Source organism: Cinclus cinclus, chromosome 14 (assembly GCF_963662255.1).
Source record: "Cinclus cinclus chromosome 14, bCinCin1.1, whole genome shotgun sequence".
Classification (NCBI taxonomy): domain Eukaryota; kingdom Metazoa; phylum Chordata; class Aves; order Passeriformes; family Cinclidae; genus Cinclus; species Cinclus cinclus.
In genome coordinates this window covers 19531127-19601776 of record NC_085059.1, presented here as the reverse complement: position 1 = coordinate 19601776, position 70650 = coordinate 19531127, and the positions used below count along the sequence as shown (strand labels likewise).

General features: G+C 46.3%; 2 protein-coding genes across 5 annotated transcripts in view; both read left to right on the top strand.

Annotated features, from left to right (window-relative positions):
• Positions 1 to 16960: 16960 nt before the first annotated feature.
• Positions 16961 to 57870, top strand: UBTD2 (ubiquitin domain containing 2). Its single transcript, XM_062502080.1, has 3 exons — positions 16961 to 17030; positions 40536 to 40772; positions 57213 to 57870. Exons 1-3 carry the CDS (start codon positions 16961 to 16963, stop codon positions 57608 to 57610), a joined length of 705 nt encoding a protein of 234 aa, XP_062358064.1. The 3' UTR covers positions 57611 to 57870.
• An 11144-nt stretch (positions 57871 to 69014) lies between these two features.
• STK10 (serine/threonine kinase 10) overlaps positions 69015 to 70650 on the top strand; it is a 39898-nt gene continuing 38262 nt past the window's right edge. For 2 of the 4 annotated variants that reach the window (XM_062502543.1, XM_062502542.1), the window contains exon 1: positions 69018 to 69281. In XM_062502543.1, the coding sequence (XP_062358527.1) occupies positions 69126 to 69281 (156 nt within the window). In that variant the 5' untranslated portion in view covers positions 69018 to 69125. Of the gene's footprint in view, positions 69282 to 70650 lie in introns of all 4 variants that reach the window. The other 2 variants (XM_062502547.1, XR_009933632.1) reach the window with 2 other exon arrangements.

Genomic DNA, 70650 nt, shown 5'->3' with positions numbered 1-70650 from the left:
AAGGTGTTAAATTGCACAAAATTGAAGCAAAATGAAAAGTTTTGAGTTGAACTAGAATAATCATTCCTGGACATGCTTTGGACCATTCCTGGCCAGAACTTCTCCATGCAGAATTCTCCAGAACCTCAGAATGGTTTGGGTTGGGAGAGCTTTTTAAACTCATCCCATTCCACCTTCCCCTGGCCCAGGTGGCTCAAGGTCCATCCAAGCCCTGATGCTTTGCAAGGTCCCAGAACTTGGCCACTCCTCGGTGGCACTGGCACACGAACCGAGCAGCTCACAAAGGATTTGTCTGGCCTCAAACTGCTCAAACCCCGTGGTGTCTGAGCCTGCTGACCTGGCTAAAGCAACCCAAACTTTCATTTTGGGTTCATCTACGGACATACCTGCACTGTAAAAGCAAGCAAGCCAAACTAACAAGCACCAAAATATCATTTGATAAATTCCATGTTCTTGTTCAGCTGCTTTTTGGCAATTTGGTTTTTTTTTTTTTCCCCATGTATTTCAATTCTCAAGGAAATATTGTAGCGTTTGTTCAGGGACTGGCCAACTGTAAAGCACTAAGTTGTCCCTCTAGCATTCAATTTTTATGAATTTGGATATCTTGGAATTCGTGGGAGATGGAGCCTGGAGAGCCCCAGGGTGCTGGGCAGGGCTGGACACACACAGAGAATCCTCCTTGGAAGGAGCTGCTGAGCCTGAAATCATCCCTGAGCTCTCAAAACTTGGATTAACTGAGCTGAGTTATTCCCTTCCCATTTGCAGCATCCAAACCTGGAAAAGTTCGTGGATGTGTGACATTCTATGTAAATATATATATGTACATAAGAGAAAAAAATGACAGATCCAACCCAGAGAAAGGCACTCCCTGCCCTGGGATGCTTCATCCTGAGCAAAGCTGAGCTTTTCCCACTCTGGGAAGCTGGAGGATGCAGCTCTGCTCCCTGGAAAACCACCTGGACTTCTTGGGTGGAAAGAAATGGGGTCACTGGGATGGGAACCAGTCTGGAATTTTCTCTTTGATCCGGAAGGGGAAGGGGAAGGGGAAGGGGAAGGGGAAGGGGAAGGGGAAGGGGAAGGGGAAGAGAAGAGAAGAGAAGAGAAGAGAAGAGAAGAGAAGAGAAGAGAAGAGAAGAGAAGAGAAGAGAAGAGAAGAGAAGAGAAGAGAAGAGAAGAGAAGAGAAGAGAAGAGAAGAGAAGAGAAGAGAAGAGAAGAGAAGAGAAGAGAAGAGAAGAGAAGGGAAGGGAAGGGAAGGGAAGGGAAGAGAAGAGAAGAGAAGAGAAGAGAAGAGAAGAGAAGAGAAGAGAAGAGAAGAGAAGAGAAGAGAAGAGAAGAGAAGAGAAGAGAAGAGAAGAGAAGAGAAGAGAAGAGAAGAGAAGAGAAACCTCTAGGGCAGAAATTTGCTTTTTTGTTGGTTTTTTTTTTTTTGAGAGGTTGGGTTTTGGGGTTTTTTGTGGGTTATTTTTGGGTATTTGGGGTTTTTTTTGTTTGTTTTGTTTTTTGGGTTTTTAGTGTTTTGTTTTGGTTTGTTTTTTTTTTTTTTCAATTGTTTTCCTTGGCCAGGCAAGGGAAATGCTCTGCAGCCTGACAAAAAGTCACTCCCTCCTGCTTTCAAACACAATGTCAGCAGTGAATAAACAGGAAAAAAACCTCTCCTGCTCAGCAGAGCCCTTCCCAGGGAATGTCTCCTCTGGACCTGCTCTTGGGAGCTTGGAAACACTTAAGGTGTAAAAATAACACCTGCAGAGTCAGCAGCCAGCTCTGCTCCTGGACAAGTTGTATGGGTTTTTTTTTTCTGGGCTTTATTTATTTTCCAAAACCTGTTCCAAACTCTCTGGGAGGAAGTGGTGACTCTCCCTGGCCACCTCCTGAGCGAGATTCCACCTGAGGCATCCCTGCTGCTGCAGGGAGCAAACCACAAGAATGGAATTCCTGGGGAATTGAGGTCCTGGAATATTTCCAGGGAGAGATGCTGAGAAAAACCCAGTTCTCAGCAGATGCTGAGAAAAACCCAGTTCTCAGCAGATCCAAAGCTCAGGATGTCCCCAAAATACCCTTCCATCCCTGCTCTGCCTGGGATGCTCCAAAGTCAACCATTCTCTCTTTTTGGTTTTTTTTTTTCTTCTTTTTTTGGGGGTTTAAAGCCAGGTGAAAATTCTCAGAAATGGAGATGGAAAGGAGTATTTTTTTTTCTTTTCCCTCATGGAAAACAGATCCAGGTTTCCCAGTGATCATTTTGCTCTCTGCAGGGCACTGGGGAAAAGGAGGAGAGTGCTGGGCACCGGGGAAGGTAAAAATCTAACCTGGAATGGATTTAATCAGCAAATCCCTCTGAGAATCCTATCACTGAGCATTCCCAGCTCCAAACCCCAGGTTTCACAATGCTCCTGGGAATCTCTTGGGAACTTTTCCCACAAAAAGTTCTGTCTGAATAAATGGACCTGTTCTGTCAAAAAAATAAAATAAAATATAAAGTAGTGCTGTTGCTGAGGAATTCCCAAAAATTCTGTTATCTCAGGCTCTGATATCCTGAGAGCCCTCAGGACATTGTCCTGTTTTATATCCCTGGATTCTTTTGGGAATTTCTTGCCCAGCTCTGCCTCGAACACATCAGGGGGTGATTTTGGCTACTGCAGCAGAGGGAAACAAGAGTGGAATCCCTTCCTGCTCTCCAGGCCTTCAACCAGAACATCATGGGGACAAAATTGTGTTTTTGGCTGTGCCCTGGGAGTCAGTGGTGGATAACCAAGCCCAAAGGATGAAGTATTTATTGATGTTTGCAGTGGTTATTCCCCAGTTAATTTGAAACCCAGAGAGGGAAAGGAATCACTGGAAATATGTGTTCCATATTGTGTGGGTGGTGAAAAGGGTTTGAGGAGCATTCACTGGGTTTGTTTTAACCTCTGGTTATAAATTCAACCAAATCTTAGGAGCTGCGAGGCAGAACAGGTAAATTCCATCGTGTGAAGAGCAGAGGTGCCTTTGCAAAGCTAAAGCTGAGCAGATGAGAAGAGAACAAAAGAGTTATCCCAGCCCAGCTGAGAGCCCCTGGTAGCCCTGGGTGGGTTTTCTGTCTGTACAGCGAGCTCACAATGCCATCTCTGCCCCAAATTTTCCAAAGGGATGGCAGCTAATACATGGGATTGCTGTGCTCATTAACCACTGATCCCAGCTTTGGGGCTTTTTAGGATCTCAGAGGTGTCACCTTATGGTTAATGGAGCTTCAGCACGGAGAGCTGGTTGGGAGATGAAGTGTGGAGATGAAATGTGGGAAATGATCGTTCCTGCAGTGGCACAGCTGGGCTTGGGAGGCACCTGTGGGTTTTATTCCATTATTCCAGGTGTGCTCCATTGGGGTTTATTCCATTATTCCAGCTGTGTTCCATTGGGTGTTATTCCATTATTCCAGGTGTGCTCCATTGGGGTTATTCCATTATTCCAGGTGTGTTCCATTGGGTGTTATTCCATTATTCCAGCTGTGTTCCATTGGGGGTTATTCCATTATTCCAGGTGTGCTCCATTGGGGTTATTCCATTTTTCCAGGATATGTTTCTTTGGGGTTTATTCTATTATTCCAGGGTGTCCTTCCATTGGGGTTTATTCCATTATTCCAGGATATGTTCCAGTGGGGTTCATTCCATTATTCCAGGTGTGCTCCATTGGGGTTTATTCCATTATTCCAGCTGTGTTCCAGGGAGCTTCCCAGGATCTGCAGGACCCTGATTCCTTCAGTTACAATTTTCAGACCCAATAGCTCCTCACAGTTTCCATCCCCTCCAAGCTTCCCTGAGTGCAGGCAGGGCAGAGAGGAGCAGGGAGCAGCACCAGGCTGCATTTCCTGAGTCTCACACAGAGGCTGAGCAGAAAATCCCAACAAACACCACCCAGCCCAGGCTGGATGTGCCAGCTCCCATTTTCCTGTGGCACAGAGCAGGAATACAAATGGGGAACAGAGAGCTCATCACCAAGGGGAACAGCCTGGCCTCTCACAGGGCATTCTGAGCACTTCCTCCAGCCTGTTTTTTGGGGCTGAATACGGCAAGTTCCCTGCGGGTGTGAAAGGAAGGACATGCCAAGTGATGAGCTCTCGTTCCCATGCCAACAGCCCTCCAGCACCACAAAGGACATTCCCTCTCCCGGCCAGGTTTTAGCACTGCCTTGCTAAGCCCTGCAGTTGTTTTTGGGGACACAGGGCCGTGTCTGAGCAGAAATCAGCCAGCACTCCTGAAGACTCCGAGTGAGAGGCTGGAATCTGTGGCAGACAGACACAAGGACAGGTTTAAACAAGCCCAGCTGAAGTGGCACAGCCTGGCAGTCCTTTACCTAAGGCAGCCCTCCTATTTTTGGCTCTTTGCTGGACCATGCTTTCTTTGCGTCTATTGCACTTTTTGGCAGCAGTTTTCCAGCACCAACTCCAGCTCTTTTCCTAAAGATGCTGGAGCAGATGAAATCCCCCATCTCTGCCACCTGGGTGGATTGGGTGCTCCTAAATCCAGGAATAACTGAGAGGATGGAACTCAAAGTCTTTAGTTCAGTGGTGAGTTTTGAAGCCTCGATTCTCTGACACAAATTCTGGCACGGGCAGTACCAGAGAACCAGACAAAATCTGTCCTTGCATCCCCTTCTTCCCAGAGCCATCCCTTTCCTGGTGACACAGGGATCTGCAAGAGCTCCCACAGACCCAGACATGAGGAGAGAATCATTATTCCTGTTTAAACCAACGTGGTTTTACCATAGCAACTCCCCAAGAAGGAATCAACAGCTTCTGAGCAAACAAACACTTATTAAAGCACCCTTCTGAAATATTTATGCTTTGTTCCCCAAAGCCCACTAAGTGCACGGCACTGCCTGGCTCCAGGAGTGGCAGGAGAGCCTTTTTTCCGCTGCCTGGCAAAGTGGAAAATCCATTCTTCAGCAGAGTGTTTGTCAGCCTGGGAGCTGAGGCAGCTCCTGGAAGGAGCTGGGAGATGGAATCAGCTCCAGCAGGGAACAGTTTTCTACTCCAAACACTCAGAGATTTTCTCCACTGAGAGTTACTGCAAAGCATCCTTGGCCAGGATGGAAAAATGAGGAGGAAGTGGCATTTTTTTTACTTCATTTTATTTTAAAGACTTTAGAAATCATTTCATTCTGTCCCCTGCTATAGGCAGGGACACTTTTCACCATTCCAGGCTGCTCCCAGCCCTGTCCAGCCTGGCCTTGGACAATTCCAGGGATCCAGGGGCAGCCCCAGCTTCTCTGGGCACCCTGTGCCAGAGCCTGCCCACCATCCCAGAGAGGAATTTATTCCTAATATCCCACCTAAACCCACTCTCTTTCAGTCTGAATCCATTCCCCCTCATCCTGGCATTCCATCCATTGGAAATTATCTCTCTCCATCTTCCCTGCAGCTCCTTCAGGCACTGGAAGGCCACAATGGGGTCACCCCAAAGCTTTTCCTCCCCAGCTGAACAATCCCAGCTCTCCCAGCCTTTCCTCCCAGCAGAGCTGCTCCAGCCCCCTGATCACCTTGGTTGGTTTTGGGTATTTTTTTTCTCCCTGGCATAGCTGATATGTTATTAGAGAGCTCCCTAGACACACACACACAAAAAAACCACCTTGAAATTGAAAAGAAGTAAATAAAATAACAATAAATTAAGGGATATAGCTCCTTGAGAGCCCTGGGTGATGCTGGAACCTCGTAAGGGCAAAATTTCCAAAGTATTTGCAGGTTTTGGCATGGATGGATCCAGATTTCCAAGGCACAGAAGCTGCCCTTGGCCTTTGGGTAAAGCACCTCAGCTCTGGGTCCCCAGGCAGGAGCTCTGATCAATAATTTTGATACAAAATTGGATTGATTTGCTCTGAATCTCCTGATCTGAGCTGTGGTTCCCATTTCAGGCTGCACAAGTGGGCATTGACTTTAGTCTGGCTCTCTCTAGTGGTCTGAAACTTAATGAGATGGAAATCCTGCTCTGTAATTACTTTGGGTGATTTAAGTACGAACAAAAAAGGCATCCAGTCACTTTTTGAGGAGTTAAATTAAAAGCAAACTGGATGGAGTTACCTGGGGTGTGTTTCCAGGTGATAAATGCTTTCTCACAAATTTCATAAACCCTCCTCTTTCTGCTGCACTGAACTGGCATTTTTATAGATCTTTTTAATTGTCCCTCAAATAATTTCATCAGCATAACGTCTCCTCCTGGAGAGAAATTTAATAAAAAATGGAATTGTTCAGAAAGGTATGAGCCCTAATCTTGCCCTTGTAAATGTATTCCTGACAGGGTGGCAGTTAATAATTAATAAATGAAATAAACTACCTGGAAATTGCAAGCTGACACCAGGATCTCCCCTCCTGCTTGCTCATTGATAATTCACACTGTGTTTTTTTCAGTCAGATGCCTCTGTGATCCAACCTAAGCACCCAAATTAAGCTGTGGAGTAGCTCAGGCTCTGGCTTCAGAGACAGGATCTCTCATTTCTGTAAAGTGCAGCAATGTGAGTTTGATGGGTTCTGACCAGCAGAAGTGAACCCAAATAAAGATGCAGAGAATTCCTGATGTTTTTGGAAGGTTGTGACATGGGCAGGAATGTGGACAGACATTCCTTGGACAGGAATTATCTCCTGAACCAGTGGGTGCCCAGCCCAGCTCTGTGCTTGGATTCTCCAACTCCTTCTCAAAGTCCCATCTGCAAGTTCCAAGCTGTCAGAAATCCTCGGGTGCCCCTCCACATCCCCCCGTGGTTCCCAGACACCCTCTCAGACCACTTTGGATCCATAACCAACATCTCAGGGAGCTTCCCAAGCCCCCTGCCCACCTGACAAGGGTGGTTTGAGCTCAGAGGAGCATCAGGAAATCAACAATTCTCAGAATTAAACCCTGCAAAATCTCATTTTTTTTTCCTGGAGATCTGTGGGAGAGGCACCATTCCTGTGATGTGGAGGTCAAGATTTCCCAGCTCCCTGCCTAGGCATTTTCTTGTCTTTGTTTGAGCTTTGCTTTGGAGAAAATCTGTTTTGCTCCATCATTTTTTGTCACTTGGTGCTAGAGAGGAGCTGGACCCGGACTGGATACACCTCTGGAAATGTGTGGGTGTCCTGAAATCAGCAGAGCTGATGGAATTCATCCCAGAACACCCAAGGGAATTTCTGAGGCATTGTGAGGATCTCTGAGAAGGTGCTGACAGGAGGAATAAACAGAACCCTGGCTTTGAAAAAGGAGAAAAAGAAGCTCCAGGAGTGATCCCTCAGCCTACCCAACCCCATTTCTCGGAAAGATCCTGGAACAAATGATGAAATAATCAATATAAACACCTAGAAATAATAATGTTACAGGGGGAAAAGACAGCATGGATTTCTCAGGAGCAAATCACATCAAATCAATCTAATTTCATCCTGTGACAGCGGAACAGCCTGATGGACAGGGGATAAGCAGATGTGAGATATGTGGGCTGTAAAAATCTCTGTATTCAGGATTGCATGGCAGCCTCATGAGCAAACCAGGGCCATGGGAGCAAAAGAGAAACATTAAAAAAAGCTCTGTGATGCCTCAGCAGGAGAAAATGCAGCCCCAAATTCCAGGGGGGGCAGGACTGCTTGTTGTGTTCATGCCCATTAATAACTGAATTGTCTGATAGCAGAGATAATGCAGCTTTATGAGCTGGGAGGTGTTGTAACAACACAGAGAGCAGCTCCTGAATTCAGATTGGTCTGGGCAATGGGATGAGACCTGTGGGCTGAAACTCGCCGAGGACAAACGCAGAATCCCAGGCTTAGGCAGGAAAAAAATCAAATGGATGGATGCAAAATGAGAGATAATGAACAAAGACTCACTGGAAAGATGGGGACACAAATTATTTCATCTCTTGTGCCTGAGCTCAGGGTGTTTCTTTTCTGATTACAATGTGTGTGGATAATTTTGACAATGACAGATGGTGGAATTTCTGAGATTCTTATTTGATTTTTAATTTTGACAAAGAACACGTATTTTTTCCAAGGTTTTTGCATTAAAAAGTAATGTTTTAGGGGAGAGCTGGAGTGCTGAGGTCACACTGGGAGTGCTGTGTCCAGTTCTGGGACCCTCAATTCAGGAAGGACATGGAGGGGCTGGAGTGTGTCCAGAGAAGGGAACGGAGCTGGGAAGGGAACGGAGCCCCAGGAGGGGCTGAGGGAGCTGGGAAGGGGCTCAGCCTGGAGAAAAGGGGGATCAGGGGGGACCTTGTGGCTCTGCACAACTCCCTGACAGGAGGGGACAGCCGGGGGGGATTTGGGATCTGCTCCAGGGAACAGGGACAGGAGCAGAGGGAACGGCCTCAGGCTGGGCCAGGGGAGCTCAGGGTGGACAGCAGCAGGAATTTCTGCATGGAAAGGGTGCTCAGGGATTGGAACTGCCCAGGGAGCTTTGGATCCCCATCCCTGGAGCGCCCAAGGAATTCCTGGGGGTGACACTGAGAGCTCTGGGCTTGGGACAAGGTGGGGATCAGGTTTGACTCCATGCCCTGGGAGAGCTTTTCCAAACTCAGTGATTCTGGGATTCTGTGGCAGCCAGCCAGGCCCTGGACCTGGCACTGAACACTGGTGACACCAAACGACAAAGGACACCTCAGAAATGGTCACTCCCAGCTGCCATTCCCAAAAAAAATGGGGTATTTCAGGGCCAGCAGCAAGGGGCCTGAAACACTGATTGAAGAAGCCTTTAGCTTTTTCACAGGCAGGAATAGGATGCTCTCATGTTATAAATGCTAATATTTAAACCATTTTCCATCTCTTCAGGTGTTTCCTATCATGGGTTTCTCTGACCAGCACATTCCAGGTTGGATGGGAGCTGTCCCAAATCCAGGCTTCCTTGTTAATCACAACCCCAAGGGGAATTTTTCTGCAGCAGCACTGGAAGTCCCTCCTGAGCACCACTTCTGAACTATCTCCCTTGGAGGTTCCCAACCCTGCAGAGTCACTCAAGTCCCCGCATCCCTTCAGTTTAAACTGCAGAGTGTTGAAATTGGAATTGAAGTGATATTTATCCCTCTGAATTCATGGATTCTCAAACTTGGCTCTTTGCCCCCCTCACACATCCTGGAGGTCACATCCCCAGCAGGGCTGGCCCAGGAGGATCCTTCACACAGACTTTATTTTCCTCCACTCATACAAAGAGCATCTAATCAGGCACGAGGAGAATCTGCCTCTTTGTCTATTGGGAATAAAACAATAGGATCCTATTCCACATCCCGGGGCTGTGTCCAGCACGAGGGACAAACAACAGCACTCACAGCCAGGATCTCTCCTTGCCATTATTGGTTTTGATGTTTAATATCATCACCCAGAGTTCCAAACGGAATTTATTCCACCCTCCAGTACAGGCACGGCACATGTGGAATAAGCTCCTCAGAAACAAAAATGATAAGAGATAAGACTTTGATGCACAGCCAGGTGAAATCATCCAACAGTTTGGTGTGAACGTGTCCTGCCATGCTGGGGGTTGTTCAGGTTGGGATTTTGGGGTGTTTTCCCCATTTCCATGCAAAGCCCGGTCCTATAAAAATGAATCATTCACAGAATAATTCAACTCTGAACACTGCCTGTCAGGATTAGGAACGAAGAGCTGGGAAGAATTCCTGGTTTTCTCGAGGTGGAAAGAACTGCTGCAGGGACAGAGTGCCAGGTCCTGGCAGTGTCTCTGCTGTGGGTGTCCCACAGAACCATGGAACAGGGACACCTGGCAGTGACAGTGACCCTGTCCTGCCTGTGTTCCTTTCCCATCTCCATTTCTGTTCCTGCTCCTTTTCCCATCTCCATTTCCCTCGTGACTGAGCCCCTGCTCTCAGCACCAAACAGGGAGCAAATCAAGAGCTCAGCCAGCTGAGGATGGAGAGAAGGAATGAATATCCCACCCAAGTACAACTGCAGTCCAGGTAAACCCTTCCTGAGCACGAGAATCTCCTTCCAGCTCCACAGCCTGGGAGAATGCTCAAGATCCAAAGCTAAAATATTTGGAATATTAACATCTATCAGTTTCACACATCTCTTAAAGCAGCATATTCCTTGCCTGATTGATCCTGCCATATGGGAACATTAGCCTGTACCATCACCATCTGCTGCAGCTTTAATTTTATCAAAAGCATTATGACAGGAGGGAGAATGTTTCTTTTTTCCACCCTTCCTTCTCCTCCCGCCAAAACCTGGCTGATTTCTCCTCAAATGAACCCAATTTCCAGTCCTGAGTGAGAAGGCTGTCTGTATATTCTGTCTAGGAATAACTCTTTGATTTCAAATGCTTTGCTTTTGGGATGCTGAGCTAAAAATCCAGGAACGAGGCAACTCACAAACTTCTCTCCCCAAGAAATTTTGGTATTCATGAGCTCAAAGCTGAAATAAAAGTGTGCCTTGAGTGTTGCCATTTCTTCCACTTTCTGCTCAGAATCCCAGAATTATTCAGGTTGGAAAAGTCCTCCCAAGTCATGGAGTCCAACCTGATCCCCACCCTGTCCCCAGCCCAGAGCTCTCAGTGTCACCCCCAGGAATTCCTTGGGCGCTCCAGGGATGGGGATCCAAAGCTCCCTGGGCAGTTCCAATCCCTGAGCACCCTTTCCATGCAGAAATTCCTGCTGCTGTCCACCCTGAGCTCCCCTGGCCCAGCCTGAGGCCGTTCCCTCTCCTTCTGTTGTCGGTTGTCTCAGAAAATGAAAAATATTCTACTTTAATCATCCCTGGCTTATCCTGTCACCATTGATTGTGCATCCTTTCATAAAGGGGGAAAAAAAAAAAAAGGAATTCCAAATCTCTTGCCCTATTTCTTCTCACTTACTCATGACCACTGATATTTTTATGATGTCCCTGTTATGTTCCAGCAAACCACAACAACCCAAATCCAAACTTCAGTGTCAAGGCATCAGAGAATGGAAGGGACCTTAAAGATCATCCAATTCCAACCCTCTGCCATGGCAGGGACACCTTCCACTGTCCCAGCTTGCTTAGAACTCCATCCTTGGACACTTCAGGTGGAGGTGTGAGCTCCCGAAAGAGCCTCCAAATACGAATAAAATATTTATACAACACAAAATGTATGCATTAATACCAGGAAATGCAGAAATGGCATCACCACAGCCCAAGTGTGGCTGCTCCCTGCGCTGACCCAGCTTGAAAGCAGCTCCTGCTGCACTGGGAATGTGCAAAGGGTTGGGAGCCCCATCCTTGTGCGTCCCTTTGTCCTGCTGCCACTCAGCCCCTTCATTATTTAGTGACACAGAACACCGCTGCAGCCAGCCAGGCAGGGAATCCACTCCAAGGCAGCCGAAAGGGGAGAGCTTGGCCACAAAGAGCAGCTTGGGAGGAGAGGAGGTTCTCAGGGCTTCCAGCCTGGCTGGGCAGTGAGAGCTGGGCTTGGGAATGTCAGTCCAGGGCTGTGACAGTGACAGTGGGGTGTGAGCGACTGCCTGGCTGCAAGTGCATCGGAATAAGGGTGATAATTTTTTAAAAAATCACGCTCAAAGTTGTGATTACTGCAGTGTCTCGCTGTGCAATCAGGGAGGTCACCACAGGAGGGAAGCAGCGTTTCACTTTTGTTGCTTTAGCAGTCAAGGTTAATTTTTTTTTTTAATGTATATTTTGATTAGCCAAACCTTCCTGATGTGACAAAGCAATAAATGATAGAATCATGGAATGTTTTAGGTTGGAAGGGGCCTTAAAAATTATCTCATTTCTTCCCCTGCCATGGGCAAGGATACCTTCCACTAGCCCAGGTTGCTCCAAGCCCCATCCAGCTCGGTTCTTGCAGTGGAATCCAGAGATTCCTGCCATCACTGCTGACACTGCACATTAAAAAGCGATTTTCAGCCTCTTCAGTGACCCTCTTTCTCCAGCAATTGAAATAAAAAACTTCAGAGCTTTGCAGAAACATTTAAAGCAAATGTAATCATGACTTTTCCTTCTGTTATTAACAGAGAGATAAAGAACCCCAAGCAGTCCAAGGATGGAAATTCCTTCAGGAGCTCCAACTTCCCATCCTGGCATTTCCTGCAGCAGAGGTGTGTGCAAAGGCTTTAGGAGTGGGGTTTGTGCTCCTGGAGAAGTGCTGGAGGACACACACAACCCTCCCTCTGTTCATTCCTGGCCAGCTCGGGATGTCCTGGTGCCTGCTGGGGTTCCTCAGCCACAGGAATTCCTCTGCGCATCTTTCCTTCCCTTTGGTCATTCCAGGAAAACAAACCCTGCCTGGTTTCACATCACTTTGACACAGCTTTGCTGCCTCTGGGTGGTGGAGATTGCTACCAGTCGCTTTGGGAAGGGATGGATTAAATGGGATTGGAATCAGCCTAAAAGTTGCCGGTGGAAAACTTGCAATGGGAGCCAGCATTCCTAAAAACCACATCTGAACAGAAGTGCTGTGCAGGGAAACCTCCAGCCTGTGAAAATGAGGCTACAGCCTCAGCAGCTTTCAGGAAGAGCCGTGGGGAAGTAAATCTGAAAATAGCAACTTGCTGAATCTCTTGAGACTCTCGGAGGAGGAAAATGAGCAGTGGGACTCCACTGTTCTTTCCTGCTCCTGATTCCTGTGGAATCTTTGGCTGATAAGCTCATCAGCCATGTCTCCTTTCCCATCTGTCAAGAGCAGGATGGCAGAAATCTGGGAAGACTTTCACTTGCAATGTGAATACTTTGGTAGTGCTGTGCTGGGCAGCACTGCTAAAAATCAAAATGTCGATGACTGAGAGAGAAGTTTCAGTGCTGATGCAATTTGTCAGCATCTCATCCTTGTTCCCACACAGAGCTGAATCATCAGAGAACAGGGATTGATCACTCTGGATCATCATGTGATAGAAAACCCACCACCACTGACTGCGAGCAAACAGCCAGAGCCCAGCTGGAGAGAAAAACTGGCCAAGTGCAGAAAATATTTTACTGTATAGGATTACATAGGAAATAACCTGACAATCACAGAGCCATGGAATGGCCTGGGTTGAAGGGATTTTAAAGATCATCCAGTTCCAATCCCTTTGCTGTGGGCAGGGACATATTCCACTAGCCCAGGGGGCTCAGAGCCTTGTCCAGCCTGGCCTTAGACACTGCCAGGGATCCAGGGGCAGCCACAGCTTCTCACCACTCTCACAGTGAAAAAATCCTTTCCAATATCCCATTTAACCCTACTCTCTGTCAGTTTGAATCCATTGCCTGCTCCATCCCTTAGAAATTTTCTCTCTCCATCTTTCCTGCAGCTCCTTCAGGCACTGAGGCCACAACTGTGTCACCCCAAAGCTTCTCCTCTCCAGGCTGAGCAATCCCAGCTCTCCCAGCAGAGCTGCTCCATCCTCTGCTCATCCTGGTGCCTCCTCTGGAGTCACTCCAACACCGTGCACATGGAGATCTCCCCAGGGATTTGTACACACCACAAACCCCATCCCTCTGGTGCTCCCAGTCCAGGAGGATTTGTGGCACGAGGAAATCCTGCAGCTGTTGGCACTGCAGGGTTTGTGACCCCCAAATAATCACAGCCACGTAGGGCAGTGGTACCTCCGTGGAACGGTCCATCCATGACACCCTCGAATTGTGGAAAGTCACTTTGGATGTTCAATGTTTTGCAGGCAGTTAGAAAGTCATAAGGAGCAGGAATTAATTAGTCCTGGCCATACCCCCAAGAGATGTGCACACAAACACTGATTTTCTGATAGAAACACAGCAGCCAAGGTTACTGACTCGTCCAAGGCCACAACTGAGACTGAAGTGCAGAAACTCTGATTGCAAAGCTCAGGGAAACTTATTTTGAGGAGGAATAACCTTCAAAAATAATAATCCATTCAGAAAAAAAAGAAAAAAAAAAAGTTGTTTTTTGCTTCGGTACTTTATTAGTACATTGCAAGCACATCCTGATCCGTGGGGTCAGGCTGTAAATATTCACTTTGTCCCATCCTGAGCGTTTCTATGCACACAAACACGTTTGTATGTGCTCCATACCCTGCGTGAGAGAACATCAAGGTACCCAGCGCAAGAGTCCAGTCCCAAACAGGCAGAATAACGAGCTCTGGTGTGTTTTTCCAAGGCTCCACGAGCAGACTGCTGCCTGGTGGGGACAGACTTTCCCACACCAGCCCACAGTCCTGCAGCCACCCCGTTATGGAACAGAGTCACGTTGGATTTCCACCAGTTTTGGGATCTCAGTGGGCAGCAGACACCCAGAGGGAGAAGTTCTCCCAGTGTGCATCCCCACAATCATGATTTCCCTGCAGAGTTACGTGCTCTGGTGATAAAATACTCACATCAACGCCTACTTCCAGGAAAATTTGCAACTGCCTTCCAAATTTCTTGCAGTTTTGAATTAATAATATTCAGTCCCTCCCCCAGCCTGGCATATCTCAGGCATTGGAATGGAATGCCCAGGGAGGTTTGCAGTGCCCATCCCTGGGAGATGTCACCTGGATGTGGCACTCAGTGCTCTGGGCTGGGGACAAGGTGGGGATGGGGCACAGGTGGCACTCCGTGGTCCTGGAGCTCTTTTCCATCCTGATTTTGTGATTCTACAATATCTTTGATTATACAGTGCATATATGGGCAAACTCCCATGTGGCCCTCAGATAAAATCTGAAAACAACTGAGCTCTGTGTGGTTCCTTGATCTGGTTTAAATGTCTGCACAGACAAGGAATTTTTGCTTTTGTTGTAATTAGTGGGCATGTGCTCGAACTCTTAATAATTGTTCTTTAGGCTTTCTTACCAGGCCTGACCTTCTCATTTGGACCCAATAAAGCAGCTGAGCTCTGTGTCTTTTTGTCCTCAGATGACAAAGTGCTCGGCATTTGGCACTCAGCTTATCTCATACGTTTGGGATTTTAATTATCAACACAAGAGCCTTCCCAAAGGCTGGCTGGGCTTTTGGTATGAAGATTACGTAGGGAAATTAATGGCAGAAAAACGCCTTTGTCCGTCAGCTCTTTTCACTGTGCTGACTAGAAACTCTACAAACAGCTACGCTATTTTAATTCCAAAAAACACATTTGCAATGTCATCTTTATGGAGGAAAAATATGCTCAGCTTGAGTTATGTTTTGTGCTGCTCTGTGTACAAGAACCTGAAGCTGCCATGTATAGCAGAGCGTGTGGGGAACCCAGAGCACAGTCTGTTACCAGACTTTATTTTTTGCACTGTCTGCTCCCATTTTTCAGTGTTCTGACTTATTGCTGATTATTCCAAGGCGCTCCAGTGCATCTGATAGTGTAGGAACTGTAATTCCCTGATCCCAGGGCGGGATTGCTGCTGAAATGAGATAACCCAGCTGGGCATTAAGAGCACAAAAGTTGAACTTTTCTTAGAGAACTGAAGCCTGCTCAGTCAGATTGACCAAAAAAAGCACCGAGTTTGCTTAGTTTTTACTTCACACTGGCAGTCTGATAGCACAGAGCTGGGTGAGTGGAGAGTGGGGCAGGGATTTATCTGAGCGTGGATTTTCTTTTTGCGTGCAGAGACAAATTATGGAATCACAGAACGGTTTGGGTTGGGAGGGACCTTATGGATCCTCTTGTTCCACAGGCAGGGACACCTTTCACTAGACCCGGATGCTCAGAACTCCATCCCTGAACACTTCGGGGATGGGGCAGAGCACAGCAGAGCAGGGGAGCCGCAGGTTTTACCGAGAGCAGGGAATAAACACAGCCCCGCATCCCGGAGTCGGTGTCGGTGTCGATGTCGGGGCAGTCCCAATGTCGGGACAGACCCGGTGTCGGTGTCGATGTCGGGGCAGTCCCAATGTCGGGACAGACCCGGTGTCGGTGTCGATGTCGGGGCAGTCCCAATGTCGGGACAGACCCGGTGTCGGTGTCGATGTCGGGGCAGTCCCAATGTCGGGACAGACCCGGTGTCGGTATTGATGTCGGTGCCAGGCCGGTCCCGCGGGCCGGAGGCTGTATTGGTATGGTATCGGTGTCGGTGCCAGTGCGGGGTGGTCCAGCGGGCCGGGTGGTGCCGGTATCGGTCCCAGTGCTGGTCCTGGTGCCGCTGTCGGTCCCAGTCCTGGTTTTGGGGTAGTGCTGGTGCTGGTGAAGGTGCCGCTTTCGGTGCCGGTCTCAGTCCCAGTCCCAGTCCCAGTGCCGGTCCCAATCCCAATCCCGGTGCCGGTCCCAGTCCCAATCCCAATCCTAATACCAATCCCAATCCCAATCCCGCTCCCGGTCTCGGTCCCAATCCCGGTGCCGGTCCCAATCCAGGTCCCGATCCCAATCCCGGTCCCAGTCTCGGTCCCGATCCCAATCCCGGTCCCGATCCCAATCCCAATCCCAGTCTCGGTCCCGATCCCAATCCCGGTCCCGATCCCGATCCCGATCCCAATCCCGGTCCCGATCCCGCTCCCAATCCCAATCCCGGTCCCAATCCCAATCCCGGTCCCGATCCCGATCCCGGTCCCAATCCCGATCCCGGTCCCAATCCCGATCCCGGTCCCAATCCCAATCCCGATCCCGATCCCGGTCCCGATCCCGATCCCGGTCCCAATCCCGGTCCCGATCCCAATCCCGGTCCCAATCCCAGTCTCGGTCCCGATCCCAATCCCGGTCCCAATCCCGATCCCGATCCCGATCCCGGTCCCAATCCCGGTCCCGATCCCAATCCCGATCCCGATCCCGATCCCAATCCCGGTCCCAATCCCGGTCCCAATCCCGATCCCGATCCCGATCCCAATCCCGGTCCCGATCCCGATCCCGGTCCCGGTCCCGGTCCCGGTCCCGGTCCCGGTCCCGGTCCCAATCCCGGTCCCAATCCCAATCCCGGTCCCAATCCCAATCCCGATCCCGGTCCCGGTCCCGATCCCGGTCCCAATCCCAATCCCGGTCCCAATCCCAATCCCGATCCCGGTCCCGGTCCCGGGCGGGCGCAGGCCGCGCCCCGGGGGCGGTGTCGCGGAGCGGGAGGCGGCTCCGGAGCCATCGCGCCTGCCCGGCCGGCGGCGGAGCTCGGTGCAGGGGAGGGGGCGGGGGGCGGCTCGGCGGCGGGTCTGCGGGCCCCATGGGCGGGTGTGTGGGCTCCCACCACGACTCCTCGGGCAGCCTCAACGAGAACTCGGACGGCACCGGAGGTGAGAGCGCCGGCTCCGGGCCGGGGGGAACGGCGGGGGGGACCCCGGGGCGGGCGCTGCGGGCCGGGGCCTGCGGCGGGCGGGGGAGCCGCGTCCGGCTGCTGCCCCGAACCGTCCCCCGAACCGTTCCCCGAACCGTCCTCCGGGTCGCGCCCCGGATTCGCCCGAACTTTGCCGGGGCGGCGCTCGGCGGGCGCTGCCCCACGGGCACAGCCCCCGGCCCGGCACCGCGGCCCCGGCGGTACCGGGGCGGTACCGGGGCGGTACCGGCGCTTCTCTCTCCGTTCTGGCCGTTCTGGCACTGGGCGGTACCGGGGAGCGGTACCGGCTCTGTCTGGCCGGGCGGTGCTGGGAGGCTCAAGAACGCGGCCCCTGCTAAATAAAGCCAGGCTTAGGGGGAAAGGGCCTGCCCGGGGCTCCCGAAGTTTGTTTTTCCTCGGGCTCCGCTCCTTGTGCCGTGCGGGAAACGCTTCCTCAGCTCGCTCGGATCCTGGCGCTGCTGCGGGGCCGGGGTTTGTTTTTTTCAGCCGGGTGAAGTGCTTTGCTCCAGCCTCAGCCGCCCGTGCGAAGGGAGAGATTCCCGGCGGCTGGAGGTGCTGGAGCAGCGTGGTCTGTGTTGCACTCCCGAACTGGGGAGCAAAGCCAGCGTGCGAGCACTGCCGCAGTGTCAGCAGCCTTTCCCCGTCGTGTCTTTCTCCGGTTAAACGCCTGAATGGTTGGTTTTTCAATGCTCTCAGGTTTGTGGGTCCCTGATGTTCTCCATCTGAGCTGCGCATGTTTTATAGTCATTTATAGTCGTATAAAGTCAGTCTACCAACAGGACACTTGACTTGTAAGTACTCCTCACACATGAGGGGTCCGCAGATTTCAGGAGGAGAATTGCTGGTCTAGGTCTGCGTTTTCCCCCTTGTCTTACATTTATCAGTCTGGTTTTGTTTCGGATGTCCCAGCTGGTGGGTGTTCTTTCTGTCGGTGACTTTGCTGTCATTCCTTGATGGAAAAATATGCAGCACTTGGAGTTGTGTCTGAGGCAGCCATCTGCTGATTAATGCCAGATACAGAGTTCATGGAAATTCCAGAATTCCAGCTGCTAAGAGCTGTGCAGGATTTCACAGAATCCCAGAATAGTTGGGGTTGGGAGTGACCTCTGGACATCATCCAGTGCAACCCCCCCCTACTGAGGCAGGGTCATCCAGAGCAGGTGACACAGGGACACATCCAGGTGGGTTTGGACTGTCTCCAGAGAGGGAGGCTCCACAGCCTCCTGTGGATTTAATCACATGAGTGTCATTAAAAGGAATTTTATAGCTTTGAGTAGTATGGGTCTTCCTTATTCTATTAGTAAAAAGGGAAGAAGTGGATTACCTAAAATACATCTGTACTAAGCAGATGTACCAACCTGTGAAAACCTGCAAGAGTGCTGAGCAGAATGGACCAGTGGAAGAAAAAGAACAACAGGAATCATCACATACCTCAGAACCTTGACCAAAAAACAGCATTAAAAGCTTCACTGGTGCTTGTCCTGAGATGTGCTTTGGTGTTACGAGGTGAGATCATGTCACAGAAATAGGCTCGGTTTAATTTCCTCGCTCTTACCTCACCTGTGATATCGAGAGAACGAGACAGGAGAAGAACACGATCAGCCTTTGGGTGATATTGTAAAACAGATTCCACGCCCCAGAGCAGCGTGTGAGGTGGGCAGGCTCCATCATCCCGGGTCTGTGTGTCCCTGCCTGCTGCTCGCAGGGCATGGCACTCTGCTGCTCTGGGGTTAAATAACCCATTGTGCCTGGTGCATTACAACAGCAGCTGGGCTTTCAAGATGTAAGAGATGTGAAATTCCTGTCAGCTGGCTGGTGTTGATTCATGCTCTCAGGGTAATGTTCTTTAAGGTTGTCTCGCTGAAGTGAGAAGCGCTGAAATTTCACTTGAATTATGAGCTTCTTAGGACTGTCTTAAACAATCAGCTCCAGTGTGCAATAGCCTGTTTTGTAATGCTACAGATCTGTTCCTGCCTCTCCACAAGGAAGAAAGGGGGGGTGGGTTAAGCTGGGAGAAGCTCTGAGTATCTTCTCTAGACGTGACTCCCCAGATGTCAAAGTCCAGCCCGCGCTGGTTCGGAGCTTTACAGATTCTGCCAACGTTGCCTCACCAAGTCTGAAACCTGACTTGCTCTCTCAAGGGAGCTTTGTGTGGAGGTATGAGCCAGTGGACCAGCTGAAGCACCAGTGAGGACGATTTGGAGTTTAGACCTGTGCAGAGAGATGAGTTTTTCCTGCTCCCCAAGTGAAGCTCATTTCCTCCGGCTCTGGCATTGTGACCTAACCCGCTACGTTCGCTCTCAGATTGCTGTCGGTGAGCAGGGCCAGAACATTTCGAAATCCTAAGAAGGTTTTTTGGAACATGATGATTCCAACTTACCAGTGGTGGGCTTATTTTGGAGAGGCTTTGTCTTTTCCCTAGAATGGAAAAGTTTCCTGGAGAATTGTGAGCGCTCGAGAGCTTGATTAGACAGCAGTGGCCGTGTGCGACACTGGGTGAAAGTGGGAGCCAGCTCTCAAGTCTGATTCATCCCAGTTTCAATTCAATCCAGGGCACTGGGGAGTGGCAAAATCGTGCTCAATTGTGTCAGTGGAGAAGAGGAGGATTTGTCACATCCCTGTATTCTCCTCGGTGTTTTTGTCCATGGCCGGCACTTCCCGTTACTCGTGTGCAGCTTGGCAGAGCTGACGGCACGTCCTGGCCACGTGTGCTTCCTTTGTCTCTTACTCTGGGCATTTTTCAAGGTCAGGATGCCTCTGTGTGCATGTGGATCCTCAGGTGTGTGTGCCTGTGTGAGATGGAGCTAATCAAAAGCCCAGCTTATTGCACGGTTCTGTTTGCACTGACCTGAGCAGGAGGAGGCTGTTCCTCACCAAGAATTTAACAGATGCTGCTCTGCCCATTGGGCTGGAAATGAAATGGGCTTTGCAGATTGATACCAGCTGTTTCATTAGCACTGCTCTTTTTAGCAAGTTTTCATTTCAGCAGCACGTTGTTTGGCATAGACAGGAGAAGTTCCTGTCTCCATGCTCGGTGTATTGTAGCCCAGCAGAACCAAATTGTGCTGGGTGGATTTATTGGGGAGTCATTAAAGGACATCATTAACTGCTTTACAAACGCAGGTTTTCCCCTCTTCATCTCTTTAGCTCAGCTGTCTCCCACTAATAGTGCAAGGTTTCAGGAGCTGAGCACTACATCTCTTCCAGCTGTGCCCTGCCAGAGGTGACCGAGTTCCTGCAGGATGGTGAGAGCAGGGGACAAATAATTCTTCTCCAGCCACTTCCCAGGCTGCCTGACCTCTCCAGTTGTGTTTTTTGAACAGCTTTGCCTTGGAATTAACTGCTGGAAAGCTCTGCCCTTGTTTGTGTCTGTGCATCAGGTATGTTCAGTTGTGCCAGCTCCCATCCCCACAGGCGAGTCCTTCCTGGAGGGCTCCTCAATTTTTGTTCTCTTTTCCGAGGGGAGCAGCGAGGAGGAAGAGGAAGAACCTGTTCATTTTCTCGTGGCAAACTCTCACCCCTCTCAGAAGCTGCAGATCACTTTGTCTGACCTGCTGAAGTTTAGTGAGACAGTTACTTGTGTGGAGAGAGGGAAAAGCAGGGAATGCAGTGCCTGGGAGCACAAGTCATTCCAGATTAAGGCTTTTGGCTGCAGTTTGTCTGATTGCTGCTGAGCTCTCCTTGACACGATGCTCGCCTGCCTGCTGCAGCTCTTACCGCCCTTCCTTGGGAGCAAAGATGCTGATTCTGTTTGAAATTCCTCTTCTTTCCTTCTGCCCCCATCACCCAGCAGTGAGAACAGGGCCAAGTGGGAACAGGGCTGCCAGGATGGGAGATTATTCCAACTATCAATTCCTCCTGTGGAGTTTGATGCAGTGCTGGAGCTTCATTAACTCAGAGAAAAGCAAATATTGTGCTCCACCTCTGCTCTCAGCAACTGGACAACAGTTTCTTAAATATTTTCCTTGAGTGCTGAGCAGGGCTGCGTGTCACATGGCTAATTGGAAGTCACAATAACTGCTTTCATGGTGCTTCTCTGCAAGACTGACCCGGGGAATTTGCATATTAAGCAGTGAGATTTGTTGCTCACAGTTGCACTAATACAGCAGGGCTCTGCTTGGCTGGCACAGGGGGGGTAAAGCAGCTCATGACTGAGCACTTAAGAGCATTTGGTGCCTCCCTTTTGTACTGGAGCACACAAAGAGTCTCCCAGAGGGATTTTCCAGTGGCTTGGAGCTGTTGGGTGCAGGCTGTGATGGTTTCTCCTGCGTACAGCACCTGGCTGGGCTTCCAGTGCTATCTTAGAGACTCACATCTGGATTTCAGGTAGTTCCTGCTGGTCTGCAATACAGGGCTGGTAAAAATATTAATAAATCAGAGCTAGCTTTTGCTGTTAGGTCCTAGTGTGGGGTGTTTCAGTTTTGGTTTGGTTTGTTTTTTTTAATGGAATAATCAAAAAAGCTTAGCATGGCTCTGAAACTTGCTCCAGATCCTTCCTGCTCCATGCCTGGGTGTATTTAAAGGATATTAGATGGAGTTTAGAGGTGGCAGTACTGGGTGAACAATAATCATGAAGATCTTTTCCAATCTACACCAGTCTGTGATTTCCACAGGAGTTATATGTGGGTTTTATCAGGGCTTTGCAATAAAAGTAGCCTTTAATAATTCTTATTTCCTGAGGGCTGGACACCCACAGCCTCCTGGAGATTATTAGGATCTGGGAATTGGTGCTGACAACCCCTGATAATTCAGTCCCAAGTATTCATCCCCTGGCGTGTCACTCTGCTGCTGTGACACTTTTCATTTGTAAACTACAGGACTTGGTTTTGTTTTCCAGGTGATAACAAGGAGCTCTCAGAAACTGAAATCAAGTGTTATTCTTGCTGTTAATAAGGGCTGGCAAACGAAGCTGTTTGGTTTCCTTTTTGGCTGGTTCCTCCATGTAATTGTTTGTTTGGCTTCTAGATGAAGTGATTTATTTTAATTTCTCTGTTTGGGATTGCAGTGTTGAAAATGACAACATCCTCCTTCACTGAATGTTAAATACAATAAATTGAACAATCATTGTGCTTTGGAGATTTTTGATAAATGGAAAATATTATCAGTTGCCAGTTTGAATAAACTCTACAAAGCATCCATCCACTCTCATTGCAGCACGTAAGAGGATAGCTATTATTTTTCATGTGGATGTTGGATAATATAATTTATGAGTCACAAATTATAATACAGTTGTAGCCTGAAGTACAGATTTGCCTTGCAGTTAAGTTGCAAATTCCTGTGAGTCTTCTCTCAGGTACAAAGAAGGGTCAAGTTGGCCTTAATTGCTTTGGTTACCTGTAAAAAAGAAAGAATATAAAGATATGAAAAGTTCATGACCACGATTGAGAAGGGATATGACTCCTCTTTATAATTTAGAAGGTGCTGTAACAATCACCTTCCTCCTCTTTTCTGAGCAGACACTGTGTATAAACGTCTGATACATTTTTAAACTAATTATTTTCAACTTGCCACCTTGGCTTTCACTGCCTTTAAATTCAGCCTCTTTTACTGCAGATATTTTAAGTTGGGTTTTGTCTCTTAATCCTTTTTTTTTTTTTTTAATTTTGGGTTTGTTTGTTGTTGTTGTTTTCCCCAAATAATTTATGACTCCTACAAGAAAGATTAGGATTTTTTTTTTTCATCTCCTGGGTATGGAATGTCCAACCAGGGAGGATCCTTTGGTTCACCTTCACCTTTCCTACCTGCAGGTGCTTTGGGTGGAGCTTGGGGAGTTTTGTGGGGTTTACTGAGAGTTCTGGAGGTTCCTTCTTCTGCAAGGTTCTTTATGAGAGTGCTGAGGTTCAATCACCCAAAATCAGGAGGGAAAGGCTGTTCTGTGGGGGAAATAACAAAACCTGGAAAAGTACCCTGGTTCCTGACTGCAGAATAAAACCACTTTTCTTGCACTCTGAGGTTTTCATCTGCTGCTTCTGTGTTATCTGGCAATTTCTGAATTGACAAAACAGAAATGTTCCACTGCTTAGGAATAAATGAACTATCAATTTTGTTAGGGATTTTTCTTTTTTTTCTTGGTTTTGCTTTCTTGTTTTTCAAGAAAACAAAAAGGTTTCCCCTCGGGTGGGGATTGTGTTTGCTGTGTAATTCCATGTTCCAGGCTGAGTTATCAGTAGCAGAAGAGGCGATGGATCCCAAGCATCCTGCAGGGCTGCATCCCAAAGCAGCAGGAATGCTCTTGGCACTGGGTGTGGAAAACACCTCCAGCACAGGATGTCAGCTGACACTGCTCTGCTTGACCTGTGTGCAGGGAAAATTCGGTTTATTTAAGGTTCAGCTGGAACCTGAATTCTGCATTCGCTGCCTCTTGCTGGCCCTGGCACACTCAGTTGAGTGCAAGTGAGAGCTGGACAAAAGCTGGGGCACAGCAAACTGCAGGAGGTGGTTTTGTTCTGTTCCCCATTTTAGGAGTAAATTAAAAACTCTCTTAAATGCTGAATGAGGCTGAAGTTTCTTAGACTACCTTAAATATTAAAAATGCCATCAGTGTCATCCTGAGGCTTCCCAGCCCTGGGAAGTGCAAGGGCACTGCAGGTAATAAATGCAGGAACAATTATTGGATGCTATCAATTTACAGGAGCTGCTCCACATCCAGCTGACCTCTCAGGCCCGATGGAAAAGATTTGGAAATTGTCCTTCCCAAAGCAGAAATGCTGCCGGGATTGTGGATTAGAGCAGTTTTAGCAGCTCCTCCCTTCAGCCTTTTCTCAGTGTCCTTTTCCCTGCCCATCTCCCCCTCTCCTCAGTGAACAGGATTTAAAAAGGAAAATTCAAAGCCCTGTTTGAAAGCCATTGGTGGGAGGAGATGGGCAAAGCTCTGAAGCCTTGATTTTTTTTTTTTTTTTTTTTTCATTTCTGGAGAATCTCAGATGTGTTGGAGGATTTTGTGTGTGCCTATCTTTCTATATATATATATATTTGTATAAAGACATCCTTGTGCTGCAGATTAGGTGGAAGGGAGGGGATTTGGGGAGTTTCTGCGTGATCTGTCATGTGGTGGGGTTTTTTTATTTTTTGGGGTTTTTTTTTGTTTGTTTTTTGTTTTTTTTTCTTTTTTTGTTTGTTTTGGGTTTTTTTTTGTTTGTTTTTTTGTGGATTTTATTTCCCCCCCCCCCCCCCACATTCTCAACCATGAAAGCAGAGGCACTTCACAAATGGGAGTGAAAAACGCTTCAGTAGTTTGAAGCAAGAACAGGTAGTGCCCAGGGGGAGAAGATTAGAGGCTAAAATGGGAAAATGTGTCACACAGAGCTGTGGATTCCATGGTAGCTCTGCACATGTTTAACAGGGAAAGTTTACTCTTAAAACAGATATATTCAGGCTAGCATTACCACCACTTTTCTATAAATAAATTACTTTGCATCCCCTGAAATGATAAACACTTTATAGCTCGTAACAGCTCCCAGTTTATAATAATGTATAATAAATGTAACAACTATAAATAATTCTCTATGTTCAGACAACAGATTATGGAGGGAAGCATTTTTCACCTTTTCCCAGAGGAGCTGTGTGCTTTTTGAGAGCACTCCCAGGGCCTGAAATGGCATCGGAAGCAGAGCACAGCACTTTGGGATTGGAAACTTGTTACCTTTCTATTTTTAAAATTCAGTCATGAATCCCCATCTCTGCTCCCATGCTGTGATGAAGGACACTGCATTCAGCACAAGAATCTCTCCGTGGCATTTACTGTGTTGCTTTATTTCCCTGCCACAGAATAATCTCCTGTCATTTCCTGCCTGGGTGGGTAAATACAGATTTTTTTTTTTTGTTTGTTTGTTTTGTTTGTTTTTTTTTTTTTTTTTGTTTTTTTTTTGTAAATGAGCACCTACCAAATATCAGCGGGTACCTGCAGCTGCCAAATGCCATTTTCTCCTCTCTGCCAATTGGATTTTTGGCCCCACGCTGCTGTGGGAGCACCTGAGCCTGCAGCAGAGCATCAGCAAGCACAGGATAATGGCTGGCTGGAGAATTTAAGGAAAAAAAAATAAAATTTGCTTATTCCCCTACTCTGGCTGCACAGAGATTTTTCCTGGAAAAGCTGTCACCACGTGCTGGATTTGTGCATTCAGGGTGGATTTGGGGGTGTTTTTCTCCATCTCAGGTGCACACAGAAGCTGGGTATGTCCAAAAAAAGTGGCTTTAATTCAGAATATTGAGCTTTCAGCTGCTGCTGTGCCATTGCTCAGAGGGGACGTGCCCCCAGTGGCAAGGGGACACTCAAACGTGTTTTAAATATCTTCTTTTCATGCAGGTACAAATCCCATAGTGTGAAAAACGAGGTTGACTTCCTCGGTAGATTTTTTTTTTAAAGTTTAATAAAAAGAACGTAAGAGATAAATAATAAAGTAAAATGCTATAATGGTGAGGTGCTTGGCATTCAGCCAAGAGCACACTTGCTGTTTTGGAGACACCTTTCAAATTTATTAGCCAATATTCATTTATTGTATATTCACAGACCTATCATACATCATCAAACTATTTTTATATATAATCTATTTTTTATATTTTAGGAACTGTTTGACATGGTTACTCTTTGAGTCTGCCTTTTTAGATTTTTTTTTTTTCCTGTGGTTTTAATTTGTTTTTCTCATCAGTCTTAATTTGGGTTGTGGTCTTCAATTTTTTACAGACAGTAGGTGCTGGTAATTGTTATATTAGTAGTAGGTGTTTTTATTGGGTGTTATTTAACCAAGCAGGCAGTTCACTTTCAACAAATGCACTTTATCAGCCTATGTTATTGTTAAAGAAAATGATATCTTAAAAACCATTTCAGCACCACACATATAGTGTAATGTATGTATAATGTGCAATATTAATAATATAATAATATATAATGTATGATATGTGATATATACTATTAATAATAATTTGTAATAACATGTAGGATATAATGGATAATAATGTAGTGTAATATGTATAATATATATATACATGTATAAATGTATAATACATATATACATATATATATATGTAAAATTTCCTAATATTTGCAAAAAGCCAATACCATAATATGTATTTACAATTCCACCTAGCATAGCTGTGGCTGCTCCCAGCTTGTACCACTCCCCGGGGTGGGAAGACATGGGAAGTTTGGGGGTTTTTAAATTTTTTTTATTTATTTTTCTGGGGGGGGGGGGGGAAGTTTTTGTTTTTGGAAGTGTTTTGTTTTTTTTTTTTTTTTTTGGAAATTTTATTTTGGGAAGTGGGTTTTTTTTGGAAAGTGGGGCTTTTTATGGGATTTTTTAATGTGCTTTTTGATTTTGTTTTTGGTTTTTTTTTTTGTTTTTTTGTTTGTTTGTTTTTTGGTTTTTTTTTTTTTTTTTTTGGGGAAGCAGAGCGTGGCACAGTTTGGAAAGCACCACAGTTATCCAAAGGTTGGATGCAGATTCCCTGGCTGGATGTATTCCCAAGTGGAATATATTTCTATTCCATTATATGGATAAGGGATATATTTCTATTCCATTCTATATAAGGGATATATTTCTATTCCATTCTGTATAAGGGATATATTTCTATTCCATTATATGGATAAGGGATATATTTCTATTCCATTCTGTATAAGGGATATATTTCTATTCCATTCTGTATAAGGGATATATTTCTATTCCATTCTATATAAGGGATATATTTCTATTCCATTATATGGATAAGGGATATATTTGCTGGCAGCAGAGTCAGAACACTCCAGTGCTTCCCACTTCCAAGGAGCAGCATTCCCAGATTTGCCCCAGTGGCTGAGGGTGAGCCAATGTCTCCCTTTCCTGGGCATTTCCATCCTCCCAGTACCTGAAATTACCAAATTTTCTCTTGGAACAGGTGGGAAATCCCAGCTCCCAGTTGAGGGGGAGAACTGGGAGGGCTGGACAAGAGGAAAGCTGTCACAGAGCTATTTAAATTATATTTTTTTTTTGGAGAGTTAGATTTCACTCGTGAGTTCCATGTTGATGACTTGGCTTGGTGAAACACATAGCAGACTGATTTTTTTTATTTCTTTTTGGGTTTGTTCTTTTTTATTGCTGTGTGCCCACATAAGTTCGTTAAAAGCACATGGGTTACTATAAATGTGAGTGCTTTTAGAACAGAAATACCTTCTGTGAAGTGCTGATCAATATTGGATATTATCCTGGGACAGGTTTTAATGCTCATTCGAGATGAGTTCTCACTCTTTTGTGTGTTTTTCACATCCACAGATCTCCATTGTGTGTTTATCCAGATCTAAAAGCAGTTGTGGTGCCAAAAAAAGCTCGAATTTCAACAGAAAACCACATGATTATTGCTTGACTGAAGTCACACACTTCCAGTCAGTCACAGATTGGATGGCCCCACATGGATTTTACAGCAAAATCCCATTTTTTGCTGCCTTCCTTCATCCCAACACATCACATTCCTTATGTTGCATCCAGGGCTCTCCTTATAAAACAGCACTAAAATAGCTCCAAAAATACTACAGGCACGGGTTTGGCTTTATCTGAAACTCCTGCTAAATAGAAGAGGGAATTGAAGATTTGAGTCTGGCAGCTGGGAATAAAAAAAGGAGCAGAAGAATTGTCAGAGCAAGTGAGTGTGGCTGCTGTGGTTTGGTGTTACAAGGCAGTACCAGAATAAAAATCCTTTAGTTGTAAATAATCTTTCAGTTCTCGAGCTCTGCCTCATCACTGAGACTTTCTAAGTGAGTGTAGACAGAGATTATTTTTTGTAAACCTTTAAAAACGCTTTTATTTAGGTTTTTTATCCTTCTAAATAGCACAGACCTTTAGGAAACGTTGCAGGTTCTACTCTGTTGTTAGAGGTGAATTTCAATGTGTGTGCTCTGTCTCCCTGGGAAGTTTTGTGCCCTTTCTAATTCTCCTAAATATTGGTGTTGTAGGAATTAGGTTTAAGTTGAGGAGGAGGAGTCGTGGCTTTTGATTAAATTGTTAGCTAGAAGAATTGAAATTTGAGCTTGAAAATTGAAATAATCTGCTGGGTTTTGCAGTGTTGGTGCTCGGCAGTGAGGAAAACACAGTCACCCACTTAACCAGGAACCCAAATCTCTCTTTTTTATCTTTAACATGACAGGAATGGATGGGCTCCAAATACTCCCCAGTCCCAGCCTTCATCCATCCCAGTTCTCAGGGAGCAAATTTCCTCACGAATTTTTAAGTTAAACTTACTTAAATGGATGCACACCACAACTTCTTCACAATGGTGCTTTGGGAAATCAACAGGTTCCTTTATAAAATTATTTTTTTTCTGCTTTATCCATCCCAAAGAAGGTGTTTTATCTTAAGAATGCAACTGCATTTCCTCCTGATCATGTTTTTTTTCCTGATGATTGGTGTGCTGCAGGACTGGGGAAAGAACCACATTCATTAGCATTTTATCTTATTTTGCTGGGAAACTTATTACCAACAGTTAATCATTTGCATTGAGCTCACATTAGTTAAGAAAATATTGTTGATATTTCGGGGTGGGGGAGGAAGCATTTTGATTGCTGCCAGTGTCCTGCTTTAACATTCCCTGTCCAGAGGGATGCTGAGCTGCTGATCTGATAATTGAGCCTGTTAAAAATCCATTTGATTAAGTAGTGACAATTCAGCTTAGAGCAAAGTTCTGCAGAGCCCAAGATGGCACAAAGGCTTCTGCATCTCTGCTTCAGTGCTGTGTCAAACAGAATATTCTGTTTTAGAAATTCTACCAGCTCATCTAATCTTGTCTTGAAACTCTTTCCAGGTTTGCCTGCTCAAGGATTCTGTCGCTATCTGATTGCTCTGCCTGCCAAATTTCCAGGCTGAATTCATCTGCCATTGATAAAGTGCATTTCTCTCTGCTCACTGCATTCACCCTTCCTTCCTTCACATGTCTTGTTTCGTTACTCTAAATTAAATACATTTTCCAGCTGAGGGGACTCTTGCCGTGCAATTCAGGTTTAGGGATCTGCACCGTTTCTTTTCTTGTGTTTTGAAGCTTTCCAGCTTTTGCTGGTTTATGTTGAAGATTAATAAATTAGGATCCCCCCTTTTTTTTTTCACAGAACATTTTTCTGTCAAGATATTTCAGAGATTATTGTGTGTTAAAGGCAGTTTTGATGCTCATAGTGGGTCCCTGTGAGTGGGGGAGCTGTGTGGATGCTGCTCAAATGGGAACATTTTTTTTAATGCTTTTTTCTCCTGCTCATCCTCAGCTTTTCCACAGGTCTGAAAGTGGCCCCAGTTCTGCTCCTCTGGGCTTTGAGATGCCTTTGTTCAGAGCTGTGGAATCAGCACTTCCTGGGCATGGTTTGCTCATTAGAACACAGTAATTAGTGAATTTGTCATGGACTTGCATCCAGCCATTCTTATGGACCCTTTTAACTGCTGCAGTTAAATCAGCAGGTTTGGATGCTGGGGTTTGATTTGCCCAATGCTTTCAGGAGTTCCTTTATCTGAACCAAACAATCACACCTGCCTTGAAAAACCATGGGAGAGGTGGGCTCTTGTTTTCAGGTGGCTGAAATAAGAATCTCTTTTTAATAATTCGTTCTCATTACTGTAAGTCAATCTGAAAAATCCTTTGATTTGAAACTCTTTTCCCTTGCAGAAAGGGGAACAGGGGTGAGAGGAGGCTCTGTCTAATAATGGAGAGTTCTGCAGTTTTCTTGCAGACACTCTTTAAAGCCCAGCATCTTCACACACTTATTTAACCTGTCGTTACATCAGTTATGTCTTAAATTATGGGGGAAAAGTAGGAAAAGTGCTTCTGTCCTGACAAAGAGCTCTGCTCTTGCTTTGCAGGGGATGCCACGGGAGAAATAAAAGCTCCTTGAGCATTATGGTCAGGACCTTTTGAGAAAAGACAAGCACAGCTCATGGCCAAGCCCTTGCTGGATATGTCACAACTGAGAGCATTGCCAGCATCATCATTGTGCTGCTGCTTTTGAGCCTGCCCCGAGTTGTGGAGAATTAAATGCATTTTCAATCAAATTCTGTGATCCCTGCCTTTGAAAGGAAGTTACTTAAGGGCTGCTGTGTCCATTGGAAACACTGAGCAAGCATCACTCAGGCCATTAATAGAGCTAAAGCCTCCTGTGCTCAGGGACTTCTGAGAGAGATCAGATTAATTTGCTAAAGGTGGAAAGGCTCTGGCTGCTTTAATCTCGTTTCATTTCAGCAATTTAAATGAAGAGGGCAGTTTGCTGTGCCTCCTCCAAGCTCCTTCCATCTCAGAAGTTGCTGTCTGTGCTTGGCGTTGAGGAGCAAGCCCTAATTAAATTCCTCATTTGGGGGATTTGAAATGCTCAGGGTTGGATGCCCAGAGAAGTTGTGGCTGTCCCTGGATCCCTGGCAGTGCCCAAGGATGGAGCTTGGAACCACCTGGGGCAGTGGCAGTGTCCTTGCTCGGGGCAGGGGCTGGCACTGGATGTCCCTCAAGGTCCCTTCCAACCCAAACCATTCTCTGATTACATCAATAATCCTTGAGGCTGGAACTGTTTTCCTATTTTTTCCCCAAGTACATCCACAGGGGGATAAAAAGGCCTTGAAAGGATGGAGTTTTAAGGCTGTTTTGTTCACGTGCTCCCATTTACAGGATTTGGTTGTTTTTTGGGTTTTTTTTCCCCTACATGTACAAGACATCCAGGTATTTATGCAAGTTGCAACAAAGGCTTGCACGTTTTTCATTTTAGCTTAGATTGCTTTTTAATTACCTGAGCAATCCACTGATGTCCTTATCTGTTATTACTTGTCTCTAACTCGGGGATAAATGTGGATTTCTTCACCAAATGTGTACTTGAAGGGTAGGAATTCCTTATGGCCAAGAGGTTGGTCATGTGTTCTACACTAAATTCCAGCTGTTGAGCTTTATCCAGTATGGCTGCTGGAGTTTCCTGGGGGGGATGACTGTCCAGGAGAACAGAGAGGAGTTGTGTTTCAAAACTGAATGTGAAATATTAACTTTACTGTGGAAAGCTACTAAAATAGGGCTGAATAAAGCAGCAAGTATCGTTCTGAGAAATCCAATTTCTTAGATGAAATCTGTAAATGTTTACGTGACTTTTCACTTTTCTTTAAACCAAGCAATTGCCTTTCAGTTTTCCTCAGGCACATGAGGAGCCTAATATGGAAGTGTAAAATGAAATCATTAAGATAATGTATGTTTGGGATGTGTGTCAGGTAAGATTCCTATTTTCAGCTTACACTGAGCTCTTAATTAACTGATGAGCTTAAGCAGCTGAGATACAGTAATAGTGCATTTAGCTAATTGGCTCATGTGAAACTTTATCCCTGCCAATAACTGTGACGCTGGAATAAATTCAAGACATGGTGTTAGATCCTTTAACTAAGCTAATTTAATCATTGGTCATTGTAAAAACAGCCACCAACTTGGAGCCTTATTTTTGGTCGTTCCCTCCTGGAATCTGTGACTGCTGTGCTGGCAGCAGTGACATGGCAAGCCTGGCTTGTTCAGCCAAAAAAAACTCCTCGTGAGCATGGAGTTGGCCATCTGTCCTGAGCATTATACCTTGAATTACCCAGATTTCAGGGTTTAATGCAGCAAAGCCAAATGAAAGCTGTGCTGAGGTGGGGTCTGAACACTCTGCTGGCTCCTGAGCAGCTTTACCTGGGGGAAAACCCTGAGAAAGATGGAGAGGGGATTTTACAAAAGCCTGAGGTGACAGGACAAGGGGAGTGGGTTCACACTGACAGAGGGGAGGTTTAGTGGAATATTGAGAAGGAATTCTTTCCCTGCGAGCATGGGGGGTCCTGGAATGGATTTCCCAGAGAAGTTGTGGCTGCTCCATCCCTGGAAGTGTCCAAGGTTGGGGCTTGGAGCAATGTGGAGTAGTGCAAACTGTCCTTGCCCATGGCAAAGGCTGAGTTTCAAGATCCCTTCAAACCATCCCAATGAGTTTATGAAGTCTGGCTTTGCTGGTAATGAAATAAATTCCTTGTTGGCATCATCCAGAAGGTTCAGCCCCACATTTAAACACCCTCTGCACGAGGCCCTGCTGAGCAGGGTGTCCTGGCTGGCTTTGAGCATCATCACAGCTCATCAGGGTTTAAAAAAAATCATCAGCTGAGTATTTTTTGTTCTTCTGGCAAGGTGAAAGATAAGCCTGCCTTTGATTATTTTTGTTTTTTGTTTTGTTTTTTTTTTTTTTTTCCCTGAAAGTTTTGCCAATGTTGGAAGCACTCGTGGTGTGTTAAGCATAGCCCAGATGTCCAACAGCTGGTCCTGTGTCACTTGCCCAGCTCAGAATTCTGGTGGCCTCGTGTGGCTGCGTGACAGAGGCCAGCACTGGCCACACTGCTCCCATGGCTCAGGCCAACAGAAAAGCCAGGCTTTATTTTAAGCCCTCCTTTGACCTTGCTCAAAGCACACAGAACTCAGCTGCCAGTGTGTGGGGAAGCACTTGGGCTTGGGAGATTTTTGCTGCTGCTCCTTTTTTCCCTGGAGGTGTCCAGGGAATGATTGGATGTGGCACTCGGGGCTCTGGGCTGGTGACGAGGTGATCCTTGGGCACAGGTTGGACTTGGTGATCTTGGGGACCCCCCCAGTGAACTTTAAATCACTTTTTCTTAGCAGTTCATGCAGCTGCTTGTTTTGCAGAGGTCAGAGGGAGAACATTCTCAAGGAGGAAGGGAATCTGTGAGCCTGAACTGCTCATTTGCAGCTGGAACTGTTTGTCTGCTGGTGCTAAATCCAGGCTGCACATGAGCCTGGAGCAGTGGGCAGTGCCCTGTCCCAGCACAGCTGGTCCAGTCAGGAATTCACCCTTTGCACTTGTATCTGATGGGTCTAAAGCTTCCCTGCAAACTGAGGGGACAGAGAGGCACCAAAGGCTTTTAGTGCTTTCAAAGTGAAGTTGCTGAGTTGCATTCTTCCTCGTGCTGAGACACAGAAAAGCTCTGGGGTGGGTTTTTTGATTGTTTTTTTTTCCTTGCAGGTAAGTTCTGTGCAGCTCCCCACTGCATTCCCCCAGCTCTGTGCTGCTCTTGTTCTGCCTCTTGGGCTGCAGTTGAGTTGAGTTGGAGCTGCAGAAGTCACAACAAACTGCGTGCTCTGTGCAGCCCATCTCAAGCAGAACATTTTTCATGTTGCTGACAGCTTCCTTAATGGGTCTTGTCATAGCCTTTAAAAGAGGCAGCCCGGTTGTGCTCTGTGGATGCTGCAGATTGAAGGTCTTGGTGCTCCCACACTGTGAGCTGGGAATGGGTAAATCTTTATCCTGTGCTCTATCCAGCTGAAAGCATTCATCTGCCAGAGATAGGAGCAGTTTAAATCCCAGTGTAAACAGCGCTGACAGGTAATTGTGTTGATAATGTCTGTCCCCTGGAGCTGTTTCAACCAAGTGAACTTCCCTGGGAGGCTGAGCTGGGTTTTACAGCTCCTGCTGCCTGGGCAAGCTGAGTTTGGGGCTCCAAGGTTCCTGGAGAAATAACAGAGACAGATGAGCATCCCCTGGCCCGTGCCCTGCCTGGCAGCATCCCTGCCTCACCCCTTGACAGAGGCACTGAGGATGTGCTGACCCCACTAAGGTGTTCCCTCCCTGAGACATTTTTCTCTGTCCAGAGGAGCTGTTGTATCATGAACTTAATCAAGATGATTGAGAATCCTCTGCTCGTGCTTCGGGTGGGCTGGCAGGACTCAGGAGTACCCACAGAGCTTTTGGAAATAATAATTGTAGAGACAAAGAATGGCTTGGGTTGGAAGGGACTTTAGAAATCATCTTGTTCAGGGCAGGGACACCTTCCACTGTCCCAGGATGCTCCAGCCTGGCCTCGGGCACTGCCAGGGATCCAGGGGCAGCCACAGCTGCTCTGGGCACCCTGTACCAGGGCATCACCACCCTGCCAGGGAAGGATTTCTTCCTGATATCCAGCCTACATTCCCCTCGGGGAATGCCCTCTGAGCACTGAGCTGCTTGCAGTGCCTGTGTTGTTCAGGGTGTCCCAGGGCTGGGGTGGTCTGAGCAGATCCTGCCTGTGCTGGGATGAGCTGGGATCTCTGGAATACCACCCAGGGAGCAGATTTCAAAAGCTGAAGCTTTTATTTCTTGCTTCAACACCGCTGGCTCCTTTCAGGGGTGGTGAGTGATGAGCTGCCCGGAAATCTCCTGATTTCTTCTACAGTTTCTGCTGCAAATACAGTGGAATAGTTGCTAATTAGAGTCAGTTTTTCTCTTTGTCCAGCTCATTCATACACCCTCATCCTCTCATGTTTTATTTCCCATGCTGAGAAGCCCCGGGTGGACTCAGGGAAGGTTTAATGTGCAGGGAGGGATAAGTTGTGCATGGAGGACTTGTCCAGAGCTGCCTGGAATTTCCAGAGGAACTTGCATTTTACTCTCTGCAGCCATTTCTGGGCAATTTTTTGGCGTTGGGTAAGAATTGAGGAGGAGGAGGGAAGGATTCCCTGGCAGGCACTGTGTGCCAGGCTTGGAGTACTGGGGTGGCACCAGTGATTGATTGTCCCCTTGTCCCCAGAGGCACCACATCCATCATTGAGCACCAGCACCAGCCTGCCCTTAACTGGTGCTGCTCATCCTGATGGCCCTGCTGGTTCTTCCCCTCTCAATCTGTCTTTTTGTTTTTGTTTATTTTCTTCCTTTCTTCACCTCTTGTTAGGTGGGAGAAAGGGGAGATTGCTCAGGGGGGTTTATTTCTTGTGTGCAGCTGTGTCTCTGCTGGCTTTGCTGCTCTGAAAAGCTTCACAGTTTTGTTATTTGGCTCAAAATTAATATTTTTGCTTACACTTTTATAGTTTTGCTTTGAGTCTGCAGCCTGGTGTTTTAGTACACAACTAGTTCAAGTTAGAACTTGAATTTCTACCAGGGAAATAGTGTTCATTTTACCCTCAAAAAAAAAAAAAAAAAACCAACCTAAAACTTGACTTAGTTTCTAGCATTATCTTTCTGTCTACTGGAAAATTCACACAGGCTCCCTAGAAATATTAATTAATTTCCTTGTTAGGAAAGCCTAACTGTCCTAATATTTCACTTTTAAGTCTTTGCCACTGTCCAGTGCCACTTCTGTTCCAAAATCCTCTTCTTGCTTTGGAGAAATGTAACCACTTTCAAAAGAAAATTGCTGAAAATTAGCAATAAACAGATGAAATTCTGCCGTTTTCCTGTTGTTGGGTACACCTGTGCTATTTAATGTAATTTAAATTGTGTAAGCCTGTGTTGCTTAATGTAATTCAAATTGTCAGCTGCTTAAATGCAATGAATTTTCCCTTTCTCCCTCCCTGTTTTGCCTGGGTTTTTGCTCTTTTCCTTTGTCCTGGCTCTTCCAAGCACAGTTGTAATTCAGGATTACTCTGGAGAACGACGCAAAGAAAATGTCTAGGATGAATTGTTTGATATTGATACCAAATGACGAGGTACCTTATGAGGAAATTGGAGCAAAATGGATTTAAAATGGGACTCATTTGATTAAGTAGAGAAGTGCTTGGTGATTGTGGGGAGGGGAGCCCTTGGGACTATTACTAAAAGAAACTTTCTGGGGAGCAAACTGTTATTTGCATTTCATTTATCAGAGAAAAACACTTTGGTAGCAGCTGAGCCTCAACAGGGAGGCACTCTGGTATAAAGAAAATAGTTTTGATCGTTGGCTCAATTTGTAAAACATTTACAAATTAGCTTCTGGCTGGCTTCAAGTCATTCCTGAGGTTTTTCCAGCTGTGTCTCCTGGGTGGACATCCCTTGTCCTGCTGGAGCTGGGAGTGTTTGCAGCCTCAAGCCAAGCAGGACGTGGCTGTTCTCCTCCCTGTGAGCTCTGGGTTTGTGGTGTTCCCTTCTCAGTTCATCATTTCTGTTCTTTTCCTATGGACAGCCCTCAAATCCCAGCTTTTCCACCGACAGCAGCTCCTGAGCATCATTCCCATTCAGAGAGACCTGTGGTGATCTTTCATCCTTCTCTTGGGCATTCCTGCTTCTTTCCTCACAGCTCACTCCAAACCTGCTGCATCTCTTGGATACTTTCTTAATCAAGACAAAAAAAAAAAAAAAAAAAGAAAAGATTATCATATCTTGCTTGATTCTCCTATTACAACATTTCACCATTTTGATCTTGTAATATTTGCCTGCATCTGCTCTTAACTGGTGTTCCAGTGGTGGGGTGTCCCCTCCCTGGTGCTTTCTGGCTGTGTGTCCATCTTCCCACAAATCTGCAGGGATTGGGAAGCACAGCCAGGCTCTGCTCTCGTAACTCCAGCTGCTGCTGAATCCCAGCCTGAAGTTGGAGCGTGTCCAATCCAGGTGGCTCCTTCTGGGTTTTTCCATGCCCTGGGTGGGTTCTGTGTGCCTGGAAACTTTTCCACCGCCAGCCTGGGCCAGTTTCCCCCGCTTTTTACAAAAGCTGTAAAAGACTAATGCTGCAAGCAGCATATGCTTGTGTTTGCAAAGGGAAGGAAGAAATTCACTGTGGAGCACTTGCAGGGATGGAACAGCCAAATTTGCATCCGAATTTTGTTTTTAGAAATAGGTGAAAGATGTTTGAAGGGTGGGGCGGGAGGGAAAACTCAACGTAAGGCTGATGACAGCAGAGGTGTTTCCACAAATAATTAAGAAATATTAAAATAATTTGAGCTCAGCTGCTTCAGGGCTGTTTCAAGTATGGGATTTCATACAGGGTTACCTGGCAGGTCAGAAGATGCAGGTCACACCTGGAGCAGAGATCCTGCTCTTCTCCAGAGCTCTGAGCTGTCCCGTGGCTCAGCTTTGCCGTTTTGATTTGACACAAAACCCTCCGAGGCTGAAATATTCCAAATTTGATGATGGAGCGCTGTAATTCCGGGGGGTATAAATTAGGAATTATGGATTGTGGAGCTGGATGTTGGTTTTTAATACAAGAATCTCGTGGTAGCAGCTGCTCCTGCTCATCTGGTCCCACTCAGAAGAGGCACCAGTGATACCCACAGTGATAGCAACATAACAAACACACCAGCTGCTGCAAAGAACTTCCACGGAGACATTTCTTGATGTTCTGTTAAGAAACTGATTTAAATATCTGGGTTTATCTGCATAAACTTGCTCAAAAGGAGCAGAGATAACCTTACAGATTCATTGCTTTGATGGGAAGCTGCGGGGAAGGGAAGAAAATTTACAATTCAGGTTATAAAACAGTCTGCAAGGGTTGGAGAAACACGTTTTTCCTTTTAAAAATAAGACTTTGTAGTCTGCCAGGAGTTCAGTGGGGCAGACAGGAGCAGCTGCCTCGAGGATGCCAGGGTAGCACTCTACCTATGAAGGGAGGATAAGATGATGCTGTTAAATCCTACAGGAGCAGCCCATGGTTTGTGTGCCACTGGTTTGGGGGCACTTTGAGGCATTAAAAAGAATCTTTAGGATCGGAAAATAACCCCACGAGTTTGTGTCCAGTCTTTGATCCATCACCACCTTTTCAAGCAGACATTGGCAGGGGCTACCCAGGCAGGTTTGGAATTCTCCAAGGAATTCCTGGAGGTGGCACTAGGTGCTCTGAGCTGGGGACAAGGTGGGGATGTGGCACAGCTTGGGCTGGGAGGGCTTTTCCACCCTAAACCCTGTGGATTTCTTACCCTCTTTGGGATGCACAGCATCACCTGCACACCTGAGCTGTTGGAACAACAACAACCTGACTTAGTTTGGAGTGTCGCTGCTGATTTTTCACTTTGTACAGAGCAAACCACTTCTGATTTTCATATTCCCTTCTAAATAAATCCCTCACCAAAAATATCACCCACTGGCCTCTGCTGAGACAGTGACTTTGAGAATTGCTTCCGAGAGAACGTGCCTTCTTGGCATTTAGGAAACAATTCCTGCTTCCAAGCAGGGTATTAATAATTCTTACTCGTGTTGAAGTGATGTCGGATGAAAAATTAATGTGGATGCTGCCTTCTCTTCTGGATCGTGCAAGCTGGTGCTGCCTCTGATGTGGATGGTCTTAAATGAAGTCAACGTTTCCTTTTGAGCTCTAATTTCCTTCCAAAGTGAGGAGTAGCAAACTGACACTGTAAATACTTTTAAGTGGTTCAGACTGTTGATGTTTTGTTTCTTTATCAGCTTTGTTAACAGAAAAGGGAAAGTCTTTTGATGTGGTCCATAAGTTTGGTTGTAGAAATTCGCATGTTTTGCTTTAGTGACTAAAATATGGGCTGGAAAAAGAAATATTTAGGCCTTTTTACATGTTATTTTTTTTTACATGGCATAGGTTTCTCGCATCCTTTCTTCCCCATCTATCCACAGAGCTAAATAACAAATATTCCTTCAGGGAAGGCATAAAGCTTTTGGGGGATCCTTGAAGCACTTCTAATAAATGATAAACACACCAAAGATCTTTTTAAATACTGGCTTGTGCTGAAGCCAAATTGTGTTTAAAGGCTCAGTACTGGGATGGATGGCTTGTTAGAGTGGATTTGGCTTTTGAGCCTTTGGGAGAGTGACTTTCTATCACAACCCTTCCTTCCAGCTGGGGGGAAAAAAATTAATTTATCACTGGGTTTATCATCACTGCTGTCTGTGTAGGAAGGATGGGATCTCCAGGGAGGAGTTACTGGAGGCTGTGAGGATCTGAGCCTCTGCTGGAGTGAGGCTAAATCCATTTTGAATAAATCTGGGTGCTGTCTGGGGCAGAGTGGGAAGCAGGGAGAGGAATGGGTTGCTGGATTTGCAGGGAAGTGCCTTGAACCTGCTTCCATAATTGATGTTTGGGGGACGTGGAGGGGGCCCTGTGGGAGAAATCAGCATCCATTGAGTGCACGTGCAAACAGATGGGAGCTAAAGTGGAATGAAAAAAGGAAAAATAATACCCACTGACCCAAATTTCTTGCAGTGTCCTGTTCTGTCTGGCTGAAAATTTCATGCTCTGGCTGCTAAGCCTTACTAAGGAAACAATTCCTTGTGGGAGCGTTTTCCCACGTATGTTTTTAGAGTTTTAGAATGTCCAGGGTTGAATGCATAACCCCATTGCTTGAGGCTGCCCCAGCATCATCCTGTGCTGAGCTGAGCCTTGGACTGGGAAAGGCTGGGCTCTGCCAGGAAATTTGGTGTCTTGTAAACTCTGGGGCTTGCTGCTCTGCAGCCTGCTAAATGGTCAGGGCTCCTTTGAAAAGCAAATGGAAGCAATCCCGTGGAAAACAAAAAGCAGTAAGTGTTCTGTGGTCACTTGGAAGGATCCAGAAGTTTATTCTGGTTGGGTTCTGCCCGACGTGGGGGAGCAGCTGGGGTCGCTGGATGTGGGCCATGCAATTGTCATTTGCTCCTTTTAATTAGGAGCTGGCTTTGGTTCTGTGCAAATGCATCTTCCAGAGGAGGCCACCAGGATTGGAGGGATGGAGCAGCTCTGCTGGGAGAGCTGGGATTGCTCAGCCTGGAGAGGAGAAGCTTTGGGGTGACACAGTTGTGGCCTCAGTGCCTGAAGGAGCTGCAGATGGAGGGAAAGGAGAAGATGGAGAGAGAAGATTGCCAAGGGATGGAGTGACAGGACACGGGGAATGGCTTCAAACTGACAGGGAATAGGGTTAGATGGGATAGTGGGATGAAATTCTTGGCTCATTGCCCCTTCCCTGGCATGTCCAAGGCCAGGCTGGATGGGATTGGGATTGTGGAAGGTGTCTCTGCCCACGGCAGGGGATGGAACAGGATGATCTTTAAGGTTCTTTCCAACCCAAACCATTCTGCCATGTTTTTTAATCCAAAGAAAGCTCATTCCTCTGCGTGGCAGTGTCGCCTCACTAGCAGGAATCCTTTTGAAACTCCTCTTTTCCATGACTTGCACTTCAGGTTCACATAGTGTCTCTCATGCTGACTTATCAGGGGAAGCTGATCATTCTTTGGTTGTGTGGGGTGAGATTGAACAAGGGTGCGTGGCTGAACCTCCTGTGGGGTTTTGGTCTCCATAAAACCTCTGTGAATTTGGGATCTCTTGCTGCAACACCAGGCACTGGTGGGGAAGTGAGCAGGGAGTTTTAATCTGTCAACTTTTATACCTGTGTGATATCCTCAAAGTGGCTATTACACAAAAATAGCTGTATTAAAGGGAAACAAATGGGTTTGTGTTTATTGAGAAGGAGGAAGATGCTCTTTAAACCTTGATGCATTCCTGGATTTCCAGGAGAAATCAGCAAGCGGGAGGATGCATTTGCACAGAAACAAAGTCAGCTCCTAATTAAAAGGAGCAAATGACAATTGCATGGCCCACATCCACGTCACCTCCCTTCTCCTAAGCTCCACGGTGGTTTGGGAAAATCGAGGACACTCCGGTTTTGACCATACAATTCATAATCCAATAAATGCAAATCTGAACCACGAGCATTGACTGAACAAAACCCCTCTCTCTGCATCGCTTGGGAGGCATTGAGCAAAGAGGACGAGGACTGCAGACTCACCTCTGCAAATCCTAAACAGAGAAACCAATTTTGTGATGTTAATTTTGATGAATTCCCTTTTTTTTTTTTCCTTTGTCCCCCACAGTGGCTCTGGGTCGCAACCAACCCCTGAAGAAAGAGAAACCCAAATGGAAGAGCGATTACCCCATGACGGACGGGCAGCTCCGCAGTAAGAGGGATGAATTTTGGGACACAGCCCCAGCTTTTGAGGGCAGGAAGGAAATTTGGGATGCCCTCAAAGCTGCTGCCCACGCCTTTGAGAGCAACGACCACGAACTGGCACAAGCAATCATTGATGGTGCAAACATCACACTACCCCATGGTAGGTGCAGCTCACGAGGATGTGGTCTCTCCAGAGGTTAAAATATTGATGTTTCTAACCCCAAAAAATCAGTGGCTGGAATGGTTTAAAATAGCTGGGTTTGTGCTCCTGTTTGGAGTTTCCAAGCAAAATGGTGTTATTATATAGATGGACCAAGAAAATCTGCTTTTTTTATAAATAGTTCCTGCAGCTGGAATGGATGAGCTGGTCCATGGGAATCCTCAGTTTGAGTCTGATTTTTACAGGCAGCACTTGGGATTTGCTGTAATTTCTTGGAACCACCTGGATGCTCCAAGGCACGATTCTCATCGCTTTTTTTTCCAGCTTCTCTTTGTAAGCAAGTGTTTTGTTTTTTTCTCTCCTGATTTTATGGGTTTCTTTGGCACTTGAACTGTTGGGATTTTTTAAACTTTCTCTTCTGAAGAGTCTGAAAAAATTTCCCAAAAATTTGGGGCTGGCAGTCTGCTGATAGATCTTGTGTGAGATAAACTGCGAGCTCTTATTTTGGGTATTTTGGGTACTTTCCTCTTTGTTTTGTTATTCTGAATCCTGCTGGGTGGGATTTTTTTTTTCCATGCTATATTTCCCTCACTCCACAACTCTGAAATTAATCATTTCCCTGTATTTCTAGTAGAAGTAAAGTGAGAAGGGTCTGGCAGGAATTTACTGATCATTTTAAATCACCATTCAGATAATTGGAAATAATTAATAACTCAGAAACTTCATTGGGAGTTGCTGCATTGTTTTTAGTTGCTAAAACAGAAATTGTAGATGCCAAGAAAACTCAAATTTCTTATATGGGGAAGGTGGAATAAAATCCAGGTTACCTTTCACTGTGATGTCTTCCTCACATTCTTCAAAAATTGTCTTTAATGTGGCAAAGCTCCTCTCTGTGAGAGTCTGAATCTTCTTGACCGTACAAAAGCCTGATAAAAACATAATTATCTTAACAAATGAAAATTTGGAACCAGGAGCAGCGAGAGGGACTTTATCTCTAGGATGAATTTGATGAGCCCCCATTAATGAGTTGTTTTTTGTGCATTCAGCTGAAATGTTGCACGGGCACAGAGGAGCAGCACTTCAGGGGAAAAATTCAATTTATGGCATCAAATGATGCAAAAAAGGTGTTTGGCACGTTGGGTCTGGGCTGCCTCTTGTTGGAGTGGCATAACAGGTTGTAAGTGTGAGGGGGGAGATGAATAAATCCAAAATTGAAGCAGTTTAATCCTGCCTGGAAGGTTCAGTCTGGCTTTGGGGTCGCAGGGGGAGTCCCTTGTGTGTCTCAGGATGCGCAGTGTGCACTTTGAAGGCTCCCAGATTTGGGAAAAAAACAACAACAACAACAACAACAAAAAAAAAAAAAAAAAAAAAAAAAAAACCCAAAGGTTGTGAATTCTTCAATTTGTTTTTCCAGCAGTTTGCTTTGAGTCCTGCCTACTGCTGGCAGGTTATAATCTGCTTTTTAAGACCCACATGCAGAATATTCAGAGTAGCTCAGAAATAATTCAGAAATCAAAGCTGTGTCAGAGGCTCTGCTGCCCAAACCACGCCTGCCTTGGGGCTGAATTCCAAACAGAAAGAATACTTAGAATTTTTATCTAGGATGTGCAGTTTACTGGGGATTTTTCTACCCACAAAACTGCATTATTTATTTTTATTCATCTTTCTGCTGGTGACACTTTGGAGCATCAGCTGTTGGCAAAATTCTCCTTGCAGTGTGACCTTCCCACTACAGAGAAAGCTGCTGCTTCCAGAAATCCAAATATTCCTGAGCCATCAGGAATTGTTAGTGCCATGGATGAAGAGATTATGAATTCAGTCCTTTCATTTAGGGACCCAGGGATGCAAACTGAGCTTCTCTCTAGGCAGGGATGAACAAATAAACTCTCCTTGCTCTCAGTGACGCCAACAACCTCTGGGCTTTTGTTTACAAAAAGCTCATTTTGGGCAAAAAAAAATTTGGAAAGAAAATCATGGGTATTCCCTGAGATTTCCCCATGGAGCTGCTGTGGGTCCTGGGCTCTGAATGGGAACCCAAAATGTGACAGGGCACCACTGGCACTTCTAAAATCCGTATTTTATCTTTTTCTTTTTTAATTATTATTTTATTTTTAATCTGGAGTTTTTTACCTGACCAGGTTCTGTCTTCTGTAGAAAAGTTTGGATGAAAATTAAACCTCAGGCTGGGCCAGGGGAGCTCAGGGTGGACAGCAGCAGGAATTTCTGCATGGAAAGGGTGCTCAGGGATTGGAACTGCCCAGGGAGCTTTGGATCCCCATCCCTGGAGCGCCCAAGGAGTTCCTGGAGGTGACACTCAGTGCTCTGTATTCATGCTGGAAATCTAAATATTTTCCCAAGAAACCCCAGCATTTGTTGGATAAATTCCTTTAAGTCGATGGAAGGAAAAAAAAAAAAAAAGATTTTTTCACTAAATATTTCTCCTCTGCAAAATGATGCAATACCATGGGCTGGGATGTTTAATTTCATTTATTTTCTGTGTGTACAACAAGAGGCTTAAAAAAACAAAAAAAAACCAAAAAAAAAAAAACAAAAGCAAGCAAACAAACAAACAAACAAAACAAACAAAAAAACCCCCAAAAAAACCAACCAAAACCAATCCCAACCCAAGCCCTAGATCCACATTTGACTGTCCTGTGTTCCAGCCATGAATTCCTGAGGAAATGAAACCTTGAAGGAAGTGGAGGAGTGAGAAAAGGGGGCTGGGGATGAGTAAGAAATGACAGAAAAAGAAATTTTTGCACATAGACACTCGGGCTTAGCTGATGCTGCAAAAATAAAATTGCTTTTTTTTTTATTCCAGAATCTTACAGGAAAGAAAAGGGGGGGGGGGGGGAAAAAAAATCTCTTTTCAGGCTGCTTTCAGCCAGATCTGTCATTTCTCTGGTGTGAGGAAGACTCTCACCAGTGTAATTTTTCTAATGGATGCCTTTTGCTGGCTTCTACTGTTAAAAATAGCATGTAAAGAAGTATTAAATAAATAAATAAATAAGCTTGTGGGATGGGCTTAGCACTTCTCATCTATCTTGGGTGACTCTGTGGGATGGATTTAAAAATAGAAATAACGTTATCACCAATTTATACTTTTTTTTCCCCCCCACCTCTCCTCCTGTCTTAAAGTAGCACATCCTCCATATTTTATTAATGAGTCCATCTAAATTTGAAGAAGAAGAGTTTTCCATACTTCTCAGCTGTCAAGCAGGAAATCTTGGAACGTGTAGAGTTTTATAATAATGTTAATGTTGAGATGAACTTGGCCTGCAAGTCATTAATATTAATTGCAGTCTGGTTGGGGTTAAGTGGAATTTTGAAATTCCAGGATGGCCACTTCATGTGCTGCAGCAGAATTCCCAGGATGTTGAGGTTTAATACCTCAGAAATTGCAAATTTGAAGCCCTTGCATTGTTTTGCAGCTAAATTATAAATTGGAGATGGCAGAAAAACTCAATTTGTACAGGGGGAAATTGGAATAAAATGCAGGTTACCTTTAACAGGTAATAAAATACAGGTTCCCTTCACCCTTCCACCATCAGCTTTGGGTCGTGGATGCTTTTAACCCTTACCAGTTGTAGGCACTTTTTAAATGCTTTTCTAATTAATATTTCACCCAAAGGAGAAGAAAATGCTCTGTTCAGAGTGGGAATATTGCAGTGATGTCCTTTACTTCTCCCCAGCATTCCAGGGAAATATTCCCATCCCTTCTTTTGGGGCTCTCACACAGCAAATAAAGAGTCAGAGCTCTCAGGATATTTAGGTTTAGCTCAAGGGTTTTTCTGCTAAGTTTTCAGCTTTTCTGGGCCTTCAAACCCAGCTTTTCCAGGAGCAGCTCTGGCTCTTTATTTGTTGTGTGAGATCCCCAAAAGTAAGGATGGGATTATTTCCCTGGAATGCTGGGGAAAAATAAAGGGCATCACTGAAATATTCCCACTCTGAACAAAGCATTTTCTTCTCCTGTGAGTGAAATTAATTATTATTAATTAGAAAAGCATAAAAAAGTCCTAAATAACAATAAGAAAACCCCTCAAAGCCAAGAGCAGCAGTGTGGGGAAGGCATGGCACGCTTCCCACAAATTCCTAATTCAGCAAAACTCTACTAATTAAATCACACACAATCCCAGAATTATTTAGGTTGGAAAAGATTTTCAAGGTCGAGTCCAACCCGTGGCCTTGTCACCAGAGCACTGAGAGACCTCTCAATCACAGATTTATCAATACCACAGGTAAGTCCCAATATTGCCTTCACACAAAAAGCAGAATTACAGAATTCCACCTCTGGAGCTGCCAAATTTCCAGGAGAAACACAAAAATCTGGAATCTGTTCCCTGGACACCCCCAGGTGTGGGCACTCCTTGGGTTGTGGGTGTTTTTAACACTTGTAGTCGCTATAAAAAGTTGCCCTTTGCCATGTTGAAAACTCTCTTTTTATTTATGTTGATGGAAATCTCCATTTATTGAGTCCATGAAAATCTCCATTTATTGAGTCCATGTATTTTATTTGATGTTGATGGAAAACTGAGCTGTCAGTGTGTGCTCACAGCCCAGCAAGCCAAGCATTAGTATTGAAATTTGCACAGTAATTCAGAAATACCTGCCACCAAATGTTATAAAACCTAGTAGGTTTTTAACACTGACCACCCCATGGATGGTTCCTGTAAATTCAGCAGCTCCAGAAGTGGAACTCTGTCCTTTTGCAGTGCATTTGTTTTTTTGATTTTTTGTTGGTTTTTTTTTTTTTGGTGGTGGCAATATAGGACTTGCATTTTGTATTGATGAATTTGTCATGGAGTGAATCTGTACAGTGAATTTTGCTGTGGAACCTTTAGCATTTCAATTGAATTCCCTGTGAACTGCTGCCCTTAAAGCCACCATGTCCTTGTGGTTTTTCTTCCCCTTGTCCCTGAAAATTGCTGTGTCCATTGCTGGGAATTAAAGCTGTAGAAATTGCTTGCTTGTCTGAAGAGGCTTTTTAATTATCATTAAAAATCCTGATTTTGATGGATCACAATCTCTAACAAGTGTAAAACACTGCTGGGCAATTTGTTTTCCTGTGAGAATCCCAAATACTCGCTTGGGTTTCTCTCATGCCCCTTTAAAAGGGGACTAAATGATATTTTGGTGACTGTGGTTGTCTAATTTTAGATTCCAGCAGAGTTATGAAAGCTTTGGGAGGTCTGGCTATCAAAGCCTGTCTGTCAATATAATCAGCAGTAGCACTGAGAGGAAAATGCAGGCTATGAAAGTTAGGGAAACTCTAAAATCTGTAGTGAACAGCATAAAATTTACTGCTGAGCCTCCTGGTTTGTTGCTTTGGGGTTGTTTTGTTGTTTTTATTACTAAACTCTGCCCAGGAGACAGCAGTTATTAGTTCGAGGGAAGGTTTTTCTGGTTTGTTTTTACTTGTTATATACATATATATAAAAAAAGCAGACCCAAAAGGCAGGGATTAAAACCCAAAATTGCTGCTGTCTTGTGAGGAAGCAGACAAGCTGCTGCTGGCACTGTGTGCATTAGGAGAATGCTTTTATTTTGCTTTTTCTTCTACACATCCATGGCTATTTTTAAGGGTTCTTGACGTCAGGTCCCCTCCTGAAATGGGCAGTGAGTACATGGAATATTTCATAAAATACTGCTTTAATCCCTTCCTGCCTGCCAGCACCCAGGGATCCTCTGGGAAGGGCTGGGAGCTGCATCCCAATTTTGCATCTTGGCAAAGCCTCAGGTTTGGCTGCCCTGGGTGTTCCAGCCTTGTCCCAGCCTGGCTGTGCAGCCCAGGGCAGGGGGGACAAGAAATGGCACAGCTGGGGGTGCTCCTGCTCCCCTGGGCTCTGCCAGCCCATCCCAAAATCCATACTCCAGAGCTGGGGAGCCCAGCCCATCCCAAAATCCATACTCCAGAGCTGGGGAGCCCAGCCCATCCCAAAATCCATATTCCAGAGCTGGAGAGCCCAGCCCATCCCAAAATCCATACTCCAGCACTGGGGAGCCCAGCCCATCCCAAAATCCATATTCCAGAGCAGAGGAGCTCAGCTCATCCCAAAATCCATTTCCTGGAGTTGGTGAGCCCAGCTCATCCTAAAAATCCATATTCCAGAGCAGAGGAACTCAACTTATACCAAAATCCATTTCCCAGAGCAGAGGAACCCAGCTTATCCCAAAATCCATTTCCCAGAGCAGAGGAGCCCAGCTCATCCCAAAATCCATTTCCTGGAGTTGGGGAGCTCAGCTCTTCCCAAAATCCATTTTCCAAAGTGGGGGAGCCTTGTTCATCCCAAAATCCCTATCCCAGAGCAGAGGAGCCCAGCTCATCCCAAAATCCATTTCTGAGAGTGGGGGAGCCCAGCTCATCCAGAAATCCCTTTTCCAGATTTGCTTTGTTGTTGGGTCTCCAAATTCCTCCTAACCTTGAGAAAGAATCCCTTTCCTCACCAGCCTCCAATGAAGATTCTGCTCTCCATCATTTCTGCTGTGATTAATATTTTTAAAATAGATCACAACATCCTTTCTGAGGGATGCTGAATTCCCAATGTTTTCTTCAAGTGGAAGGAAAATGAATCAAATCCTCAGGATGTAAAGCAATTGTGGCTGGCTGGAATATTTATATATCTAAGTGCAGGTTAGAAATTCTCAACCCTTCAAATAAAAACCCCACTTATGGCTCCATCCTACAGTTGTTTTCCTTAAATATCTTTAACTTCTGCTCTCGTGTTTTGAAAGGTATTTTGAGGAGCTTTGTCAACATAATTGCTTGGACTCTTCTCAAGTCTCTTCCCCTGTAGCTCTTGCCTCTCTATTTCCTGACTTTGGTTCAGTTTGTCTTTTCTATGCAACACTTTTTAGAAATGCTGTTTCAGGGATTTTTTTTAACCATTAATATGTGACCAGAAAATTGCAGCTAATTCCTTTAAGGAAAAAAAAAAAAAAAAACAACAAAAAAAAAACCACCAAAGCAACAAACCCAAACTGGCCATGAGTCGCTCAAAATAAAACCCAGATTTGTGGCAAAAGAAATCTCAAATTCCTCTTGTAGGAAGCTGCTTGTTGACCTGGGTGTTGCAGATGTTCCAGTCAGGTTTGTGTCTGGTTTAGGTGAATAATAGTGCTGTGGTATCTGATAGTGGTCAGGACATGATGCCTGCTTTATTAAATATTCCCCAGGAGTGGACATTTACTCCATTATTTGCTGCTTACAGTGGAGGAGCTGAGTATCAGCTTCATCTGCCTTGCTGTCTGCTTGGGAAATGAGAAAAAGAAATATGAAGTGTTTAAAATGTAAGTGGGAAATGAAGTTTAAAATGAAGATTTTAAACTCCCCCCTGAAGGTTCCAGTGAGAGCCCTCTGAGCCTTCCCTGGGGATCTCCAGGGGTGGCTTTGCTGGCTCCTGGAATTGTGTTCTGCAGGAAATTTGGTGTTCCTGGGGGAATTGGTGTCCTCAGGTTGGTAAATGAGGGGCTCAGCCAGCCCTTGGGTGTCTCTCCATGATCTCCAGTTGATTGTGGCCAAAACATTTGGAATCTCCTGCTAGTTTGGCTTCAGGAATTTTAATAATAATAATAATAATAATAATAATAATAATAATAATAATAGTAGTAGTAGTAGTAGTAGTAGTAGTAGTAGTATGGTAATTTCTCTCCAAAATCAAGGGAAAATAGTTGTTATGGCCAGAAGTGTCTGAGCCACAGAAATTTTTTCCCTTTAACCTTTTAGGGGCAGGTAAGGGCTGAGGAAATCCTACCTGAGGTGTCACAGAGAATATGAGCAGCACTCATGAGGTATTTCAGTATCTTTAAATATCCCACAACCTCCTTCAGTAAATAGTCAGGGTGATAACTTTCTGTTACCTGCTATATCATTATGTGCTATATATAATATCATGTTTTATGATAACTGATAGCAGTGAATGAAGTCATTCACTGGGTGTGTTACAGACAGCTTGCCTCTGCAAAAAATCCTATTTTTGAAGAATTTTTGTGCACCTAGAGCTGCTTTTTGCTGACAGTTATCACTGAAAAAAAAACAAAATAACAAGAAAACTTTTTTGCTGAGCCATGTCTGAGCCCAGCCCAGAGCAAGCAATGTTTGGTTTGTAGCTTTATTGCAAAGAAAACCTGCAGCAAAATGAACTCTGACTCCTTGAAATTGCACAGGAGCAATGAAACCTTCGAGGTGCTTTTAATAATTCCTGAGTGATCAAGGAAGGTTTTTTCCAGAAGGCCACAGCTACAGCAAGACCTTGAATTTTTAACCTTTCTGAGCTCTCACCATCTCTGCTCGGTGCACATTCAGGGCAGCACCAATATTCAGTCTTCCACCTTTATGCTTAATCAATGATTTTTCCTCTTTTTTAATTTTAAGTAAGGGCACTCTGAAGGAGCAGCACTGTGGAGGTGAGCAGCAAATAAAGCAACACTGCAGCCTCAGATCTTCCTGTAACTTCCTTTAATCCCCTCCACCCCCAGAGCTTGTTCCAGCCTTGGGTTGTAGTTTTATTTTCAGATGTGAGCACTAATGCTGGATCTTTTCAGGCTGCTTGACCTCCCTGGAGCCTTTCACATTTTTGCTGGTGGTCCTTGGAGACTGAGAATGCCAGAGAGTGATTGCAGGCTCCTTAGCAGCTCTTGGAATGTCAGCACAGGGATGCAGGGATTTGGGGAGCAGGCAGAACGAAAGTTCAGACAGGCAAACCTGTCTGGGTCATCGTGTGCTTGCCTTCACAGGTAGGTGATGGGGCAGAGTTGTTCAGTTTGAGTTTTCCACCTCTTGTTCCCCTTGCAAACAGCTCCACGCTCCACCAAAGCCAGCATTTGTTGGCTGTTCACTCTGGGGGGTGTCCTGCTGCGTTACCTGGAGCTTTACCAAGTGCTGTATCAGCCCACATTTCCTTCCAGATCCGCTTGGAGCTCAGATGAAACTCTCAGAAATCTCATTTTGAGCAGGCACGGATGGGCAGGGAGTGGTTTGGAGGCTGAACTCCCTGCCTGGAGTGCACAGGAGGTGGAGCAGCTCGAGTTCTGTGGTCATCGGTTGCTGATTGAGCATCCCAACAAGTTGTGGTCAGGTTGTGGCTCCTCTCTCTACAGTTCCCTGGAATGAGGTTGGAACCAGGGGATTTGGGATCTGCTCCAGGGAACAGCCTCAGGCTGGGCCAGGGGAGCTCAGGGTGGACAGCAGCAGGAATTTCTGCATGGAAAGGGTGCTCAGGGATTGGAACTGCCCAGGGAGCTTTGGATCCCCATCCCTGGAGTGCCCAAGGAATCCCTGGCTGTGTCACTTTGTATTCCAGGGACAAAATCTGTCTCTGTGTGGTTGGCAAGAAAAAGGAAATTTCTATCACGTGTATAATGGGAACCTCCCACTTGGTTTTTCCCTTTGAACCATGTCAGTATGGGATTTGGGATGCTGAGTGCCAGGTGTTCACTCTGGGTTTACAGGAACAGCAGACTGAAAAAAAAAATCAATAGTAACCAAGGCAGTGACAACTTCTGTAAATCTGAGTTCAGCCTCACCCTGAACAGGTCACCTGGGGGCTTGAAACTCTGCCAAGGTGGCTGTGCTTGGAGGGATGCAATGCAGCCTCAGGTGATGATGGTGTTCTGCTTTCCTTTTCTCCTCCAAAACCCCCCAGCCCCTTGAAGAAGCTAGATAATGCAGAACAGCAAATGTAAATGAAGAGGGTACGCAGAAGAAGCTCTTTTACCAAGCATTTTATTTATAATTTTTTTATCTAAGGAGCCTGTCTAGACAGGCATCTATTTTCATGACATGCAAAGCAGAGTAGTAGATGAATGCTTCATTAGTAAAATGACTTGTCTTCTTTGAACCCTGATGGAATATCTCTTGGAAGCTGCTCCTTCCGTGCAATATTAGATCCAAGTTTTACAGGGATATGGAAGTGGTAGTACATATGGTGTTGTTAACATGACAACTACTGAGTATTAATGCATAATTACTTTATTTATCAAAGCCAGTGATGGAAAGCCAATGAACTGCACAGACTGGAGGAATTTGAGCTCTGTTAAAAAAAAAAAAAAAACTGTTTTAGGAAAGGATTAGGTCGTTTGTGGAAGTTACACTGCTGTGAAATTTGGAGCTTTCCCCTTTCTCCATCAGGTGAGCAAGGTAGGGTGACAGATTCCAGCTCCTCTGGAATCCTCCAATTCCAGGATTTCCACTGCTGCTGTTGGCATTTGTGTGGACTTTTAAGAGGAATTTTGAGGGATTTGGTTCAGGGTCCTGAGCACCCCTTTCCAAAGTGTCCCATCGCTGTTCCCTCTGCTGGTAAGGGATGCATCCCTGGAAGCTGGGGCTAAAATCTGAACACAAGTGGCTCGTTTAGCTAGTGCAGAAATCCCTCCATTCCAGAAGCTTGTATTGATGATCTCTCACCTTCAGCCTAGTTAATTAGTGCTAATGAATGAAGTGATGCTGGTGCTCTGCTCTGATGAAGGGAGGGGATCAGCAAGCCCAGAGATGCACATGGCACACGTGCTGCAGGTTTTTTCCCAAAATTTGGGTTGGAAGGGACCTCAAAACTCATCCAATCCCACCCCCTGCCATGGGCAGGGACATTTTCCACTGTCCCAGCTTTTCCTGGCCCTGGGCATTTCCAGGGATGGGGCAGCCCCAGTTTCTCTGGACACCCTGTTGGGAACCTGCCCTGTGTTAGGGAGAGTTGTGCTCAGTTTGAGGCAGGATGCCTTGGATACACCTGAGGGGGTCTTTGCTTGGATTCTCCAGCTGGAATTTGCTCATTTAAAGGATTATTTTGGTACTACAGCATGAGGAGAAACTTCTTTCTGTGCAGAGGGGCAGAGCCCTGGGAAAGCTGCCCAGGGAGGGTGTGGAATTCCCTCTCTGGAAATATCCCAAAGCCACCTGCATGTGTCCCTGTGTCACTGCTCCAGGTGACCCTGCCTGGAAAGGCTTGGACTGGGTGATCTCCAGAGTTCCAACCATTGCAGAAAAAGCTGCTGGATGGGATCCTGGAAGGATATCAGAGTCCCTTTATTTTCCCCTCTTCTCGCTTTCAATTCCTGTGTGTCTCGTGTCAGTCCCACAAGTGGGACTGAGCTGGTGCTGGAGCCCTGGGATCTCCTGCTGGCTCTGGGAGTTGTTCTCCAGCATGGAATGGAGCCAGACCAATAATGTTCCCATAATGGAAGAGCTGGTTTGTTTGTTTTTGTTTTTTTCCCCCTGGATTTGAAATGAGAATTATTAAATGCTTAATTCTCATTATCTGCAAACCCCATTCTTTAAGGAGCTGACAAAAGGAGGGTGGGGATGAGAGCAGAGCACTTGTGCCCTCCTTAGGATCCTGCACCTTTATCCAGGAGCTTTCTGGCAGTTCAGACCTGCAAAACCCATGGAAATGTAGTGTGGAAGAAGCACAGGAGAGGGTTTTAATGAGTGCTTAATTATCAAGAGTTTCCCCCACACCATTAATTCTTTGTAGCTGCTTTATTGTTCTCTGTACACCGTGCAAGGCACTGACTTGCACAGGGATTCCCACATTTTTCCTTCTGGAAAAAGGAAAAGCATTGCTGCTAACAGCAACCCTGGACACTCCCAGGGATGAACGGAGCAGTTTTTGTTGGGATGAAGTGAGGAAGAGTTTTTTGGTGTGAGCTCCTCCTGGTTTGGGCTGTGTGGGGGTGAGTGGAGCAGAGCTCTGCTCCCATTCCCACCCTCCCACCTGCTCCTGACATCACCAAAGGGATTTATTTTTTATTTTTTTTCCTCCTTATAAAATCTTGTATTTCCCAGCTCAGACCTGGAACCAGCAGCTAATAAAAATGAAGAGATAATTCAGCTTTTCTCTCTAAGAGCTGCTCTGCTGTAAGACCCAGAGACTCCTTTGTTTTCCCACTGAATTTCAGGCATTTTTGATTTATATTGGGTTCAAATCAATACTCCACAGGTGAAAGCTCTACTATTTCCAATTTATTCAGCAATCCAGCCTCAGCTTGCTTTTGGAATGGAGATTTTCAGTCAGAAAACAACAGAACCAGCTGTTCCTTGGGCAAATGTGTTACACACAGACATTCTCCTTAAATTAGCTGTGTCTCACTGCAATGTTACATTTTGGGTTCTGTTGTCTTAATTTCTCTTCCTGCAGCAAATCTCTCTGGGGGAAGGGGGAAAAAATATTGGAAATCTGCTCAGGTCTTGATTTTTAATTTTTTTTATAATTGAGTTTTTCTGAGCAATGCTCCTCAAAATTGCTTTAAAACTTAAAGTAGAAGGCACTTTATGAACAGGAAAGGAGAATTTTCTTGCTTTTCCTGAGGAGAATGCTGTGAATTTAGGAAATGCCAAAATGCCATTTCAAATTCATGTTTTCAGGTGAGTGTGGCCACATTTGCTTGAATTAATAACTCCTGCAAAAGTTGATCTTCCTGACATTGAATTGTTGGTGCTGCAGGAAGATAAGTAGCTCTGAACTGCTATTTTAACCAGTCCTTTTTTAGTGTTTTCCCTTCCCAATCCAGTGAAATATCCTCATAATCTTCATAAAACAAAGTTTTTGTGGCTGGCAAGGCAATTAATTTCAAAATGTTCCCATTCCTTATACTTGATGATCACATCTGCTTATTTTTCCCTCTGAAATTCTCAAGCTGTCTCCTACCTGGATAAAAACCAACAAGAAGCTTTGCCTTGTAGCTCCTTCCAGAATTCCCCATTCTCCAAGCTGCTGTTAGTTCTGAAATATTAAAATAATCCCATCTGCTGTTGTTTTTTTTTGTTTTTTGAGGTTTTTTTTTTTTTTTTTTTTTTGTTTGGTTTTTTTGTATTGTATCTTCTTGTCTGCCACCCTTCCTTCCTGCTGCTTTTCTCCCACAGTCTGCCCCTTCCAGGGGTTTTTTTTGTTTGTTTGTTTTTGTGGGTTTTTGTGGGTTTTTTTATGATCCAGCAAAGAAATCCAATCCTTATTTTGGCATCTGGTTTGGGGATGGAAAAGGGGAACAGGGAAGGAAAATCAGGTTAACTTGGGATGTGGGATGGCAGCTCTGAGCATCTCTGTGCTGCTTTTTCCTCCTCTGGTTTAGGGGTGGAAGAACTCTGCTTGCCTAAGGAACAGAAAAAAACTAAAAAAAAAAAAAATTATTTCTTTCTCTCTTCTTTCCCACTTTCTTATAAAAACTTAATATTCTTTTAGTGTCCATTCCAGATAAAAGTGGTCCAAGCTGTTGTATCCTGCAGGAAGGATCAGAAATGTGATTTTCATTTGGAACAGCAAAGTTGGGAATTGCTGAGTTTTTTAGTTGGGATGTTTGATTCTCTGAGATTTTCAGTTAGAAAACAATATTAGGAATTGATGAGATTTTTTTTTTTTAGTTGGGAAGTTTGATTCTCTGAGATTTTCAGTTAGAAAACAATATTAGGAATTGATGAGATTTTTTTTTTTTAGTTGGGAAGTTTGATTCTCTGGGATTTGGGACAGGGGACATTTTCACCAGGATGAATGCAAGACTGGGGTTACTGGTGAGGTTTGCAATAACCTGTTCTTTCATTAACAGTTTGGTATAAACCATTTCTCAGTCTGGGATGGGACTTTTACTGGCAGGAGCTTTCCACTGCTGTGTCTTTTTCTGTTTATTTTGATTTTTTTTTTTTTTTTTAGCTGCAGACCTCCAAGTTAGCTGCTGTTTGAGAGGATTTGTTTTAATATTGCTTTTCTGATGATGATTAAGGAATCCTGTGTTTATAGCATCAGCTTTGACCTCCATGTTAGTTCAGCTGGGCAGCCAAATAAATGATGAAGAAATTCCTCAGCAAACGCCCCCCATGTTATTTAAAATTAACTCTTTGATGTGCTCTTCCAAGGCTGATGCATTCTTTTTTAAGGGAAATTGCTTTTGAAGAAATTTTATCTGCTTTAGCTGCATTGAAAGGCTGTTAAGGTTTGTATTTTAGTTTGTTTTTAGCAGCAAACTTGTTTCTATGTCTGGAATTTAGTCCTGTGGTATTTAGAAAATAGATGAGGAGTGAAATGAACGTTGTAAAACAAAGCTGAAGTGTGGGAACTTCAGCCTTGGGTCTGTGAATGACAAAGAACCACAAAAGGGTTTGGGTCCAACACAGCTTTGGTAAAAGTTGGTTTGCTCTGAATTCATTGATGGTAAAACACTGTAATGAGTTGATGTAATTATATAATTTTATTTCCTCTTTGGTTTGTTCTCTCATTAGTCTCAGAGCACAGATGCTTTGGTGCTACCTGTACAAACAGAAAGCCTAAAACATGGATCTTTTCATTGATTTCCTCTGTGTGTTTTCGTAAACACAAATTATCCTTAAAGAAGGAGGATTTTTATCCAAGAGGTTTCCAGCAGAAGATGTTGCTGTTACACTGGGCTGGGTGACACCACATATCCCTGAGTTATTGTTTTATATTGTGGTAATTTTGCTGATCAAACAGCCAAGTTTAAGACAACTCAGTGTCAGCATGAAAAAAAAAAAAACAATTCCAAATTAAAAAAGCCTTGGTTTCTAACAAGGAGCACTTGGCTGTTGTGTGCAGAACAGAGTCAAAGAAGTTTTTAATATTCTGTAGCTCAAGGATTTGGCTCCTCTTCAGACATTCCCAGCTCCACAAGGATGGGTAATTTGGAAAGTGACTGTGCCCCTCTAGGGACAAAAATGTGGAAATTGGTTCTGCAGGTAAATCCAGAGCAGGGGAGAGGGGCTTAAAGCACAGGAGAAGGGATTCCTGCTGGGATTTGGGATGCAGCTTCCTCAGTTTCCCAGGCTCTGCTTTCAGCCTTCTCCTAAACTGAATTCTTAAAGCAGCACAGAAAATGTGCTGCTGCTTTTTCTAGTGCAGTACTCAAAATCTATTTTATAAAATAAAATCGATTTTAGAAAGTCACACCATGAAAAACTCAGCCTGTGTTTGATGCGTCGGCACGTGGTAGAATTCCTGAGCACCCAGGTTATCCAGATTATCCCAAGGGAGTTTAGGGAAATAAAAATCCCTCCTGACACGCCAGGGCTTTGAAAGTGGGACTCAGAGATGCTGTGGAAATTCAAAATCCATGCTGGGGTTGTTGCTGTGGTGGTGATGGAGCTGCAGACTTGGGTGGCCGTGTTTGTTTGTCCTGGCAGCGCTCACTAAAACACCAGGCCTGTAAAAACCATCTCAGCAATTTGGGGGTGTTTGAGAAAGTCACAAAAATCCTCCTTTTACAGAGCTCTCCTGAATTTTCACAGCTCGGGGTCAGCGTGCTGGGATTGGTCCAGGTGGCATTTCTATATTCATATACACGAGCACGTGTTTATATATTTATATAGAAATTTGTATCTATATTTTACATTTTTATATATGTTCTATGTTTTGGGAGTTTATCTGGAGGAGGTGTTTGGTTTTAGGGGCTGCTTTTCTTTCAACCCCAAGTTTCTAGATGCAAAGATAAGGCATGGATGAATTTTGACATCACCTCTTGGGTGCTTGAAGAGCAGGGTAAAACTTCCCAGAGTGAGAACTCCAGGGTGAAATGTACCAGGAATTCCCACTCATTGTGAAATATCCCAGAAATTCCCATTGATTTTTCATTCACTTCCCAGAGTGATCACTGTGAAATGTGCTGGGAATTCCCACTCGTTATGAAATATTCCAGGAATTGCCACTGACTTTCATTCACTTCCTATAGTGATCACTGTGAAATACCCCAGGAATTCCCACTCATTGTGAAATATCCCAGGAATTGCCACTGATTTCTCCCCAGTTATCAGAGTGATCAGTATGAAATGTCCCAGGAATTCCCACTGACTTTCACTCACTTCCCATAGTGATCACTGTGAAACACCCCAGCAATCCCCACTCACGATGAAACACCCCAGCAATTCCCACTCACGATGAAACACCCCAGCAATCCCCACTCGTGATGAAACACCCCAGCAATCCCCACTCACGATGAAACACCCCAGCAATCCCCACTCACGATGAAACACCCCAGCAATCCCCACTCAGGATGAAACACCCCAGCAATCCCCACTCGTGATGAAACACCCCAGCAATCCCCACTCACGATGAAACACCCCAGCAATCCCCACTCGTGATGAAACACCCCAGCAATCCCCACTCACGATGAAACACCCCAGCAATCCCCACTCAGGATGAAACACCCCAGCAATTCCCACTCACGATGAAACACCCCAGCAATCCCCACTCAGGATGAAACACCCCAGCAATCCCCACTCAGGATGAAACACCCCAGGAATTCCCACTCGTGATGAAACACCCCAGCAATCCCCACTCAGGATGAAACACCCCAGGAATTCCCACTCACGATGAAACACCCCAGCAATTCCCACTCGTGATGAAACACCCCAGCAATCCCCACTCAGGATGAAACACCCCAGCAATCCCCACTCAGGATGAAACACCCCAGCAATTCCCACTGACTTTCCCCTCCTCTCTCCCCAAGGTGCTCTCACCGAGTGTTACGATGAACTGGGCAACCGCTACCAGCTCCCAGTCTACTGCCTGTCCCCACCCATCAACATGATCGAGGAGAAGGGTGACCTGGAGACTCTGGATATTCCTGACCCCCCTCCCAACTCCGGGCACGAGTGCCAGCTGCGCCTGCGCCTGTCCACGGGCAAGGACCTGAAGCTGCTGGTGCGCAGCATGGACACCGTGTACCACATGAAACGCAGGCTGCACGCCGTGGAGGGAGTGGAACCTGGCAGCCAGCGCTGGTTCTTCTCTGGGAGACCCCTGGCAGATAAAATGAAACTGGAGGAGCTGAAAATCCCAAAGGATTACGTGGTGCAAGTCATCGTGAGCCAGCCTTTAGCAAATCCCACCCCGGTGGAAAATTGATTTCTCTGCTCCGTTTTTTTTTTTTTTGTTGTTGGTTCTGCTCTCCCGCGTCTCTGTTGTGGGGTTTTGTTTTTTTGCTGACCTCTCTTCTCTCTTTAGGGTTGTCCTGCTCCTGTGGATGGGTTGCAAGAAACGACCGGCAAAAATTCTCCATCTGTGATGGAGATCTGCAAAAACGTAAAAAAAACAAAAACGTAACCTGGCCTCTGGGGTTGTCTTGAGCACCACAGCAAGAGGAACAGGGCAAAAGGAAGGGAAGGGAAGGGAAAAGAGGGAGGGAAGAGATTGTTCACTTAATACAGAAACGGAATGATGCTGGAACTGTCAGTGGTGGTGAGGCCAGAGCAACAGAGAGCACTTTTATTTAAAAAACCGACTTGAGACGGAATCCACGTGTCCAGCTCCGTATCAGCAGCGCGCAGAGCTCCTGCAGGGAGGAGCTGGGTCAGGGGATCTTTGCTCCGGGGAGGCCCAGGCAGCCCCGGGCACAGAGCCGGGCTGGGCTTTGCTCTCTGGCAGCTCCCGGTGATGCTCAGACCCAGCGCTTGGACATTCCGAGGTGGCGGTGCAGCCCCGAGCCGCTGCTGGCAATAACTCAGCCCTGTCTCCTGTGAACTGTACTGTGATTTACCTGCTCCGACACCGACAGCCTCGGCTCCTGCCTCACCTGGGGGGGCACCTGGGGCTGTGCCCGCTCAGTTGCTGTCCCTCACATCGCCCAGGTGAGCCCAGGTGAGCTGCGAGGTGCAGCCCCTGCGCCCCACGGGGCAGGTGAAATCCCGCGATCCTCCCAGCTGGGAAGGCTTGCAGCTCCCCACGTTTCTCTAGAGGACACAGAGCCTGGGAGGTGCTGAGGATGCAGCAGCACGCAGCTGGCAGCTTTTGGGGTGTCACTGGAGGTGACCTCACCGTGGGCTCCCCCAGCCTGTTCTCCCCTTCCAGAATGTAACAGGGACCCTTTCAGCACATGACAAATCTTTCTGGAGTCCCAAAGACCCTGTTGGGGCCGGGGGATCCCGTTTGTCCCCCCAGCTGGAGCTGCTCTGTGTCACCTGCCTTAGGTGGAGATCAAGGCCCTGCTCTTTTAATCATCATTTCTGTTTGCTTGGGGTTTAAGCCATCGTTGAAATCGCTTCATCCAAAGTCAGATGTGCTCTTAATATGGGAATAGCAGATTTTTTATTTTTTTTTTCCTGGTTTCTGTCTTCTCTCTGTAAATTAAGTGAAACTGCGGGATTCTCTTGACAATTTTAAACTTCTGCTCCTTCAGTGATTCCATAGAAATCAAATTTCTGGCACTCAGAAACTCTGAGGGAGTTCTTGCACCAGAGTCAGGGACATCCCAGCAGGTGGAAGCAGAATTTCGTTGAGGGTTGGGAAACGGAGCCACACTTTTGTTTTTTGCATTTTCCACCCCAGCCAACTACAGCTTTTTTTGATCCTCATTTTGTATCAGACCTGTGGGTTTCTGACAGCTCCACTGGCCCCACTTGGTACAGGATGCCTGAAATGCAGTGGCAGAGCTCTAGAAAGGAAGATGAGTTCCCTGTTCTCATAATCACCAAAGTGACTTGCTTTGCTTTTCTGTTTTCTTCTTTATTCCTTTGTTTTTAAAGGTGAAAGTGAGATGATCAATACTAACCTAGAACAAGTTTTCTATCGTGGAGGGTTTTTTTTAAAGCAAATTTGATTTACTGTACTTGAGGTGTTTTGCAGCCAAATCTTTTGCATTCCAGGGGAGGGGAGAATATTTGCTACATAAAAACGAGTAAAAAAAATCTCTCTTGGGTTTTCTCTGGGCAAAGGATGCGTTCATGCCAGGAAGACACTACTTGTCTTATAAGACATAATTTATACGTCTGGATAAATGCTCTTTATGGTGTCATTTCCCTGCAATCCCTCCTGGAAAGGGGGGAAATTCTGATGGATTAAGGAGGAGCAAACCTGGAGCTGTGAACACTAATACACTGGGGTTTTTTAAATTTTATTTTTGTAGGATTTTTTTTTTAATTATTTTTTGTATTTTCATTCAGGCAATTTGTCACCGGGTGCTGGTTTGGAGATGTTGGAGCTGGGATTGCTCCTCCTTTCCCTCTCCCCCCTCTGAGCTGGAAAAGGCTCAGTTTGATGGCACTGTCCCAGATGATCATGCTTTATTTGAATTGCTTTTATGGCAGGGAGAAAAGGTGATGCTCTGAAGGCCATGTTGTGAGTGGGTTCTGAGTAGAACAGAGACTTTGTTCATGAAAATTCTCTTTAACAGCCTCCCCCTCCTTAATCAGGTATCAAAACCTGAAAGAATTCAATGGTAAAATGCTTTTAGAGGTGACAGTGAAGACTTTGACCCTCTCTGTGTAAAGTGGCAGCAGTACTGAGCACATCCTCTGCAGAAAGGCAATTTTACAAGATTTCTATTAGGAAAGAATTTAAAATTTCAAAATACCTGCTAAAAATATCAGTAACAAGCTGCAAATGCACATGGCTGACAGGGCCACGCACAGAACTGGGAATTGTGACATAACAGAGAACATTTGTGTCTCAAATGATGGAGTTTGACCTAAAAGTTGGGTTTGGGTGCAGATTCCAGTGCAGGGGGGAAGGCTGGGAGTGTGGGATGAGTTTTGGGGGTGTCCCCTGAAGGAGGGAAATTTATTTGAGTGCTGAAGTGGAACTAATCAGGGGCTCTCCCTTCGGGGCTGGTGGCTGCTTGGGAGGGGATGGGGAACCCTGGAAGGGATGGGGAACCCCAGGAGGGGATGGGAATCCCAGGAGGGGATGGGGAACCCCAGGAGGGGATGGGGAGCCCTGGAAGGGATGGGGAACCCCAGGAGGGGATGGGGAACCCCAGGAAGGGATGGGGAACCCCAGGAAGGGATGGGAATCCCAGGAGGGGATGGGGAATCCCAGGAAGGGATGGGGAACCCCAGGAGGGGATGGGGAACCCCTAGAAGGGATAGGGAACCCCAGGAAGGGATGGGGAACCCCAGGAAGGGATGGGGAACCCCAGGAGGGGATGGGGAACCCCTAGAAGGGATAGGGAACCCCAGGAGGGGATGGGGAACCCCAGGAGGGGATGGGGAACCCCAGTATGGGATGGGGAACCCCAGGAAGGGATGGGAACCCCAGGAGGGGATGGGGAACCCCAGGAGGGGATGGGGAACCCCAGTATGGGATGGGGAACCCCAGGAGGGGATGGGGAACCCCAGGAAGGGATGGGGAACCCCAGGAGGGGATGGGGAACCCCAGGAGAGGATCAGAACCCCTGGATTGCAGCAGGAGCATGCTGGCAGCATGTCCTGGCTGGGTTTTGGCCCTTGGGCTGCTGTCCCCACGCTCAGACCTGGGCTATAAATGATATTTATAAATTTATACCCCTGGGTGATAGATGATGTAACAGAATTTTAACGCACACAACACAAATGAGGAGGAATCAATTTGGGCTTTTTAAATCCCCCCCCTCTCAGCCTTCTGTGCCATTCCTGCTCAGCTCTGGCTGGGATCTGATGCCAGGAGAGCCTTTTTTACCCTGTCAGTGACAGCTCTGTTTGACACAGCTCAGATTTTTTCTACTCTTTCTTGTCACTTCTGCCCGAGCCAGAAGGAAGGACCTGATGAAAGTCACACTCCTGAACAGCTCGAAGGGCAGAGAGGCACAAACACCTGAGCCTGCCAGGGTTAGGGACCCCCCCAAAATACCCCAGGTGTGCTGCAGGTCCTTTTGGGGCACTGCAGAAGGATGCTCAGGGTCTTCTTCCCCACCCCAGTGACAGCTGCTCCTTCAGAGCCCCCCAAATGTCCCTTCTTGCCTTGATGCATGGCAGGTTTTGGGGTCCTCTCCACCAAACACAGCTCGGGATCCATTTTCTGGAAGCCTTTGCTTCTCTGGAGCTGGGGAATATTTTGGAAGATGAGTTGGTGGTGTAGTAAGTTGGGGTTTTAATAGACACCTTGAATTTGGGGTGTGACAACACCAAAAAAACCTCAGCCCGGGAGCAACCAAACCAACCCCAGCTTTTCTTTGCCTTCCACAGAAAGTTTGGGGAGGAGAGGAAAGAGGGAATCTTTGGAGCAACTGTGCAAAATGTTTGGTGAAGGTAAATGATAACTTGATAAAATATTGCTGTAGTGTGATGTGCTTCTGCATATATATCCATTGCTAGTAAATAACGTAAAATCTTTTTTTTTTTTTTAAAGTATTAAAAATACAAAAATACTCTTTGTTACAATGGTGGGATGCTTTTAGCCATGGAGTTCTGGAAGCATTTTTGCTGTGTAGGTGTTGACAAAGTGAATGCTGAATGTTTCTCCATGTCTGTGATGCTTCAGAAATGGAAGGGGCAGCTGCATTTCTGGCTCTGGAGCTCTCTTTTCCAAACTTTTCCATGTTCCTGTACAGACATCTGAGACCCTGCACCTTATGCAGAGAATGTTTACATTTAAAAAAAAAAAAAAGGAATTTTTCTTTTTTTTTTTTTTTTTTTCACTTTTTCCCTGTGCTGCTCAGATCCTGTTACTTTGAAACGAAAGTAGTCTCTGTTAGAAAAAGGGGCTTTTTTGGTTGGTTGGTTGGTTGGTTGGTTGGGGGTTTTTTTGCCCTTCCCTGTAATCAAATCCCTCCTGGATTGTGGCTGGAAGTTCTGGGACAGCTTGGACTCTTCTGGACTGGGATTAGAGGTGCTTGAGAAAGGTGTTTAAAAAAAAAAAAAAAAAAAAAAAGCTGCCTTGGCTGTGGTGATGAGCTTTGTCCACGCTGCAGCTTCCCTGGAAAACAGCAAATCCTGCTCCAAACCCCCTGGATGTCGTGGCTGCCTTGCAGATTCCCTGGAAAGCCTCGGAATTGGATTTGCCAGAATCCACATTTGTGTTTCCTCCCCAAATGCTGAATGTCCTGCTGTTCCCTCTGCAGCCACAAACACTTGTGGTGGTCTGGATACACAAATCTGCTCCAGGAATTGTTGGGGATTGCTGTGTCCTGCAGGTGCCTCTCCTCTCCCAAATTCCATCCACGTGGATTCTCTGTAGGGATGGAGCTGGGGCTCTCCTTCCCAAGGGAGACACTTCACTGAGCCTACACCAGGCAGGCAGCTGGAAAATGAGATTTTTAACCAAAAGGCTTCTTAAAGTGGACTTTGAGACTTTTAACCAACGTGTCTGTTGGATTTTCCATGGGAAATTTGTCCAGAGGAACTCTGGGTTTGTCCATTTTCCACATGAAGACCACTCAGTCAGAGCCATGGGGCAAAGAGAACTTCAAACCCTGACTCCTGCCTTAAAACCTTTCATTCACCTTGAGCTCCAGAAAATCCTGCACCTGCTCAATCCCAGATCCCTTTTTCTTTTTTTTTTTTTTTTTCTCTTTCCCTGTTAGGAAATCAGAATCTGCTCCAAAGGCTGGAGACAATTTAAGGCAATGGAAAACGAAATAAATTGGAGCTGGTGGCTTTATGAAAACAACAATCTGGTCTTGGCTTAAGACCCCTATTTGTGCCTCTCAAGTCCAGGGAATGTTTCAAAAGAGGTGGATTTGAGCAATGCTGGCCAGGATGGTGCTGGTGGCACCTGGGGACACCTGGGGACACCTGGGGACACCTGGGGACACTTTGCTTCCGTGTGCTCTGAGCAAGGGACTCGGCTCCGTGTCCTCTGCCTCGTGGGAATGGCTTTCAAAGATGGCTGGTACCATCAAATTTGTACTTCTTGAATAAATACCTTCATTTTTATGGTAAAACTCCTGCTGTGTGTCCCTTTGTGCTGTGGGACTGACATTCCTATTCCTTGGGATAGATTTGGGGTTCAAATTCCTTTTCCTTGGGATACATTTGGGATTGACATTCACATTCCTTGGGATACATTTGGGGTTGAAATTCATATTCCTTGGGAAAGATTTGGGGTTGACACTCCTGTTCCTTGGGATAGATTTGGAATTGAAATTCCTGTTCCTTGGGATAGATTTGGGATTGACATTACCAAATGCAGATCCTTGGGATCTGCTGCTGGATTTGGGATTGCCTCAGGAATCACCCAGGATGAGGAGATTCCAGGGATGGAGCTGCTTCTTTCCTGTCTAACTTTTAGGAACACTTTTAAAATAAAATATTTGTGTCAAGCAGGCTTTTTAAATATTTTTCGCCTCTCTGGTCAGGGAAGAATTCCAGAATTCCAATTTTTATCCTGCTTTGAACGCCGGGTAACTTCCAATCTGCTTTATTTTTTTTTTTTTTTGTTTTGTTTTCTTTTGTTTGTTTGTTTGGGTTTTTTTTTGTTTTTTTATTAACACCTCACAGGTTGTCTCCAGGCTGACAAATTATTTCTTATCCTAGAGAAGATCTTTTACTGATGAGAGCAAACCACCAGAATTTCCAGTGGAAATAAAAATAATCCTGGCCATGCCACACCTTAAGAAATACACTCCTTTTTTTTTTTTTTTTTTTTTCCCCTCCCTTAAATTTCTTTTGGCTGGGAGCTGGAATTCTTCAATTCCTCCATTACCTCTGATACCCCTGAGGGACACATTTTAATGTGAATTTGGGTGTGTGACAATGTTTTATCTTGCAGACAAGGTGTGAAATCCTTGGAGAATGCAGGGCCTGGAGATGTGCCTGGCTCTGGGGATCAGCTCCTTGCTGAACAAAAATAATGGATCTGGGTAATTGTCCTGTAATTACATTCCCTGACACTTTGTCTTAATTCAGGTTGGCACTTTTATAGTCTTGATTAACTACCAGAGGTATCAGAGGAGTAGGAATCATTCTTTGTAGGCCACAGCTAAATATTGCCATTTTTTAAATATAATTCAGGAAATTAGGGTAATTTCACTGTAGAATTTGGGGTGTGAGTTACAAACAAACAAGGGTGATTTTCCTGGAGATTTTCCCTTTACAGATGTAAAAATACATAATTTCTCTTCCTTTTATATGGGCGTGTGCACGTGCGGTGTCTTTAATTGATCCATGTTCCCTTTTTTAATAGATATTCATAAAATTCAAGGTGCAAAGCCTTGTCTGCAGCCATTCCATAAAATCACAGGATGCTTTGGATTGGAGTGGACCTTAAAGAACATCTCGCTCCAAACTTTGGCCATGGACAGGGACATTTTCCACTATCCCAGTTTGCTCCAAGCCCAGACTCGGAGCAGTTTTGGGAAGGCCAGGGGAGGCTCTTGGAGGCTGGAATTTTCTAATTTCATGATTTCCTCATGCTGCAGCCATCCTGCTTCCTTAGGGCATCCCCAGGGGCAGCTTTTGGAGGTGGCTCCGCGCTGTCCTGGGCTGGGTGAGAGGGGGAATAAATAAATCCAAGGGGTGAAAAGCAAAAGACACAAAATTTCCTTCTTGCCTTCTCTCCACATGGCTGTAATTAGGTGGGATCCCTTAACCAAGCGTTTCTTGTTGTTGGGCTGTCCCTCACCACTCCAGCAGGGATTTTGGAGGATGTGGAGCAGTGAGGCAGCCTTGGAGAGAGCCCAGTTTGTCCCAGTCACACCAGTCTGGCTGTGTTGTTCCTGCCTAAAGGATTCTGCTCCTGCTGGGAGCCTCTCCAGGATCTCTCCCTTCCTCTTCTATTTTTTTTTTTTTTTTTGCTTTTTGTCCAAGCAGGAGACTGCAAACATTTCAGCCTCCCTGCAGTTCAGCTGTTAATTTTGGAGAGGAGTTAGATCCCATCTTACAAGGCAGCCCTGCCCAGCAGGAGTTATTCCTGAGAATGACCCCAGATCCAGGCTCTCATCCCTTTCTCCAGAAGAGTTTCCCGAGTGGCTGAGGAGAAATCAGTTCCAGCTGATTGCCCCGGGCTCATCCCGAATGTGTTCCCAGCTCCCAGAGCACCTCCCTGGCACACGGCTGCTGCTCTGCCCTTTCCAGATGTGCTGCAGATGTTGGAGTGATTCACAACATCTGGATTGTGCAGGGGCTGGGAGGAGCCTTACCAGCTGGAGCACAGCCCCTGCTGGAAGTGCCCTTTTAACCAGGCAGCCCTGAAAGGGCAGCATCAACAATTTGGGGCTGAAAAGCCTCAATTCAGGCAATTCTGGGAGGGTTTGAGAACCGCGCAGAGGATGGGGGAGGTTTGGTACCTCCCTGTGCTGCCAAACCCTGCGGGGCTGAGGTACAACCACCTCCAACAAATAACTGGAGAGGAGACTCTGGTGGGTCAAAGAGGAGAATTATCCGTGAAAACAGTGATTTTAGGGGACCTGGCAGCAGAAAAGAGGTGGTGTCCCTCAGTTCCTGGTGGCCCTGGAGCAGGTGGAGATGCTCAGCTCAGAAAGGTTCAGGAACAGACCATGAGTGCTGATTTCCTGCCTGGGAAGAGCACGTGGAGCACCAAGCAGTGCTCACGTGCAGACAGAGAAGGGGACCCCAGCAGCAGGAAATGCCAGAATCCTGCTGCTTCCTGCCATGGAGCCACACGGAGCTGCTGCTGGGACTGGGATGTGCTGGGATGGGAGAGCAACCAACACCAGCCAGGCTCCAAAGCTGCTGCCAGAGAGGCACGGAATGGTTTTGGGTTGGAAGGACCTTAAAGCTCAGCTCACTCCACGTCCTGCCATGGCAGGGACACCTTCCACTGTCCCAGGCTGCTCCAATGTCCAGCCTGGCCTTGAGCACTTCCAGGGATCCAGGGGCAGCCACAGCTTCCAGGGCATCCCCACTCTCCCAGGGAACAAGTTCTTCCCAATATCCAATCTAACCCTGCTCTGTCAGCTGAAGCCATTCCCAGTACCCTGTCACTCCATTCCTTGTAGAGTCTCTCTCCATCTTTCCTGCAGCTCCTTCAGGCACTGAGGCCACAACTGTGTCACCCCAAAGCTTCTCCTCTCCAGGCTGAGCAATCCCAGCTCTCCCAGCAGAGCTGCTCCATCCTCTGCTCATCCTGGTGCCTCCTCTGGGCTCTCTCCAGCAGCTCCAGGTCCTCCTTTGAGAGTTTCTTTCCCATCCCTCCCATGTCCATGGCTGGCTTCTCCCCTTCCTCCCCAAACCCCACGGGGACACCCCCAATGTTGATCCTGGCTCCAGAGCAGAGCTGCAGGTCATGCTCAACATCAAAGCTGAGCTTTAGGGATAATCCTGGCTTTACCACCCCTCTCCCTCCCCACAGCATTCCAGCTCAGTGGGTGGAAGAGCAGCAGGATCTGATCCTTACCCAGGTCAGTCCCATCCCAGACAAAGCAAAAAAACTTCCCCTGAGGAGATCAGGGAGCTCTCAGGCATTGCCTGCACGAAGCTGAGAGCAATAATTAGCAGGATTTATTTCATTTGAAATGCCCACTGCTCCCAGTCAGGCTGCACAGGCAATTAACGCCCTGGAACAGACACGAGATGCTGCTCAGAATTCATGGATGGTATTAATAAGATGATTTATGAGACAGCCACGTGTGATTTCTGCCCAGAGAAAATGGGAAGGTGATCATTGCTGTCTGCCTGTCTTCTCTCCCTGTTTCCTTCTCCCACCTTCTTTCCCACCCCATCACTGGAGGAATAAAAATAATTTTCCAGCAAACCAGAAACACCAGGAAAAAACCCACATTTTTAAATCCCAGGTGATGCAGAGTCCTTCCCAAAACACCACGCAGGGCCTGTAGTTTTAGAACATTAATGCCCATCTCGTTTTTAGGAGCATTTACTGCTCAGGTGATTCTTTCAATCAACATCTGGGAGCTGGAAATACTCTGCCAGTACTTCTTTTTAACAGCAAGGACGGGGAAGGATGATAATCAGCTCAATGTTTAGGGAATTATGTGTCAGGGAATTCTTAAGATGTTGCATATATCTGAAAGAAATGCCTTAAAAAATCAAGCCTTTCTATTCTGGCTAAGATGGTCTATTAGGTTGCCATCAAAAAAAATAAAAATAAAAACCCAATTAACACAACAATCTATTGTTATTAAAAAAACCTATATGCAGCTATAAAAACAAAAAATCTATCAGACAAAAATATATATAAACATATCTAAAAATACATTTAATAAACTTATACAGTAAGTCTTAAGTTTCAATAAATTACTAACCAATTAAATTCAAAACACAATGCCTTCAATACTGCATCAAAATTAACTACCCACAATTAAAAATTAACTATTCCACTAAAAAAAAAAAAAAATCCCATTTCTATCTCTAACAGAAAATCCACAACAAGAGGAAGATATCGCTGAGATGAGATGTTCTCAAAGAGGGAGCTGAGTTTTGCTGGAATTATCCTTCAGGATGGAGCGTGCAAAATCCCCTCCCTGCCCTGTGCCCCCGGTGGGACGAGGATCTTGGGGTGAAACCCTCGCGGTTCTGTCCCTGCACCGCCGGGGGGGTCCCCTAGATGTCCCCATTCCACACGGGATGGAGAGGAGCAATTCCAGAGGGCTGGAGCTGCCCCCACGGCGAGGATGCGACTGTCCCATGGGACCCCGGCCGGGTCACATCCCCCAAACACACACCTGGAGGTGCGGCGTTCCTGAAATTCCCATTCCTGGCATTGGGAATGAGCCGGGTCCATGTTCTGGCATTGGGAATGAGCCGTGTCCGTGTTCTGGGACTGGGAATGAGCTGTGTCCAACTGTGTTCTGGGATTTGGATTGGGATTGGGAATGAGCCGTGTCCGTCTGTACTCCCGGGATTCGGAGCCAGGGGAGGCCGGGATTTGGGATTTGGGTATCGGGCACAGCCCCGGGGATGCTCCAGGCCGGGGTCATCGCTCCTTCCCTGCCCGGCTGTGCCCCGTTTTGGGGAGCCCCTGGCTGGCTCTGCACCGGGACCGAACCGAGCCGGGCTGGGCCATGGCCCGGTGCACCGGGCTGGGCAGAACGGGGCCGGGCTGTGCCCCGGCAGAACCGTGCCAAGCCGGGCAGAGCCGGGCCGTACCCGGGCTGAACCGTGCCAAGACGACGGGGCAGAGTGAACCCGGGCTGAGCCGGGCCGGTCAGGGCGCACCTTGACCCGGCTGGGCGGCGTTGGCCGTACCCAAAACGAACCGTGCCGTGCCAGGGCAGAGCCGTGCCCGGGCTGAACCGTGACTGGGATGAGCCGAGACAGTCTGGGCGGGTCGTGCTTGGACCGAGCCGAGCCGAGCCACGTGGAGAGGAGCCCTGCCCGGACTGTGCCCTGTCTGTGCCATACCGAACCGAGCCGAGCCGAGCCGAGCCGGGCGGTGCCGTGCCCGGACCGTGCCCTGTCTGTGCCATACCCGCACCGAACCGAACCGAGCCGAGCCGAGCTGAGCCGGGCGGTGCCGTGCCCGGACCGTGCCCTGTCTGTGCCATACCCGCACCGAACCGAACCGAGCCGAGCCGAGCTGAGCCGGGCGGTGCCGGCCGGGCAGGCGGAGATCACGGGCGGCCAATGGCTCTGTCCCGGCTCAGCCCAGCCCAGCCCGGCCCAGCCCAGCAGGTGGAGCGGCTCCGTTCCATGGGCGCTCTGGGGGCGGCTCCGGTGCCGGTCCCGCCTCGGCGCTCCCCGGGCGAGCAGCGGCTCCATCCTCCGGGGCCGGAGCGGGCGCTGGCTCCGCGGCTCCGGGGCCGCACTCCGGGATGGCTTTCGCCAATTTCCGCCGCATCCTGCGCCTCTCCGCCTTCGAGAAGCGCCGCTCCAAGGAATACGAGCATGTCCGCCGCGACCTGGACCCCGGCGAGGTGTGGGAGGTGGTGGGCGAGCTGGGAGATGGAGCCTTCGGCAAAGTCTACAAGGTGGGTGCTCGGCGGGGTCCGGGCAGCGGCGGGGGTCCCGCAGCCCGGCTGGGAGCGGCTCCGCTCCCCGGCCACAGCGGGATCCCGTTAGCCGGGAGGAGCCGGGCGGCCACGGCGGCTGGGCTGGGCTGGGAAGGGAAAAGGAGGGAGAAAGGGGGAGAAAAGCTGCCTTAATTTTATTTTATTTTATTTTATTTTATTTTATTTTATTTTATTTTATTTTTGGTCGTCCTGAATCGCCCGTTTTCAGAGCGATGCTTTTGTGGACAGACCCCGGCGCTCCCTGCCAAGCCCCGCCGGTGCGATGAATGGAGAGCGAGGTTTCTTGGAAGTCAGCACTTCCAGGGCTGTCTCCAAAGTTTGTGGGTTTTTTTGAGTCTCCGGGGGTGACACGGGATTTGTATCCGGGAGGGCTCAGAGGAGCCGGGTCCAGCGCTGTGAATATTTAACCTCGGGGTTTAGGGACGGGGGTTTCAAGGACCAAAGTTTCCCTGGACTTTGCGCTCCAAAGCAGCGGCGTTCCCGCTGTCCCCGCTCTGAAATGTCCTGTGCAGGGTTGGGCCAGGGGGGTTCGGGCTGCAGGAGCCCGGTGGCGATCCGGGCACACCTGTGTGACAGGTTTGGAATGGGGTTGGGAATCTCCTCTTGGGCAGCTGGGGCTTGGTGGCCTCCCTTAGATCACTTGAGAAAGTATTGCATTTGAAAACAACAGCAAAAAAAAAAAAACAAACCCAAAACAAAACAGAAACAAACAAACAAACAAAAAAAAAAGAGATAAATAAACCAGGAAGGGAGGCAGGTGACTGCACAGAGGCAATTGGTGTTTATTTCTCATCACTATCACGTTATTGGACAGCAGCTCTAAAAAACTGCTAAACACCCATTGAGAGAAAGTTTTTAGCTAAGGATCCTATCTTCTAATAAAACACAATTCCTAAAGATCATATTTAAATCCCTTCTCCATTATCCTCCTGAAAGCAGCATCGGTAGAAATTCTGTCACCACTCTGCTCTGTGTGGTGCATTGGAAACACATTTGTGTGTAGCAATACTCACTCCTGGATGATTCCTTGCTTTTATTTGTTCTGGTTTCTCAAGAGGTGGCAGGTAAACACTGGAAAATGGCTTCACTGGCCTCTGAGAGAAAGGAAAACTTAAATAATTATTGAAATGCTTTCTATTTTAAACATGTATAATGTACCCAAAGTAGGTGACTTGGAGAATAAAGCTGCTTTAGAGGTGGCTGGTTTGGTTTATAGTCTGTTATTGTATCTGAATGCCTCAGTTATTAACCCCAGCCTCACACCAAGAAAACCATTGTCAGAGTAACTTTATTATTGGAGGTAAAGCATGTCAGCCTGCCGGGCAAT

Excerpts from the sequence above, each read along its gene's own strand:
- UBTD2 (XM_062502080.1), top strand. The coding sequence starts at position 16,961 with ATGGGCGGGTGTGTGGGCTCCCACCACGACTCCTCGGGCAGCCTCAAC. Across the intron at positions 17,031-40,535 it reads GAACTCGGACGGCACCGGAG|TGGCTCTGGGTCGCAACCAA; the intron begins GTGAGAGCGCCG and ends TGTCCCCCACAG. Across the intron at positions 40,773-57,212 it reads AAACATCACACTACCCCATG|GTGCTCTCACCGAGTGTTAC; the intron begins GTAGGTGCAGCT and ends TCTCTCCCCAAG.